General features: G+C 42.7%; 1 pseudogene; it reads left to right on the top strand.

The window, feature by feature from the left end:
- The first annotated feature begins 853 nt into the window (after positions 1–853).
- On the top strand, positions 854–28827 carry LOC140739667 (zona pellucida sperm-binding protein 3-like; annotated as a pseudogene).
- The last annotated feature ends 32121 nt before the right edge of the window (positions 28828–60948 follow it).

Raw genomic sequence — 60948 nt, 5'->3', positions numbered from 1 at the left:
TATGCAGACCTCCGTTTAGTCTCGATAGACCATGGATTTGCACCTTGGAAAGTTTCCAGGGTGCAAGCCTGGGCAAGGTTTTTTTTTATATGGAAGACCGGCAGTTGCCCAAGCTGCAAGTCTCCCCTCCCCACACCACCAATGTTGTACAATGGAAGGGCATTAGGACCCATACAGCTTGGCACTGGTGTCGTCACAGAGCAATGTGTGGTTAAGTGCCTTGCTCAAGGACACACACGCAGCCTCAGCCAAGGCTCGAACTAGCGACCTTCAGATCACTAGCCAAACACCTTAACCACTTGGCCCCTGCATCGATGTTGCCTGACTCGCTGAGTTCCTCCAACATTTTGTCTGTGATTTCCAGCATTTGCCGACTCTCTTGCTTTAATGCCGGTGCTACTTAATCAAGAGCTTGTGTAGGTCAGCATGAGGTTGAGTTTGAAGAAGGACATGAACAACAGAACACTGTGGTAGCACAAGTTGAAGGGAGGGAAAACAAGGGAGACCTATCAGGAGTCCATTCAAGTAGGGAAGTCTTACTGTGACAAAGGTAGGACTGAAAGTTTCAGCAGTGGGAGAGCTGAGGCAGTGGCAGAGAATCTTTATCTCCCTCAATAATTAATGAACTGAAGTTTTTATGCAGACTTCCATAGGAACTGCTGACAGCATTTATCCTCAACTAACAAGCTAGGAATAAGACTTCCAGTAAGACAGCAGAGCGCCTGGTCGCGGAGGCCTCGCCGGGTCCAAGAAATGGTGTAAATGTGTGTCTTAAAAGTTTTTCTTGTGGTCACAGTACCCTGTTGGACACTGGTGATATAAAATACAGCAAGTCCTGTTCATCAGCGAGTCAATGGCTGGGGAGCTGCATGGCCTTGGTTGTTGCGTGCACCAGCCCCTCATGTTAATCCACCCAGAGGAGGAGGCACTGGAGTCAGTGTGGGTGAGATCAGAGGTGTGGCAGACACGCTGGAATCTGTGCTCGGTTGGGGGTGGGGGGTGTGACGTCTGCAGGCAGGCTCCCCTGTGGGTGCTGGTCTCCAGTGTTCACTCCCTGCTAGACAAACTGGATTGCCTTTATCCGTGGCTCACGCTGCAGGCTCATTCTTGCGGTAACTTGGCTCCAGGGCAACATCTCATGCACCATCAATCTGCAGGCCGTGGCACTCAGGGACTTGTGCTAATATTATTTCTGTGACTGTATGTGCTATCATAACTAAATGTGAACACAAAAATACAACTGCAGATGCTGTGGATCAAAGAATACGTACACGATGCTGGAAGAACTCAGCAGGTCAGGCAGCATCCATGAGAAAACAGTAGCCAACGTTTCGGGCCGAGACCCTTCATCATCTTTTCTCATGGATGCTGCCTGACCTGCTGAGTTCTTCCAGAGTTGTGCACGTATAACTAAATGTGATGTGTGTGATTGTATGTATTGTGTTTTGTATGTTTGCTCCGGAGGAACGCTGTTTCATTTAGCTGTGTATGGTTGAATAACAATTAAACTTGAACTTGAACTGAAATGGTTAGATCTCATTGCTGCTGGTGTGACTTTGCCATGTTACCCATTGGTGGTTCTATCTTAACTGTTGCTTTGCTCAATGTTTCATCATACTGAGGTCATCCAAAACTCATCAACCAACACATAAGGACTTACACTGGAACTCAGCTAAACAAAACCATGATTTTATTTTTTTTAATCCTTATTTTCCAATATTTTCATGATCTCATCCCATCACAATCTCAGCAATTTCCTTTCGTTCCATGAGCCTCTAAGACTTTTATACATCCCCAATTCTGCCCTTAATCATCTCAAAATTGAAACACCAAAAAATTAACTTGTGTAACAAACGTTTTCCAAATATCTCCTAGAGTCAAAGTTAATTGTTTCTTAATAATGTTTATTATGTTAATTGAGTCATATAAATGCATGTTATTATTTTCATTGTGGGTCAGTGAATTAAAAATGAATGCCAATATAAGGCAAAGCAAAATAAGTGTGCAGAGAAACGTACCAAGTAAGTGAAGTGTTTTATTTGCTCCTGGACTTTGTTATTGTCATTTCGGGTGTTCAGATTAACGACTAAATCTTCACCAGGATTTAGATCTGATTTTGAAATGCCGATGTGCATGTAGTTTGCTGAACCATCTTGAGTCAAGTACAGCTCTGCAGTCATCCATGCAGATGCCTGTCAATTGCTGGGAGTATTGGGAAACACCGTTAAAACCTGTAAGGAGAACGATAAAAGGGAGAAGTAAATTCCATCTGTTAAGCACATATTGATCCTCTGCCAATTTCAAAAAGAAATTGCAGTGACTTTTCGTTTTAAGTGAGATAAATTTCTTAATTCATATGCAAGATCATCAGCTGGTGGGCAGAAGAACAATTTGCAACCCTTGACATTCCTGTCCCAATTGTAGTTGCTGAAACTTTTACAGTGGGTGGGGATAATTTTGGAACCTGTTTAGCGGTCCTTCATTTATAACTAGATGTGGTGGGTTCACAGAACTTCAAAACATTGGAATCTGCTTGGCTCTGTCGATTGTCAGCTATTTTTGCTGTTTACCACAAATGAGGATGCTGTCCTGAAGACTTCAACATATACATACTCACATATTGTAGCTTCACTAAGAGCAAGTTCTTAACTGTTCCTGAGGTGCCCTTCTGCACATTACATTGTACCAAGGTTAGTCCCCTGGCTTGATATCGTGGGGTATGCCAAACCAAGAAGTTACAGATTGTGGTCGTGCGTATTTTTGTTACTGAAAATGGTCCACAGTGCCTCACAGATATACAATTTTGAATTCCAAATATATTGTTACAAACATCAAATAGAGAATAAAATGTAAATGGTTCCTTTATTGTTCTATGTATGGGAACTCATGTACATCGGAAATGTGTATAATAGTGTCAGGTAAGCAACTCATTCAATTACTTGCTAGCTTGAAATAATTATGGTCTTTTAAATTATTGTGAAGATTGGCTAATAAGTTTCATGGCAGTTTGCTTTGTCTGAAGAGAAAACCAGTAGAAGATGTAACAAGGATTTTCTAAAACAGACAAAATTTAACAGAGTAAGAAGTACCAGGGAGAAATGTCAATAAACAAAGAACAGAGGTGAAACATGGTTAGTGGAAGATCCTGTCGAGTATAGTTGTTATGATCTGGAATGTACTGCTTGCAAGGGAGGTGGAAGCTGATTCAACAGTAACTTTCCAAAGGGAATTGGATAAATATTTGAAGGAACATAATCTAGAAGGGGTGCAGAGAAAAGGGAGTGTTAATAAAGAACCAGTTCAAGCACAAGAGGAAAAAGGCCTGCATTTTGTTATCTCATTCTATGAAGCTTATTTCTTACTTTGATATGTAAGTCCACTGGCTCTCCAGGTGTATTTATTGTCAACTTAGCAATTCCATCAGCATGAGCTTTTGAACTGACATCAGTACCGTCCACCTCCACAGGAACTTTACAGGCAGGATTAGTCACATAGACCTTCAGTAACACAGAACAGGAGGATGATTTTAGCAAAGAGGTATCATGAATTTATGAAAAGGGAAGAGAGTGAGATGAAGAAAATGGAAACAACTTTATCATCATGTCAAGGGGCATCCCAGGCTTGTAATACTTGGATGTTTTGGTGAACAAGATTGTACATGGGACGACAACTATTTTTATGCCGGTTTTTTCTGCTTCTACAAGGTCACTGACTGTAATGGAAAGAGAAATAAAAAACAGATTAGGAATAATATATGAGACTTTTTACACAATAGTGTAAATATACCAAGGAATTATGCTCTGGGCTTGCTAAAATTGCAACATCGGCAGAAAAAAATATATTTTTTAATTTGCTTATGGAAGTTTTTACAGAATAATGCCTAGATTCAACAGGGAGCACATTGCATATAATGCAGAGTCTGTGCCCAAAACATTAACCATCCCTTTACCTCCATTAATACCCACCAATGAATTCTTCCACTGATTTATGTGTTTGTTATTAACTTAAAACTTACTTACAAATAAAGTATTGAATTTAAATTATTACTTAATATAAGATAATTTTGCTACAATAAAGGTACAGACCCATTTGGAAATTTTCTTTCAAGTAAAGATTCAAGAGAAACAAGGACATTTTGATAGCTGGGGAGTTTAGTTCAAGAGGGCACAGCCTCAGGGTACAAGAACGCCCATCTAGAACAGAGATGAGGAGTAATTTCTTCAGCCAAAGGGTAGTGAATCTGTGGAATTCATTGCCTCAGAGGGCTGTGGAGGTCAAGTCATTGGGTACATTTAAAGTGGAGGTTGATAGGTTCTTGATCAGTCAGAGTGCCAAATATTGGGGAGAAGGCAGGAGAATGGTGTTGAGAAGGATCATAGTAAGTCAGCCATGACAGAATGACAGAACAGACTCAACAGATAAATTCTGCTCCCATGTCTTATGATCTTATGGTCTTGTATAAACATCAGCATCTAACAGCTTTTTTGATTGGGTCACTGAGAAAAAGTTGTGGAGTCATACAGAATGGAAACAGGCCATTCAGCCGAACTGGTCCATGCTATGAGAAGGTGGTTAAATAAACAAGCTACATAAAAGGGAGTAATAATAACCATTCAAAAATGATTTGCATGTTGAAACTTGTCAAAATAAAGGCAGTGTGTTCTTAGTTTATTGCATAAGGAGGGAATTTATCTTTTGATATCTCGTTATGAATGACAGCTAAGAGCCTCCACAAGAGGCTATACTGTACTTCCTGCAGTGCACATTTTGACATAATAATGGACCTTTAGGCATGTCATGCCTTCATTAATTGCGAGCAGCCTATACTTCAGGGCAAATTCCAGGAGGGCCCAGTTTTATGAGCCTGCAGTTTTCATACCTCAAGACAGCAGAGCGTGTGACCTCGGAAGTTGAACAAATTAATGATTTAATTTTGTAATTCAAGTAAATACTTTCAATCGTATCTGTTTCCAAGACAAGGGAGAACATTGAAAGTTCTCTTCTGAACTGTTCCAATAAGTAAAATCGTCTTGGAGTCTACACTTGTGGATATGGACAGTTTCATGGGTTAAAGTTGTGATGTCCTGGTTAAGATTTTTACTGTTATGTTGTCGGTATAGTATTTCACTTTAGCAGTTCTGTAAGAGCAATCTGTTCTGCTTTCAGCTTGTTTGGGTTTGAGCAGAGATAAGGGACTTTGTTGTTCAACTTCGAAATCAGGAGGGTGGAATTGAGAGAAGGCTCCAGAGATTGCTGGGTGGGGAGTTTTTGTGAGGGGCATTGATGTGAGTCCGGGTCTTTTTTTGGCAGAAGCTGAGAGCAGACGGGAGTGAAGATGGCTGAGGAGGCCGTCCCTGTTGCACGAGGTGCTTTGTGCAGATGAATGGCTTCAAGGAGGAAGGACCCATGGGAGAGCCCGTTTGATCGAGGTGGATTTTGAATGACGTTCGGAAGGTGTAGTGTGTACATTGAAAGTAATGGCTTCTGGAAGATTTGAGCTCCACTGTACACATGTGACTGTTTAAGTACTGTATAATGGGACCTCTTTGTCTTTTCCTTTCCTTTAATAACTGGTTGCTTAAGTCAACATTCTTAAATATGCTTCTTTATAATTGTACGCTGTGTACGATCTGTTATTTCTTGCTGATGGGCAATTGCTGGAGGCAGTAAATCACACAGCATTCACACAAACCGGGGTTTGGGTGAGTGAGACATCCCAGCCTCACAGATCTGGTGGGACCAAAGTCGTACACACCGAGACGTAAAGAGCCCGAGAAAGGTGGGTTTCTCACTGCGGAGTCCAGTGGCTGTTAGAGTGGGGCTAACGAGCTGCATTTCCAGAGACGCCCAGTAAAAAGGGGTTCCACAATTAATGTGAGATGGACCTTAAACTGCTGCGATGCAAATACTCATAAGCAATACAAATGAAAGTAGGCATGTGTACCACTCACTCATTTAAATTTGACTAATCCTTTGCTTATCTGGATTATTCTGACTAGCTTAAGCAGTTATTATGAGGGGAGGCTCGACCATATTATACAATGCCAAAGATTGAAGAGTCAAAATTGGTTAATGTCATTTCCAGTACAGAAGTGTATAGGAAAATTAAATAAATATTACTCTGGATCCAAGGCAGTGCAAAAAAAGCACAATAAGATAAAGAACACAATAATTTTTTTAAAAACACAATGTATATAAATACATAAGTGGTTAGATACACAGGTTATTAGAGTATTAAAATGACATTAAGCACAGGAGTGTCTGCACATGCGGTGGTTTTGACAAGAAACGATAAAGTTGTAGTGGTGGGTTTGTGGGTGGAGATGTTGATCTGCCTTACTGATCGGGGAAGGTAACTGTCTGATGGTCCTGGTGTGAATGTTACATAAGGTTCTCCCTGATGGGATGGGACAAACAGTCCATGAGCAGGGTGGTGAGAACCTTCATAATGTTACTGGACCTTTTCTGTGTTTATGTCCTCGATGGCCGGTAGCTTGGTGCCGGTGATGCATTGGGCAGTTTTGACTACCCGTTGTAGAGTCCTTTTGTCCACCAGAGTGCAGCTTCCATCCCATTCAGTGATGCAGGGCGTTAGAATGCTCTCCAGTCTGCAGCTATAGAAGGACACGAGTACAGATGTGCACAGTTCAGCTCTCTTCAATCTCCCGAAAGAGAGGAGTTGGTGAGTTTTCCTGATTGTGTACAATGTGTTCTCAGACCATGTGCAAGATGCGTACTCCCAGGAGTTTGAAACATTGACGTGCCACTGATGTAGAGAGGGGTGTGAGTGGAGTGAGCTCTCCTGAAGTCAATAGCTATGTCCTTTGTCTTGCTGACATTGAGGAAAAGCTTATTTGTCTTTCACGTCTTCTCTGTAAGCCACCTCATCATTGTTGGTGATGAGCCCCACCGTTGTTGTGTCATGGCCAGATTGAGAATGGGATTACTGGGGTGTTTGGCTCTGGTGTCATGTGTGAGCAGAGTATAGTGCACTGGGCTCAGCACACAGCCCTGGCAGGCACCCGTGTTGAGGACGACGGGTAGGCAGGAGCAGTTGTGCATCCTGACTATCTGAGGTCTGTGACTTAAGAAGTCCAACACCCAGTTGGACAGTGGTGTACTTAGACCAAGGGGTAGGAGTTTGTTCACCAAGGTCTAATAGTTAATACATATTTCACCAGGGATAGAATGAAAAATTAGGACAAGATCTTCAATGCACTTCAAACAGTATATAAGCATTGTTTCAATTTTCTTTCAAATGCATTAAGAGAAACAGTCACCTGTATGTGTAATAACACTTGCAGTAACATAGATTGAACTCCAACCAGTGAGTTAATGTCTTCATAACTGTCAGTCAACTGGTCCCTTGTCAGTTTAGCCACTCCGTGGCCATTTATAATCCGCAAGTACTGGGTGTAGAGAGTTTTTGATACTGCATCTGATTTTCTGTGGCAATGCTAATGATAAACTTTTATAAGAAAATGTACCAGCTGCCAGCTGTATATCTGCCTCTTATATTGATTCACCATTTATCATTCACATCCACGCTCTCTTAGCATACATTTCCCTTTTCCCAGTGCAGTTATTTTTCACTATATCTTTTCATATAATATGGTATTTTTATATAAAATCAGAAACAACTGAAGAATCCATCACAGAAAAAACTATGTAAAATTAAAACTTCTGAATATTACTTAAACTTTATAAATTTTGTACCAGTGAAACTATGTCGGTAATGCATTTTATAAAGGCCGGTGAACTATTTTATTTTGAGAAGGTAACAATTGAAATCCAGTTATAGGTCAAGACCAGACATATTAGCTTGTGTAATATTGGAAGTTTGTCAGTGATGTTACTGAGTGTCTCACAGATACTGGGGTGGGTGAGTGGGGAGGGGAGGGTGTAAGTTAGGAGGGGAAAGAGGCAGAGGCAGCCATCAGTCCCTGGAGTGGTGACATTATTTACTTCTATTACTAATTTACATTTTATTTATAATAGAAACTGAAGGAGATTGAATTTGTGTAAAGATTTTTGAATAAATAAAAATACCTAACTTTGTAAAGCAAAGAAGGCTAGACCAATTTTCTGACCTGAGGCAACAGCGACACAAGTTTAAAATGCCCCGGTGTTGCCGTTCCCACCCAGATAAAGAGAGTAATTGGCTTCAGAAATGGTAATTATTACTTTTTATTTTGTTGTTAATCCTAATGAGTTAATTTTTAATGTTTGAAATTGTTTATTAAATGCAAAATAATTAATGTATTTAACTTTCCAAGCCTTTCTTTATGTGTCCCAGGTTTTACTGAGTAGTTGCGAACTCGAAGACATATACGGATATTCAATTGCCCTAATCATACCAACAGCTATAAACAAGCATTGTTCACAACAGTGCATTTCTTCCAGTCTGGCGACAATCTATTTGGTGTTCAGGACTTGGTTTTGTCTGCACTTGTGAAATCAAATGCAGACCAGGTAGTCTCTTTGCAGAACTCCTACATTCGCAGCTATATTTTATTACAAGTTTGTGGAGATTGGTATCTCACCAAAGACTCAACAAATTTCTACAGATGCACTGTGGAGAGCATTCTAACTGGCTGCATCACACTCTGGTATGGAGGGGCCACTTCACAGCATCAGAAAAGGCTATAGAAAGTTGTAAACTCAGCCAGCTCCATCATGGGCACAAGTTTGCCCAGCACTGAGCATACCTATAAAAGGCTATGCCTCAAAAAGGCGGCATCCATCATTAAGGAACCCCCATCACCCAGGATACACCCACTTCTTATTGCTACCATCGAGGAGAAAGTACAGGAATCTGAAGACACACACTGAACGTTCAGGAACAGCTTCTCCCCCACTGCCATCAGGTTTCTGAATGAATGATGAACCCATGTACACTATGTCACTATTTTTTAGGTTCTACTTTTGCATGACTTAATTTAATTTTATAAGAACATAAGACCCATAAGATATAGGAGTAGAATTAGGCCAGTTGGCCCATTGAGTCTGCTATGCCATTTCTTCCTGACTGACCAAATTTTCCTCTCAGCCCCAGTCTCCTGCCTTCTCCCAGTATCCCTTCATGCCCTGACCAGTCAAGAATATATCAATCTCTGACTTAAATGTACATAAAGAATTGGCCTCCATGGCTGCCTGTGGCAAAGAATTCCACATAATCACCACTCTTCGGCTAAAGAAATTCCTCCTCATCTCCATTTTAAAAGTTCACCCCTCTATTCCAAGGCTGTGTCCTCTGGTCTTAGACTCTCTCACTTTAGGAAACAACCACCCTACATTCACACTATCAAGGCTTTTCACCATTGAATAGGTTCCAACGAGATCACCCCTCATTCTTCAGAATTCAAATGAATACAAGCCCAGAACCATCAAACGCTCTTTATATGCTGAAGTGATTTTCGTGAATCTCCTTTGAACCCTGTCCAATTTCAGTACATCCTTTCTAATATAAGGGGCCCAAACCTGCTCACGATACTCCATTTGAGGCCTCGCCAGTGCTTTATAAAGTCTCAACATTACATCCTTGCTTTTATATTCTAAATGAATGCTAATATTGCATTTGCCTTCCTCACCACAGACTCAACCTGCAAATTAAACTTTAGGGAATCCTGCACAAGGACTCTCAAGTCCCTTTGCTCCTCAGTTTTTGTGTTTTCTTTCTACTTACGAAATAGTCAACCCTTTCATTTCTTCTACCAAAATGCATGACCATATACTTCCCGACACTCTCAACTTCCTCAAACCCACCTGCCCCTCCACCTATCTTCATATCATCCGCAAAACCATCAACTCCATCATCCAAATCATTGAGAAATAGTGTAAAAAGAATTGGTCCCATCACAGATCCCTGTGGAATTCCACTCATCACCGGTAGCGAGCCAGGAAAGGTTCCCTTTATTCCCCCTCTTTGCCTTCTGCCTATAAGCCACTGCTGTATCCATGCTAGAATCTTCCCTGTAATATTGTGGGCTCGTAGCTTGTTAAGCAGACTAATGTGTGGCACCTTGTCAAAGGCCTTCTGAAAATCCAAGTACACAACATCAACCAAATCTACTTTGTCTATCCTGTTTGTTATTTCTTCAAAGAATTCCAACAGTTTTGTCAGGCAAGATCTTCCCTTGAAAAACCATGCTGACTATGGCCTATTTTATCTTGTGCCTTCAAGAACCCTGAGACCTCATCCTTAATAATTGACTGCAACGTCTTCCCAAACAGTGAGGCCAGACTAACTGGCCTATAGTTTCCGTTCTTCTCCCTTTCCCTTTTCTTGAAGAGTGGAGTGACATTTGCAATTTTCCAGTCTTCCGGAACCATTCCAGAATCTAGTGATTCTTGAGAGATCATTACTAATGCCTCCATGATCTCTTTAGCCACCTCTTTCAGAACCCTGGGGTGTACATCATCAGGTCCTGATGATTTATCTGCCATCAGACCTTTCAGTTTCCCAAGAATCTTCTCTATAGTAATGGTAACTTCGCACACTTCATGACCCCTGACACCTGGAACTTCCACCATACTACTATTGTCTTCTACAGTGAAGACTGATGCAAAATACTCATTCAGTTTGTCCCCCATTACTACCCCTCCAGCAGCAATGTTTTCCAGTGATCCAATATTTGCTGTTGCCTGTCTTTTACATTTTATGTATCTGAAGAAACTTTTGGTATCTACTTCAATATTATTGGCTAGCTTACTTTTGTGTTCCATCTTTACCTTCTTAATGATTTTCTTAGTTGCCTTCAGTTGGTTTTTAAAAGCTTCCTAATCCTCTAACTTACCACTAATTTTTGTTTTATTATACTATATGCCCTCTCTTTGGCTTTTATGTTGGCTTTGACTTCTCTTGTTAGCCATGGTTGTGTCATCTTTCCTTTCAAATACCTCTTCTCCTTTGGGATATATATATCCTGCACTTTCCAAATTGCTTCCAGAAATTCCAGCCATTGGTGGTCTGCCATCATCCCTGCCAGTGTTCTTTCCAAAATAATTCTGGCCAACTCCTCTCTCATGCCTCTGTAATTTCCTTTACTCCACTGTAATATTGATACATCTGACTTCAGCTTTTCCTTCTCAAATTTCAGGGTGAATTCAATCATATTATGATCACCCTCCCCTAAGTGCTCCTTTACCTTAAAATCTCTAATCACTTCTGGTTCATTGCACAACACTTAATCCAGAATAGATGATCCTCTAGTGGGTTCAACCAAGAGCTGCTCTAAAAGGCCATTTCACAGGTACTCTACTAATTCCCCCTCCTGTAATCCAGCACCATCCTGATTTTCTCAATCTGTCTACATATTGAAGTCTCCCATGCCTATTGTAACATTGCCCTTTTGGCATTCATTTTCTATCTCCCATTGTAATTTGTAGGCCTCTTTTAACCTCCTTCTAATGCTTTGATTTCATTTTTTTACCAACAGAGCAATGCCATCCTCTCTTACCTTCCTGCTTGTCCTTTCAATACAATGTGTATCCTTGGATATTAAGCTCCCAGCTATAATCTTTCACCCATGATTCAGTGGTGCCTACAACATCATACCTACCTATCTGCAGCTGTATTGCAAGTTCATCTACCTTATTCCATATACTGCACACATTCAAATGTAACACCTTCAGTCCTGTAAGCACCCTTCTGATTTTGTCTGCTGTTTATTTTGCAACTCATCCTATTGACTGCAATTTTGGCCTATCAGCAGCCTCTCCTCAGTACACATTGTCTCTGTTTGTAAACCAGCCTCATCTTCAGCACTGTCATCCACCTTTCCTACGATATTTCTTGCATTGAAATACAGGCAGCTCAGAACACTAGTCCCATCATACTCAACCTTTTTGATTCCTCATTTTGTCTGAGGTCTTAACAATATTTGCCTCCACAAAATCTCCACTAACTGTTCTCAGGCCCTGGTTAGCATCCCCTTGCAACTCCAGCTTAAATCCCACCATGCAGCATTAACAAACCTTCCCGCTACGATATTAGTCCCCTTCTAGTTCAGGTGCAGCCCGTCCTTTCTGTACAGGTCCCACCTTCCTGGAAAAGAGCCCGATGATCCATAAATCTGATGCCCTCCTGTGGTGAACTACATATACCTGTCTGGACTGCTCCTGTGGCTCCTCCCACAGACCCCTGTATAAAGCCGATTGAGGCCTGGGTCCGGCCTCATTTCTCCAGGATGTAGTGTTGTTCATTCTTCCAGTCAATAAAAGCCGATATCTCGCTTCTTACGTCTCAGAGTGAGTTATTGATGGTGCATCACCTCCCTCCTACACCAACTCTTTATCCATGTATTAAACCGCATAATCTTCCTAGTTCTAGCCTCTAGCACGTGGCATGGGTAGCAATACTGAGCTCACAATGCTGGAGGTCCTGCCCTTTAACTTCATGCCTAACTCCCTGAACTCCCTTTGCAGAACCTCATCACTCGTCCGACCCATGCTATGTGGACCACGACTTCTGGCTGTTCACCCTCTCACTTCAGAATGCTGAGGACTTGATCTGAGATATCCCAGACCCTGGCACCCAGGAGACAACATACCATCTGGGAATCTCTTTCGCACCCTGTCCATTCCCCTGACTACCAAATCCCCTATCACTACAGCATGCCCCTTCCCCCACCTTCCCTTCTGAGTCACAAAGGCAGACTCAGTGCCAGAGACTCAACCACTGTGACTTTTCTCCGTTAGGTCAACCCCCCCGACAGTATCCAAACTGGGGGGAATGACATTAGTGTTGGTGATGCAAAAAGTCTAAATAAACTCATCAAAATGGCTGGATCCGTCCTTGGCTACAACCTGGACTCTTGAGTTTGTGGTGGAGAGGAGGTCACTAAACAAACTGTTATCCATTTTGGACAATCTGGCACATCCTCTCCGTGACCTACTGAATAAACAGCGGAGCACCCTTCAAACAGGCTCATTCAGCTCCACTGTCACAAGGATTGTTACAGAAAATCTTTCCTACCAAATGCAATAAGCATATACAACAGGTAAATTATTATTCTATACTTTATTTTAGTTAATATTATTATTATAATATTTATTATTATTGCTAAGTGTGTTTTTAAATGTTGCTATTCTAACAAAATAATTTTCCATTCAGGTCAATAAACTGCTTATTAATATTATTGTTATTACTTACCTGTTGTTAAGGGGATGGTCACAGGGTACTCTGCACTGGCTCCTTAACCTCTTTCCCCTTTATGACTGTCACCCAGTTTCCTGTATCCTACACCTTGGGTGTAACTACTCCTCTATATGTCCTACCTATCACCCCCTCAGTCTCCCAAATGATCTTGCGCTCATCCAGTTCCAGCTCCAACACCTTAACACAGTTTGTTAGAAGGTGCAACTGGATGCTCTTCTTGCAGTTGTAGTCGTCAGGGACACTGGAGGTCTCCCTGCCTTCCCACATCCCAAGAGGAGAATTTCACTATCCTGCCTGGCATTTCTACCATCCTAGCTGAGCAGAGATAAAGATGAGAAGGGAAAAAACTTAGACTTTTTTTCCCTTTGCTCTCTCTGGGTGAAGCCTCTCTTCGATAAAACCTCAAAAAATTAAAGCCTCGAGATCATCACTCGATCTATGTCCACTCCGGCAATGGTTGCTGTAGTTACCATTTCTTTAATGTGCTCTTAGTAATCAATCCCAAACACAACTGTTTGCTGGTCAAAGCTCTTCTTCACTGCCCTGACCCGCTGTTGCCTTCTTATTCTTGGGCAATGTAGTCCCCTCCTCTCCAAACTTCCGATGTCTGGATTAGCCCCTGGACAATTTCTCTGCTGCCTTTTATAGAAATTTGTAGTTTTTATTATATATTGCAATATACTTCTGTTGCAAGTCAACAAGTTTCACAACATAAGCCTATGATATTAAACGTGATTCTGATTTTGATTTATTCCATAAAGGCAATGCAGAGCTTCAAGTTGCCTATAATTGTGATTCTGCATCCCCCTGTACCTGTCCGTGGTCTCTATTATTCTGAAGCCTGACATAAGTCTGAGGCTCTATACCTCAATTTCATGTTTGTACATCACACCATTTGGGACTCAAATTCAAATTTGACATCTTCAGGTAACCCATGTTTTCTGTTTGGTTCAAAATGGCTGACTCTGGTGCAAGATTCTCCAACTGTAATATTAACCCAGTCTTTCTCCCTACCAGAAAATTATGTGTTGGGCATTTACTTCTGCTTTTCGTCTTCACAGCTTTAGCCTTCATTTCACAACTTCAGTTAATTTATTTAGCACCTCCCTCTCTCATTAGTCAAACAATCAGATGGTATCATCTGTGCAAAAGTGGCCCCACTTTTTGTGCTGTCTTTTGCTCCCTCACCCTCTCACTAGCTTATAATTAACTTGGTTTCTCACTTTGCCAGTTCCAACAACATATCTTCAAATTGAATTAACTCTGTTCCTTTATCCACAATTGCACCCTGACTTACTGGGTGTTTCCAGCAATTTCTGATCCTATTTAAGATAATCTGCCACCTGTAGTTTTTTTCTCTCTTTTTCAAGGAAACGGAGAGAATAGACTGAGTTGTTCTAAGTTACAAGGTGCTAAGATTGGTTTTGGTATGAGTGGCTTAGCTATGGCACCTGACAGGGTGAAGGATGGACTCTGCCACTTTCAGAAGGGTATGATTAAGTAGCTAATTGGAGACAATATACACTTAGATACACTTCTTGTATCCCCAAACCATTGCTCAAGTAAGGCAGAAAAGAGAAGGCAAATGATGTGAACTGGATTTCGCTTCCTAACAGTGGTACAGATTGATTGGACCAAACAAACTCATTCTGCATTGTAGAAATGTAAACTAACACTGATCAATAAACAACTTGGAACCTGCTTGGTGATGCAAAGTCAATGGAAATTTCACTTGGATGAAAAATCCATGCAAAAGAAAGGTCTGCTGAATTCTCAGTGAGAGCTTGTTTTCTTACACAGAGTCTCCTCCTCCTCCTCTCACCCTTGTTGTTCTGTGTCTCAAGGTCAGCACCCGTACACTTCTTGATGACAGAGCCGAATTCTTTGAAAACTCATCTCTACAACTGTCATAGCCAAAAAGCACAGCACAGAACTGGAACTGAAACAGTAGCGCAAGATTAAAAGCAGCATCTAACTTCTCAATCACACAAGATTACTAATAACTAATACCAAAATAAAATAACCAGTCTTTAGTATTAAACTGACTCCTTGGCGAGAAAGCTGTTCATTTTCTAAGATTATTTATGCTAAGCAATTTTGCTGTGACCTTGGCTCAGCTGGACCAAACAGTAAACTTACCAGGAATATAATAAGCACATGACAAGATTAGAACTTACATAGATTCTGAAAGTTTTGGAATACTTTACAGACCCTACGTACAGGCACTGTTTGAAGTGAATTTGCAATGCTCATTATTTTACCATCTTTTGATATTCCAAACAGAAGGCTCAACTGTCAAATCTTTTCCTTTTTTTTGTAATTTATTTTTTATTGAAGTTCATCAAACAAACATTTCCATAAGATGTATTTCAGACATGATCTTTTCCATAAGTGAATCTGTAAAGAATAAGACTGGGAATAAAAGGCCTCCAAAGCAAATGGTTGACATTTGAAATTGTCACAGCACTAAAATCTTTTCATTCCTATTCCCCGTTCTTTCTTTATAGGCCAAAAAATGATTCTCTGAACAACTTATCCAATTAAATTGTGGTGAATAGTTGACTCTGGAAATTCTCAAAACACAGAAGTAGGCTTTTACCTTTCTAGTACAGAAATCATTCCATTTCCCAGCTTTTCATAACAGCCTATCCAATTTTCTCACAAAAACACCTCTATGTTGCTCTCATATCCACCTCATATCATTTACCCAGGGTTTTAAATCTGTCTCCCAATCCTTGAACTACCCCTTGATAGAAACAGCTTTCATCTCTCTATACCTAATTCAAACTGGTGTTGATTTTGTACCTTTTTGTCATATGTCCTCTCAATCTTCTTTGTCTAAAGGGAATAATGCTTGAAATCTAGAAGCTGAAACATTTCTTTAAGCCAGGGACCACTCAGGAAAATCATTTCATCCGACGTATCATCAGATTACCACATATATTCCCACCAAGGCATGACAGGCAGAACCCAAAACACTATTGCAGTTATTGATGAACCCGTGGTTAATTCAGGTTCCAATTCAATGCCAGCCAACACAAAAATCCACTGCAATTTCCATGTGCCATTTAAATCAATGTGGGAATGAGAGTAGTACTATGTCCAATTTATGACCCAGCTGATCCCACCAACTCTCTCTCAATATTTTCCAAAAATCCCATTTTCGGTTAGAAGGCAATACCAACCTTGCAGTGATAGTAACATCCAATTCTGTGTCAGCAACTGAGAAAAGGGGCTGTTGTGAAGCCAAGGTAACTTCAAAGCTTGGCAACACTGGTAAAGATACAAGTAAAACAATAATATTTACTCCCATGAACAATGCAAATAGCTCTAAAGGACTTAGACAATGAACATTTATATCATTTCTCATCATGTCATCTTCAAAAATCTTTACAACAAATGGATTAATTAGTCTGTGGGATGCAAAAATAACAACCAGTGATTTATTCAGATTCCATTTAAATGTTGCCTTTAATTTAGCAGAACGTCTCAATTTGGATCTCAGTAATCTAATCATATATGCTAAGCCACATAAGGAGTTATTGAGATTAAAGACAAACGCATCTGGGAGATATTCAGTAAATTAGACACCTTTCCCACTATTTCGATTCTGGAGAAAGATCATCATCTGAAATATTTTTTATCTCTCCATAATTGCTGTCTGACCTGCTGAGCATTTCCAGAACTTGCTTTTTATTGCAGATGTCCAGCATCTGTGCTATTTTGCTTTAGAATATATTTAAATAGGTGGTACAAAGGATGTCTTAGAACATTATGTAGAAATGTTTAAAGAAGTAACTTTGGAAATTGGGGTCTTAGCAGGTGAAGGATTGACCAATGATGATGGAACAAAGAGATTCCTGGATATTTAAGAAGCAGGTGTTGGGGAAATGTGGACACCTCAGAGGGGTAGAGATCTAGAGAAAACAATGGAGCTATGGTGGGATAAAACCAAGCCGAGATTTGAAAATAATAACAATTTTAAAGTCTTGTGATTGCATATCCGAATACCATAATAGATAAGAAAGCAGAGGGGTGATGTATGAACGGAATAATGTGAGTTGTGATACAGAGCCTAAAACAAGACAAGCTACAAAGCCTACAGTGATATTAAAAGTCCACTAAAAGAAACTGTTGCTGATTATCATTTCTTCAGTGCCCAAGGCTCAAGATAGGGAAGAAACAGATCTTGAGGCCAAGACCAGGGTCAGGTTGATGGAAGAAGAGAAGGCCTGGTATTGAACATTATGACTTGTGGTGGGTGTCTGGAGAGTTGGGACTGTGCCCAAAAACCAGGACAGTCACTGGAAGGTTGTAGTAAGGTGTGAGTTCAGCAAGACCACCATGTTGGTGGTGACCCCTCTGGCGAGCTGGTTAAGTAGAAATAGTTAAACATGACCTTCTTCAGTTGCGATCGCTGTAAAGGTCTGGGAATTGTTGCAGCAGACTGCTTTAAGGCACCAACATGCATTGTTAAAGAACTGTTGTTGCTCTTGTTCAAATTCCTGCAATGTGAGTGCAGTTATGACTTCAGTCTCATAGATGTGCAGCTGGCTTGAAACCGGCTGGAGGGTGTCATGAGATGGGATATTTACAGAGTTGGGAGGAAAGGACCGACTGGAACATTATGAACTGAATTTCATACAGTACCTTCAAGCAAAATACTTGCTTTAACATTCAATTGTCAAAAGACGTTTAAAGGTGGGAATAATGTATCACACAAAAACATTCTGCTCTGGGTTTCTTATCAGCTATAACCTTTCTATCAGAGGAAACTATACTTTCACTTTTAGTTTCAATCACTACGTTTAAGTACAATGTTTAATTTCCCTCAGCATATTCCTTCACTTCAAATCGAGTTGTGAAACTTGTGTTGGGGGCATCTTCGTAATGTGCAAAAATCTTGCATATTCCAATACTGAAAAATACATCTGATGAGTTACTTAGCAGTATTAAATCACTGAATTATATAATATTTATATCAGGTTTTGAATAATTGTGGTTCATAAATCAACTATTACTAAAAATATTTTCTCCTTTAACTTCTATAGAATGAATAATCCTTGGGTCTTGCTTACATCCACATAAAACACCAATGTATAAGATAGTAATTCTATAATAAATTCTCCATTATAAAAATAAATATTGCAGATTACTTAGGGACAATTGTTGATGGATATCTCTCTCCTCACTACCGTACCCAATTACCATGGGATATTCTAAATGTCACAAACAAATTGGATTATAACACAAATTGGAAACCTATCGAGGTTATTGGACACATTAACTTTTGTTTGCAAGTTGAAACTCAGTTTTAGAAATTAGGCACAGTCTATCTTAGCTGAGAACGTCAGACTACTTTTGCCTGAAATACACAGGAAATGGTCCAAAGTCAAAAGGCCTTTGGAAAAATAAATTAATTATTGGGATCGAGTTCATTGTGAAGTCTAGGAGTGGAATAGGCAAAAAGAAATCAAGCACAGGATGATCTTTTGCTTCCTTGTCAAGCCCTTTAGGCACTTGTGCCTTATCTAATTTGATTTGAACTAAAAATCTAAAGTCAGGTAAGAATTAGAAATGGGCCAAACCAGGGAAGGATATTTAAATAATAGCCAAAAGGTTTTTGTTACTGATGTTAGCAGTTTAATCCAGATTTATTACATAAATTACATTTAACTGTGGTAAGATATGAACTCAGGTTTCTGTACTTTTAGTCCCAAATGTGGATTACTTGTCCTAAAATTCCAACGTCTAGGGAATAAGTAAATATATTCTTTCATTACACTAGTGTTAGGGGAGCCAGCATCGGATACCCATCCACAACACTGCTAACTTGCCCAAAAAGCACAAGAGCTGGAGAGCCTGATCTGCCGTTTATTAAGATTGTAGCAGAACTAATCCTTTTAGTTTGCACTGGACATTGCTATAGGTTAAAATTTGTACAAATCTGAAAAAATATACTGTACAAAATGATTCTGTTTCCGTAGTTCTGAGGTAGAGAATTCTAAAGATTCAATGGCCCTGAGAGAATTTCTTCTCCAATTTCAGTCAGAGGCAATTCCTTATCCTGCAAACATGCCCTCAGTTCAAGATTAATGTGAAACGTGAAATCTCCCAGTATCCATCCTCCTAAAACCCCTCACAATTTGATGCCTCCACCTGCTGCAAGATTCCTGCTGTTTGAGATTTATCTCATATTTCCATCATCTGCAGGTGTATTTTCCACTCCTGCTATTGGGTTCAGTATCTGCAAAGCTCTAAAGTCAAAACAGATTTTAAGCCCTATCTGATATACGTAGGAATAAATGGTACCCACACTATAGAGTGGTTATACTACATCCACCTACTCTTAAAGAAACTAGCTTACTTCCCTGTCCGGTCTCTATGCATGGTCTAGCAGTCAATAGCCAATATTTGAATGGTGGGATTCCCCCTCCCTATCACGAAAGAGATACATCTAGCAAACAAAGTAGTTTAAAAATAGTTTATTTTTAATGATACAAATTTTAGATAAATAGTTCTTAACAGACACTTCACAATCACGGAGGATTTCTGATTTATAAATGATTTCTGAATTACAAAAGATTAATAAAATGCAAAGAATTTCCAAGCACAGGTAACATTCTAATGAACTAAATGAACACATCACCCATATTCTTCTAAAGTACAGGCCAAATATACTCAATTTTTTAAAAATTTAAGACTTTTTTTCTTTAAGGCAAGGAATGACTTAGTGACTATTTTGCTATAGTGCCTTCTGCATCTGGGAAACAAAATTGTAAGCAGTTCCAAGCTATTGTTTACATTTACCTATAAACTTGGCAGCTTATAGAAAGATATAAGCAGCACTGGGAATCTGCTGTAATGTGTAGACCATGTGTTAGCCCATGCCAGCTAGATTCTAAGAAGATGTCAGTGACCCTGGGTCCATAGTCAGAGAATTCTAAAGCTGCTTCAGGCTATGATTACAGGAACTAGAAACATGTAATGTAGACATTAAATTATTAGGTACATAGAGGCTGATGATCAATCAAACTTAACAGAAAGATATAAGAGCAACAAACAGGTAGAAAGTTCAAATTGAAAATGCAGGAAAGTAGTTCGAAGTAAATTTATTATTAATATGCGTATATGCCACCAAAAGATTCATTTTCTTGCAGGCATTTGCAGTAAAGCAGAGAAATACAGAAGAATTAATCCAATGTGCAAAAGGAAATTAAATTGTGCAAATAATCATTAAAGAACCAAATAAGTAAATATATAGATAGATAGATACATTAGTAAATAAAGAAATAAAAAGACAGATAGACAGATAATTCAAACGGAGAACATGAGCTGCAGACCCCTTGAAAGTGAGTCCATAGGGTGTGGAATCGTCGAGTGTTGAAGTGAGTCAAGGCATCCAGGCTGGTTCAGGAATCTGATGGTTGCAGGTAACAACTATTGCTGAACCTGGTGGTCTGGGATGTGAGGCTGGTGTGTTTCCTTGGCAGCACTGGGGATAGAGTGTGGCCGGGATGGTGGAGATCCTTGGTGATGGATGCTGCCCTCTTGTGGTAGAGCTCCTTGCCGATGTGCTCAGTGGTGGGGATGGTTTTGCCAGTGAGGAAACAAGTTGGGGTTTAATTCAGCCCGCTGCAATGCGATGGCTCGACATTCTCACCAACGCTGTATTATTATGTGTTGACTGAATGAAGTATTTAATCATAGAAGTAGAAGTACTGCATTGATTTATTTGTTGCGAAATGGGTACTTTTATGAGTTTTATCTAACCCAGCTGAAATCTACCTTCAGAAACCTTGGTGCAAATATCCAGTGCAGATAGCTAGGTTTATATCTGTTCTGCACCAGTGTTTTCACGCATCACCTAGCCACTATTGAGCATTGTTCCTTCAGATTCAGATTCAGTTTATTGTCATTTAGAAACCACAAATGCAATGCGGTTAAAAAATGAGACAACGTTCCCCCAGAATGATATCACAAAAGCATATGACAAAACAGACTACACCAGAAAATCCACGTAACGTTTGGCAATCCCCAATCCAGAGTCCGGAGAGGCTGCTGCGTATTAATATCGCGCTACCGTCTAGCGTGTTCCCCAGAAAGGAGCTCCAAATCCACCAGACAAAAACAAGACCAAAAACTAAAGCTACAAGACCTGCACAAAACCACATAGATACAACAGTGCAAACAATAGCCTAATTGATAAAAAACAGACTACGGGCACAGTAAAAATAGTCCAAGATATTAAAGGGCTGTAAGTTCAAAAGAAATCACCACAGTTTCCACAAGTCCCTAGGGTCCCGACAGACTCGCCATCCCACGCCGGCGGCAGAAGGGAATACCCCCGCTATGGACTTCCAAGGCACCGCCCAACTCAGCCTTACAGACGCAGTGCACAATGGAAGCTCTGTTGAAACCAGCCTCGCAGACACAGCACACACCGAAAGCGACCTGAGACCATCGAACCTCCGAGCCGACGACCATCCCCTCCGGCACAGCTTCTCCGAGCACCATCCTCTGCCGAGCGTATTAAGATGGCCCCGCCAGCGGCCATCGGCAACGCGACCCCAAGGACTTGGGGGCCTGTCCTTCCCAGCAGAGTCCCGGACCTCGCAGTAGCAGCAACAAAGAAGGTCTTCCTGGAATTTCCCGATGTTTCTCCGTGCTTCCACGTCAGTTTTCAATCGATTATGATTGCGCACGGCACTCCACTTCACAAATAACAGATAATCAGTTCCGGAGTGGCCACTGCAAGCTGCGTTGCGCCACCATCTTGGATCACCTTCAGCTGAGTCTATTGGAAGAGAAATAGCAAAAATAAGCCCATTATCAGTTCACCAACTGTAGTGAGTTAAATTGATAAGCTATGGTTCCTTCATTGTAATTTTTCTTTCATTATTATTTTTCTTCCTCTCTCCTAAAGTCTTCACACTAAGGTTCAGTTCCACCAGAATCAAACAGTAGCTCTTGCAAACACTCAGTCTTCAGCAAGGACTGTGTGTTACTCAAAATACACACTGAGGATTAAAGGTCAGGAATCCCCTCTCTCAGCCCTACAACCCTTCGCGATCTGTAAATGTGTCCAATTGGCCTGCTCGACCCAGATTTCAGATGCTCCACAGAGTCCAATGACTCATTGTTATCCCTCCCAAAAAGTCTTTATTTTCAGATGCTCAGGGACTGTAAATGCCACCTTTCATTGTGGAATGGCAGATCAGACTTCATGGGCCAAGTACCCTAAATCTGCAGTGGATATGATCTACATGGATTTTAGTAAGGCATTTGACAAGGTTCCACATGCTAGGCTTATTCAGAAAGTCAGAAGGCATGGGATCCAGGGAAGTTTGGCCAGGTGGATTCAGAATTGGCTTGCCTACAGAAGGCAGAGGGTAATAGTGGAGGGAGTACATTCAGATTAGAGGGTTGTGACTAGTGGTGTCCCACAAGGATCTGTTCTGGGACCTCTACTTTTTGTGATTTTTATCAATGACCTGGATGTGGGGGTAGAAGGGTGGGTTGGCAAGTTTGCAGACAACACAAAGGTTGGTGGTGTTGTAGATAGTGTAGAGGATTGTTGAAGATTGCAGAGAGACATTGATAGGATGCAGAAGTGGGCTGAGAAGTGGCAGATGGAGTTCAACCCAGAGAAGTGTGAGGTGGTACACTTTGGAAGGACAAACTCTAAGGCAGAGTACAAAGTAAATGGCAGGATACTTGGTAGTGTGGAAGAGCAAAGAGATCTGGGGGTACATGTCCACAAATCCCTGAAAGTTGCCTCACAGGTAGATAGGGTAGTTATGAAAGCTTATGGAGTGTTAGCTTTCATAAGTCGAGAGATAGGGTTTAAGAGACGCGATGTAATGATGCAGCTCTATAAAACTCTAGTTAGGCACACTTGGAGTACTGTGTCCTGTTCTGGTTGCCTCACTATAGGAAGGATGTGGAAGCATTGGAAAGGGTACAGAGGAGATTTACCAGGATGCTGCCTGGTTTAGAGAGTATGCATTATGATCAGAGATTAAGGGAGCTAGGGCTTTACTCTCTGGAGAGAAGGAGGATGAGAGGAGACATGATAGATGTGTACAAGATATTAAGAGGAATAGACAGAGTGGACAGCCAGCGCCTCTTCCCCAGAGCACCACGGCTCAGTACAAGAGGACATTGCTTTAAGGTAAGGGGAGGGAAGTTCAAGGGGGATATTAGAGGAAGGTTTTTCACTCAGAGAGTGGTTGGTGTATGGAATGCACTGCCTGAGTCAGTGGTGGAAGCAGATACACTTGTGAAATTTAAGAGACTACTAGACGGGTATATGGAGGAATTTAAGGTGGGGCGTTATATGGGAGGCAGGGTTTGAGAGTTGGCACAACATTGTGGGCTGAAGGGCCTGTAATGTGCTGTACTATTCTATGTTCTATGTTTGTGATATTTATGGAACAAAACATCTTACCACAATTCTAACAATTGGTGGGGCTGTGCTTGGCTTCAGCTCACTGTCCACCAAGAGCAAGCGATAAAGCACTAGAAAAAAAGCACAACACAAAGATTGGTCCGTAATGCAGCTCTTATCATGGAACCACATACGCTTAACATTCAAGGGCATTACCATTATTGATTCCCATGATATCAACGTGCTGGGGATCAGTAATGACCAAACTGGTCACTGCTTGTGTTAAGTGTTGAGGAAAAAGCAAGGAGGGTCTGTCAGGACTTTTCTTCTGGCTTGAGATCATTGGTCAATGAGGCTCTTGGGAAAGGCCAATAAAAGGCAGTTAGGTTTAAGCGAACGGGCCATTGTGTGGGTGGTGAGGGTTAGAGTGTGGAGCTCAAGAGGCCTCAGTGAGCAGAAGCAGAGGCTAGGGTAAGTTCCTTTCTTCTTTCATAATTGTACAGATAGAGCAGGAGGAATACAAGCCAAGACGGTGGAATTTTCCTCATTTGGGATGTGGGAAGACAGGGAGACCTTTAGCATCCCTGATGAAGACCATCCAACTGCAGCTTTTTACAGAACACATTAGGGAACTGGAGGAGGAGCTGGATGTATTCTGAATCATTCAGGAAGCTGAGGGGTACATTGACAGGGGATACAGGTGACTTTCAAGAGGGAGAAGTAGGCTTAGCAGCCAGTACAGGGTAACCCTGTTGTTGCTCCCTTCAATAGCAAAATAACAACTACATCGCCCTTACAATCAGAGATAGTATCAGACCTCAGATAGGGAGGACATCATGGAGGGATTGTCTACTGAGTCAGTGTGGTAGAGGTCCAACACAGGAATGGAGCAATCACTCTGTTGGAAGTATTCTATAGACTTCCTAATTGCATCAACGACACCGAGGAGAGATCAGGAGGCAGATTGTGAAAAGATGTAAAAATAACAGGGTTGTTGTCATGGGTGACTTCAACTTTCCTAATATTGGTTGGCACCACCTCAGTGCAGAAGATTTGGATGTGGTGGAATTTGTTATGTGTGTCTAGGAAGGATTCTAACAGTATGCAGACAGACCAATAGAGAAGGGCCATATTAAACTTGGTACTAGGCAACGAACCTAGTCAGGTGACAGATCACTGACTGGGTGATGATTTTGAGACAGTGACAACTCCCTGACCCTTACCATGGCCTTGGACAGGAACAGGAGCAGATTTTATGAGAAAGTATTTAATTAGGGGAAGGTAAATTAAGGCTATTAGGCAGGAATTTGGGAGCATAAATTGGGAATGGTTTTTCATGTGGAAAACCAGTGGTGTTCCACAGGGATCAGTTCTGGGAACCCTGCTCTTTGTGATTTTTATAAATGACCTGGATGAGGAGGTGGAGGGATCTGTTAGTAGTGTGCAGATGACACTAAGTTTGGTGGTGTTGCGGACAGTGTAGAAAATTGTCAAAGGATACAATGGGACATTGATAGGATATAAGAGGAGGGCTGGCAAATGCAGAAAACTGTGAAGTGATACACCTTGGAAGATCAAACTTGAAGCCGGAGTGCAGGACTAATGGCAGGATTCTTATTAGGGTGGAACACCAGAGAATCTTGGGGTTCACATCCAGGGATTCCTCAAAGTTGCAGCATAAGTTGATAGCATGGCTAAGAATGTGTACAATGTGTTGGCCTTCTTTAGTTGGGAGATTTGAGTTGCAGAGCTGCAAGGTAATGTTGCCAATCTATAAAATTCTGATTAGACCACATGGAGTACTGGAGTATTTGTGTTCAGTTCTGGTTGTTTCATCGTGGGAAGAATGTGGAAGCTATCTCTGCGTAAGACAGTCCGGACATCCCAGGAATTAACCTTGTGAATCTACGCTGCACTTCCTCTACAGCCAGGATGTCCTTCCTTAACCCTGGAGACCAAAACTGTACACAATACTCCAGGTGTGGTCTCACCAGGGCTCTGTACAAATGCAAGAGGATTTCCTTGCTCTTGTACTCAATTCCCTTTGTAATAAAGGCCAACATTCCATTAGCCTTCTTCACTGCCTGCTGCACTTGCTCATTCACCTTCAGTGACTGATGAACAAGGATTCCTAGATCTCTTCGTATTTCTCCCTTACCTAACTTTACACCGTTCAGATAATTTGCCTTCCTGTTCTTACTCCCAAAGTGGATAACCTCACACTTATTCACATTAAACGCCATCTGCCAAGTATCTGCCCACTCACCCAGCCTATCCAAGTCACCCTGAATTCTCCTAACATCCTCATCACTTGTCATACTGCCACCCAGCTTAGTATCATCAGCAAACTTGCTGATGTTATTCTCAATGCCTTCATCCAAATCGTGGACGTAAGTCGTATATCGGTGGTGTGGAGAGGGGAAGGCTTGCAACATGGGCAACTGCCGGTCTCCCATACAACCCTGCCCAGGCCTGCACCCTGGAAACCTTCCAAGGCACAAATCCATGGTCTCGTGAGACTCATCTGTGGCAATCAGTGCCACAGATTCAGGACCCTTTGGCCAAAGAAATTCCTCCTCATCCCTGTACTAAAGGGGTATCCTAGTATTCTGAGGCTGCACTCTTCATCCTCGCCACATCCACTCTATCTAGGCCTTTCAATATTCAATAGGTCCTCCCCCCCCCCCCCCCCACCCCACACTCATCTAAACTCCAGTGAGTACAGGCCCAGAGCCATCGAATACTGCTCATACATTAACCTATTCATTTCCAGGATCGTTCTCTTGAACCTCCTCTGGACCCTCACCAAAATATCCAGACAGGCAATTTAGTGGATGCTGAACCGTGAATATAGTACTGATCTTTTTTGAATAAAATGGCAAAGAAACTCCTTTAAGGAAAGACAACCACATATCCTGGGACCACTTATACCTAAAACAGTCTGTCTAATTACTGTCACACTTCTTTCTGTCGAATTTGCTCTGAAAATTTTCAACGCTGATTTTCTTGCAATGTACTGTCATTACTTTTAAAATCTGTAGTTCTTTAGCTGTTTGAACATTTGAGATAATGCTGATTAAATTGCAAGACTTTCATTCTGGGATGTGTGAACGTAGAGCTGTGTCATTCTCTACTAAAATATACTTTATGGTCTCAATCCTAAGTGCTTCTCTCACAACACTTATACAGCAATGTTACGTGGTTGTGTAGTGAAGGTATTTATAAAACCTTTCAACTATAGTTACCAGTTTGAGTTGTTGTGTAGATTGATTTGTCAGTCTGGAAATAGATCTGTTCTCTTTGGTGTGAAATAAGGATAATACTCTGCAAATTTAAATGTTCTGATATTGCTTTGAAAGATACATACTGACCTCCTCTGGATTCACTTCAGAGTTTTTTTTGCAGGTATCTAACAAAAATTTAAAAAATAATCAAAATCAGGGTGGTCCACCCCACCAGCCTTCGCATCCAACACATAATTTGATGGAACTTCTGCCATTTCCAATGGGAACCCACCACCAAGCACATCTTTCCCTCCCGCCCCACTTTCTGCTTTCCACAGGGATCACTCCCTAGGTGACTGCTTGTCCATTCCACAGATCTCCCTCCTGCCACTTCTCCTCCCAAGTGGAACAACTGCTACACCTGCCCCTACACCAGTCACACAAGATCAGACCAGCACTACACAGGTGTTACACTTTTATACCTGGTATCTGTCAGATGGTGAAAGATTCTTTTTTTGGTTACACCACCAACCTGAACCACAGACCCCAGACTCACGGAGCGATTATTGTGTGAACTAATAGGGCATTCGTTCTTATTCAGCAGCGTTATTTCAGGTAACGCACTGTGAATTTATTGCAGAATTCGTGATCAAATGCATGTTCTCTGATATTACCAATGCCCCCCTTGTCCTTCCAAAAAAGCAGTAAGCCAATCTCTCTTACATGGATCCTGTTCAGTTCCACATCTGGAGAGGGACAACTATCTTTCTCCCTGCAGCTGATGAATGGTATGTGTAGGCCGCTGATTCCTTGGCGTGTTCGTGCATTACCACTAATTCTATCTTGATTCTTAGATGACTGGCTTACAGAGCGCACCTCCTCCACCTACTACCTGGGCGAGCTCATTCACATCGAAGCTTCTGTTTCCATGATTAACCACATGCCCCTGAAGCTCTACATTGTGGCCACACTGAGCTAGGACAGGAACTCTACCCCGAGATACAACATCTTTGATCACCGTGGGTAAGTGCAATTTCGGTTTCTCTAGCAGGTAACATCTCAGTGTGTTCTCATGTCCCTCTTGTTCAGATGCCTTCTGGACAGTGCCGGGGCTGACCATGAGGTGGACAAACTCCACTTTGATCAGGATGCCTTCCGCTTCTTTAGAAATGAGAGTTCCTTGGTAAGAAATTAACTGTGGGTTGTAGATGTTGGCAAAGTTTCACAGAATAAATAACCTTGTTCAACGTCTCCCTCAGATTTTCATCAGTTGTCGTTTGAAAGTTGCTACAGTTGATCAGAGCGATTCCAAGAACAAATTTGCACTTTCCAGAAAAGCAGAATAGGTAAGCTGTATTTCATCACTTCGCTTGTGGCTATCATGGCTCACACAGCTGATCAAGAATGTTTTTTTGTTCAGCTGGTCCCCATTGGATGAAAGCAGCTTCAATGTCTGTGTTTGTTGTCACCTGGGTGACTGCATAGACACAATGGAGGGTGCGTTTGCCTCTGGGGGTCGGGGGAGGCTCTGCCTAAGGCTGGTAAGTCAGTCATTCCTCCTGGATGTGTGAGGTTGCATTGTTTCTTGACCAGTAATTTGGCTTTGCAGGGAAATTCAGTTGATCAAAGTGGGAGGACATTGACCGCTGTGTAGCAACACTAAACCAGGACAAGGATTCCACCCGAGATACATTGTTGATTACTGTGGGGAAGTGTAATTTGGATTTCTCCAACTAATAACACCTCACTGTGACTGTTCCTCATGTCCCTCTTGTTCAGGTGCCTCCTGGACAGTGCGGCCGAGGGCTCCTTTTCCACCTTCGTGTTGGCAGGCGCAGAACGTGAGGTGGACAAACTCCGCTTTGATTTGGATGCCTTCCGCTTCTTCGGAGATGAGGGTTCCCTGGTAAGGAATTAAACGGTGGGTTGTAGATGTTGACGAAGTTTCACGGGATAACCTTGTTCAATGTGTCCCTCAGATCTTCATCAGTTGTCGTTTGAAAGCTGCTGCAGTTGATTGGGACGATTCCATAAACAAAGCTTGCACTTTCTAGAAGACGCAGAATATGTAAGTTGTTGTTTTTTTCCAACTCAGGGCTTGTGATTCTCATGACCGACCTTATTAATAAAGAAGTTTTCTCGCTTAGGTGGACTCCATTGGAAGAAACGAGCTTCGGTGTCTGTGCCTGTTGTCGCCTGGGTGACTGCACAGCCGCATGGTAGTTGCTTCAAGAGGCCAGAGGGCGACTCAGTCTGAGGCTGGTAAGTGTTTTGTTCCTGCTGGGTGTGTGAGGTTGCACATTGTTTTTTGACCAGTAAATCGAGTGAAATCAGAGGGCGCTTGGACCATTGCTCATTCTGGAGAACAGAGTGACCGACCCTGCAACCCAATCCTTCTATGAGATCGAGCAACCTTGGTGGCAAACTTCATGAAGGGGTGAGTTCAAGGTCCCACCTCTGTTGCTTTTGAAAGTTTCTCTCTAACCTCTGCTTCCTTTTATAGGTGTGATAACTGAAGTGACTTAGATCATTTCCCTGGCTATGATGGCTACCTTCGTTGATGCTGCTACTTTGATCGTCTTGCTATTGTACAGGAAATGCAAGCAAACTTTATTCAAATAGTTTTCAAATGCAGAATAAAGTGTAAATTGTATAATTCTTTCCAGTGTACTTTCAAGTCGAGTCAAGTCAAGTCAAGTCACTTTTTATTGTCATTTCGACCATAACTGCTGGTACAGTACATAGTAAAAATGAAACAACGTTTTTCAGGACCATGGTGTTACATGACACAGTACAAAAACTAGACTGAACTACGTAAAAAACAACACAGAGAAGAAAAAAAACAACAACACACAACAACTACACTAGATTACAGACCTACCCAGGACTGCATAAAGTGCACAAAACAGTGCAGGTATTACAATAAATAAAATACAGGATAATAGGGTAAGGTGTCAGACTCACTGATATCTATTTGGGAAATTTCTTGGTTGCTTAATCAGTTCACAATTAACCTTGATACAGTATCTATTTGGCATAAAGTTCTACAAATGCAACATACTTTCCCCAAATATCTGTATTGGCTTTCATTTTGGCATAACCTTGTTCTGCTTATCACCTGTCAGTCATTTGTATCTAGCGCAAGTTAATTAATGGCTTCAGTTTACAGGAGTTTTGGTGTCAATTTTTATTTTCATTAATCTGGTTAACTCTCCTTTTTGCTGATCTAAACCTAATGTATGGTAAACTGTCTAATGTATACATTATAGACAGGTTCCCATATGTTAGATAACTACAATATGATCTGCCGAAACAATTAACACGTCAGTCATCTCAGTGCAGGATGACAAATAGTTAGTGGGAGTCTTTTCTCCACAGGTAAAGCCCTCCACATCATTAAGCATATTTACAAGGAGTGTTGCCCCAAGCAGTATCCACTACCAAGAACCCCCACTATTGAGGCATACACTCTTCACACAGTTGCCATTGGGAAGAAGGTAAAGAAGCCTTCAGTCCCTCACCACCATGTTCAGGATCAGTTATTATCTTTCAACCACCAGCCTCCTAAACTAGCGTGGATAACTTCACTCACCACAATGCTGAATTGACTCTGTGACGTACGTTGAGAATGCACTTTCAAGAACTGTACAATTGATGTTCTCAGTTATTTATTTACTTGTGATTATCTTTTGTACATTATTTTTCTGTCCTTACTTGGTTTTTCATTAATTCCATTGTATGTTAATTTCCTGTAAATGTCCACAAGAATAGAATCTTAATAGGGTGTATGGCAGGCATGGGCAAACTACGGCCCGGGGGCCATATGCGGCCCGTTAAGCTTTTTAATCCGGCCCGCAGAACTTGATGAAATTATATTAATAAACCTTGTTAACGTTTTTTCCCCGCAATTCTGGCGTTATTTTTTTCAATAAGCCTTACATGTTACATGTCATTTCTGTTAAGTGATGGACATGAGTAGTGCGCAGGTGCACGTACGTTCTCAAAATAAAAAATGCGCTCCAGATCAAATAACGCGCTCCGCATACTGGCGCGCTGTCACTGTTCTGTCCTTGTGCTGGTCGTTGTTGAGTTTTGGCACAGGGGACAATTGAATAAGAAGGAGCAGGACAAGTAGACCTGCATCTCCTACCGTTTTTGAAATAAAGACAGTCAGGAGGAGAGTGATGATGATAATATCTTGAAGGATAACAGAATTTTCAGTGCTTTAAAATAATAACTGTTACTATTTAAAAAAGCTGTATTTTATTCATTTAATTTTCAGTGTTTTAAAAGTCATTTCAATAAATAGCTAAATACCATGGGACTTCAAAGACAGATATTTTGTTGTAATGCATTTGTTCATTTTCAAATGAAATTAAAGCACATGTTTTCTACATATCCCATGATATTTTATTTTCTCTTATGAGGTGTATTACCAAAACACTCCGTCCTCCCCCCTGTCAAATTTTAGAACCCTTTGTGGTCCACAAGTCAAAAAGTTTGCCCACCCCTGGTGTATGGTGTCATTTAAGTAGTTTGATAATTTACCTTGAACTTTCTGGTGGACTTGAGAGGTTAATGGGATGAGTTCAATGCCCATTAAGTTAACTGCTCATTTAATCTCATTCCCCTCTGCCATTTCTTTAGCACAGGTGAACAGTATAGGAGACCAATGTAGGTTTAGATATTCTCTCTGGGCATGCTACAGGCTTTGACACAACATTAAAACTGGCAATTTTAGATAACCAAACATTCCTGTTTGTCGGAATTGGCTGGTTGTAATGCACTATCCAAACGTAGCATTGCTTTGTATTGTCTGATCATTCTGCATTTCCAGCAAATGTTCTGCATCTTATATTCTACTCTCTTGTTAATTGGTTAATTGCAAATGGAATGTTAACTGGGTAATCTGTTTTTATTGTTCTCCTGAATTTTCCTATTTTCTATCCGTTGTAATGCAGTGTTAATATGAAGCTTGATTCTGTATACATTTATTCTAACTGCTCTCTTTCAGCCTAAAAAGTGAAATTAGTGAAATGCGAACCATCCAGTTGGGTACTATCCATAATTCATGGTTTGGCCATGGAAACAATCCAACAGGTTTATGCACTACTGTGCTGCAGTGAGGATATTTGGAATTCTCTAAAGATAATTGGATGTATTCAATGCAGATGCAGTTTTGAAAGGTCCATCGAGTGAAGTGTAACTGGCACATAAGTGGCAACTTGGAGCAGGTAAAATGTAAAATGTGGTTGGAGCAGGTAAGCTCAAGAGTGGTAGGCAGGTTTGAGTGGTACAAGTTTCACATATCTCTTTTGCTGCTGGATATTGCAAGCAAAGTCTTGCACAGTAATTGAACATCAAAGATGATGAGTTGAAGGAAGGGTAGGGATAAAGAAGAGAGCACGTACTTGGAGGAAAGGGATATGGGTGAGGTCTTACTACTTCATATTGCTACATTTTTATCCCAGTGAGAAGTGTGAGGCTATTGAGATTAGTGCTGAACTTATTAATTTACTGGGGTATTTTGATATTAAGGAGAATGTAGCATTGTCTCTTTAAGAATATTATGGTGGATAAATCACAATGGCATAATAGGATATAGCCCAAGTTCATAAATGATACAAAGATTAGTGGTGCTATGAATAGTATACAAGGTTGCCAAAGAACAGAATGGTATATAGATCAGTTGCAGATATGGATGGAGAATGTCATATGGAGTTTAATGTAGATGTTGCACTTTGGGAGATTAAATGCAAAGGGGCATGCATTGTTAATTGCAAGACCCTTAACAGTGTTTATGAATAGAGGGAACTTGTGATCCATGGTGGTAAAGATGGCACTTGGAATCCTTGCCTTTATTAGTCAAGGCTTGAGTTCAAGATTCTGGAAGTTATACTGGCCCATTATAAGATGAATGTGCAGGATTTGAAGAAAGATTTGGAGAAGGATTTGCACAGAGATTTGCCAGGATGCTGCCTGGATTAGAAAGTATGGGCCATAAGGAGAAGTTGGATAAGCTTTGTTTGATTTTTCTGGACTGGTGGAGGCTGTGGGGAGACCTTGCAGAAGTTTATTAGATTCAGAGGCATAGACAGAGTGAACATCTATTATCTTTTTCCCAGGGTCACAGATCAAAATACAGTACATATGTCACCATATACAACCCTGAGATTCATTTTCTTGCAGGCATACTCAGTAAATCCATAATGGAATAATAACTATAATAGAATCAATGAAGGACTGCACCAACATGGGTGTTCAACCAGTGTGCAAATACGGAAAGAAATAATAACTAAATGAGCATGCGATGAAGCGTCTTTGAAAGTGCAGTCATAGGTTGTGGGAACATTTTAATAATAGAGCAAATTAAATTATCCCCTCTGGTTCAAGACCCTGATGGTTGAACTGTTGCTGAACCTAGTGGTGTGAGTCCTGAGGCTCCTGCACCACCTTCCTGATGGTAAAATGGAGAAGAGAGCATGGCCTGGGTGTCCTTGTTGATGAATGCTGCTTTCCTGTGATAATGCTTCATATACGTGAGCTCAATGATGGGGATGTATCCAGTACTTTTTGTAGGATTTTCCATTTGAATGATTGCATTCAAATCACATTGATGTTTCCATACCAGGCTGTGATGCAGCCAGTCAATATACTCTCTACCTTACATCTATAGAAGTTTGTTTAAGTTTTAGATGTCATGCTGAATCTTCGCAAACTTCTTAGGAAGTAGAGGTGCTGCCCGCTGACCTTACTCTGTAATTGCACTTGCGTGCTGGGCCCAGGACCGGTCCTCTGAAATAATAACACCAAGGAATTTAAAGTTGCTGGTCCTCTCCACCTCTGATCATCCAATGAGGACTGGCTCATGGACCCCTGGTTTCCTCCTCCTGAAGTCAATAACCAGCTCCTTGGTCTTGCTCACATTGAGTAAAAGGTTCTTAATATGGTACCGCTCAAACAAATTTTCAATCTTTCTTCTATATGCTGATTTGACCTATGACAGTGGTGTCATCAGCAACTTGAATAAGGCATTGGAGCTGTGCTTAGCCACACAATCATCAGTGTAAAGCGAGTAGAGCAGGGGCCTAAGCACAAGGCCTTGTGGTGCACTTGTGCTGATGGAGGTCATGGAGGAGATGTTGTTGCCAATCCAAACTGTCTGGAGACTGCAAGTGAGGAAATCGAGGATCCAATTGATCAAGGAAGTATTAAGGTCAAGGTCTTGAAGCTTATTGATTAGTTTTGAGGGGGATGATAGTATTGAATGCCAGGCAGTACTCAATAAAGAGCATCCTGATGTATACATTGTTGCTGTCCAGATGTTCCAAGGTTGAGTGAAGAGCCTATGAGATGGCATCTGCTGTGGACATATTGCTCTAGTAGGCCACTGTACCTGTGAGGTGGTGTTCTAGAGATTGTACCTGGACTCTTGCAACTTTCTGGGCCAGCAGCCTGTATGCTTCTGATTTGTCCTTCAGCAGATTGTGGACTTCATGGTTCATCCAGGGCTTCTGTTTGGGGAAGACTCTGAATTAATTCTGATGGGACACACTACTCTAGAACAGTTTTAATAAAGTCCACGATAACTATGGTGCATTCATTCAGATCCACAGATGAGTCTTTGAACACAGACCATTCCACTGAATCGCAGCGATCCCACGGCTGCTGCTCTACCTTCCATGACCACCTTTGTTGTCCTAATTGCTGGAGCTTTGCTCTTTAGCCTCCGCCTGTATGCAGGTAGGAGAAGAACAGCCCAGTGATCAGATCTACAGAAATGTGGTCTGGGCATGGAACTGTAGGCATTCCTACAGATTATATACTGAAGGTAATTGGACAGGAGTTTCTCCAAACAAGCCTGGTTGAAGTCCCTGACTATGATTTGAAATGTGTCTGGATGGACTGTTTCTTGTTTGGAGACTGCATTATACTGATTATAGTCGGCTGCTGGTTGTACTTGGGATTATTGAGGAGAATTCCCTAGATAAATGGAATGGACAGCATTTGACCATTAGGCGTTCAAGGTTGGGTGAACTCAAGTTTGAAAAAGCTGCCAATTCAGAGCACCACCGTGAGTTTGTCATGAAACACACCTCTACCCTTTACATTTTCCGAATCAGCAGTTTGGTCCATTCAGTGAACCGAGAAGCCATCACGAATGATTGTCTCATCTGGTGGGCTGGGAGAAAGCCATATCTTATTCAAACATAGAACACAACAATCTCTCAGTTCCCTCCCATACTACAATTGTGGCCTCAGGCCCTCAATTTTGTTCTCCAGTGCCTACACATTTGCCAACAAGATGCTGGGTAGATGGAGCTTCATCCCTCTGCACTTCAGCCTGTCTTGGTCTCCCCCCACTCTGCCCCCTACTGGCATCTGGTCATCATGGCAATGGAACTTTGTCTACTTAAAGATGCCACCTGAGTCTCTCTGAAGATTGTGATATCTGTAGATCATTCAGTTGATTTTAAAGTACATTCTTAAAGGGAAAATGGGAAATGATATATTGCAGAGTACATAGAAACATAGAAAACCTACAGCACGATACAGGCCCTTCAGCCCACAATGCTGTGCCAAACATGTACATACTTTAGAAATTACCTAGGGTTACCCATAGCCCTCTATTTCTCTAAGCTTCGTGTACCTATCCAGGAGTCCTTTAAAACAGTGGTCCCCAACCACCGGGCCGCGGACCGGTACCAGGCCACAAGGAAACAATATGATTTGGCGGTATGAAGCGATATGAGTCAGCTGCAGCCCAGTAGCACATGCTTTGCAGCCTAGCATTGGTCCGCAGCCCGGTGATTGGGGACCATTGCTTTAAAAGATCCCATTGTATCTACCTCCACCACCGTTGCCAACAGCCCATTCCATGCACTCACCACTCGCTGCGTAAAAAACTTACCCCTGACATCTCCTCTGTACCTACTTTCAAGCACCTTAAAACTGTGCCTGCTCGTGTTAGCCATTTCAGCCCTGGGGAAAAAGCCTCTGAATATCCATATGATCATTACCTTTCATCATCTTATACACCTCTATCAGGTCACCTCTCATCCTCTGTCGCTCCAAGGAAAAAAGACCCAGTTCACTCAACCTATTCTCATAAGGCATGCTCCCCAATCCAGGCAACATCCTTGTAAATCTCCTCTGCACCCTTTCTATAGTTTCCACATCCTTCCTGTAGTGAATACAGTGAGAGTAAATCAAAGAGATATATTTAGACTTACTGTAAGTAACCCAGAGAATGTCACTGTGGTTCTCTGGAGCCGTCGACTATGTGTTGAGTTGAAAGTTGAAATATCTAATACTAGAAGACACGTGGGCCAAGTTTTTTTAAGAATGGTGGGTGCCATAATGCACTGCCAAGGATGGTAGTGGAGGTAAATACTGTTTAAGAGGCTCTTAGGCACATGAGTGTTCAGGGAATGGAGGGAAATGGACATTGTGCAGCAAAAGGCAGTTTATTTTGGCATTTAATTGCTAGTCTAATTCGTTCAGCACAGCATCATGGGCCAAAGGAACAATTTTTTTTTCTGTGTTATCTACTCTGACCTAAACACCAGAGAAAAGGGAACATGGCCACCTGCAGATTTCATTCCAAATCACACGATGTTGACCGGATCTATTGATGATCTGTAGTTGGCGCATGGCCTAGTGGATAAAGGCACCGAACTAGTAACCTGAAGGTCACTGGTTCGAGCCTCAGCTGAGGCAGCGTGTTTGTGTCCTTGAGCAAGGCACTTAACCACACATTGCTCTGCGACGTCACTGGTGCCAAGCTGCATGGGTCCTAGTGCCCTTCTCTTGGACAACATCGGTGGCATGGAGAGGGGAAGGCTTGCAGTTTGGGCAACTGCCGGTCTCCCATACAACCCTGCCCAGGCTTGCGCACTGGAAAAAAACCTCCAAGGTGCAAATCCATGGTCTCATGAGACCGATGGTGGCCTATCATATCAGTCATTGATAAAAGTCATGTAGTCATTCATAAAAAGCCACAAATACAATAAGAAGTATTTTTAAAAATAAATTAAATAATAATGCAAAAAGAGAGCAAAAGTAGTGAGGGAGTGTTCATGGGTGGTTCATTGTCCATTCAGAAACCTGATGGAGGGGGGAAGGAGCTCTTCCTGAAACTTCGAGTGTGTGTCTTCAGGCTCTTGTACCTTCCCTCTGAGGGTAGTAGTAAGAAGAGAGCATGTCCTGGCTGATGGAAGTCCTTAATGATTCACCTTTTTGAGACATCACCTTTTGAAGATGGTGAGGAGGTTAGTGCCCATAATGAAGCTGGCTCAGTTTGCAACCCTCTGCAGGTTTTTCTGATCTTTGTAGTGGCCCCTCCATTCCAGACTGTGATGAAACCAGTTAGAATGCTCTCCATGGTTCATCTGTAGAAATTTGCCAAAGTCTTTAACGTACCAGATCTCCTCAAACCCCTTCATAATTGCATCAATCTGTTCAATATTGGACCTTAACCTTCTCTACCTTGCCGATTTAAGTGATCGTGTAAGCAATTTCTTTCCTCCTGTGGATGATGTTTGAGCTATTGAGTTCCTCCAACAGATTCAGTGATACTCCAGATTCCATCATCTGCACTCTCTTCAGTCTCAGTGTTCGTCTAGATATTTCTTAAATGTTTCAAAAGTACCTGTCCCTTGTAAATTGCACCTAGTATGTGTATGAGTGGTGTAATTGGGCTGGATCAGCCTCCTTCACCCTTTCCCTCATTGAAATGTTTGTTGGTTTGAGTATCTCAGTAACTGCTGATCCCGTGGGATTTTCATGCACAACAGTTTCTGGAGTTTATAGAGAATGGCTCAAAAATAAATCAAAACATCCAGTGGGCTGCAGTGTGTGGGCAGAATTCCCTTGTTCACTATTGTGTCTTGTAACTCCAAAACATAAAACTAATTGAAAAGAAGAGTGGGGAGACGGGGACAAAAGTGTACTCTTCATTGTTACTTTCAGCGTGGGGTGCAACTTTGAACTGGTGGCATAATGACGCATGCCATTCACATACTTCTACATGTAACTCATAATGAATTATTTAAACAAATAAAGAATGCTTAATCAAACAAAATATATACAACATTACTCAAATATTAAATAAACAACACTCCTCCTTGCTTTGCCATAAACTCCAACTCAATAGAGAGAGCATCTCAACTTGTGTAATATGTATACAATATATGATACACGTGGCTGTGAAACAATCTCAGGATCGGGGGGCTCCTCCATGGTGGTTGTAGCAGTTGACTCTGCGACCACACGAAGTGTTTCTGATTGCTCTGAACAGCTTTCTTCTGGGTGTGTTGGCATCCTGAAAAGAGCACAGCAAGTTGCTTGATCTGGTGCCCTGTGCCAGACCACCAGACAAAGCTTTAAGCCAATGGTTTCATTCTGACTACGCCAACTTGACCAGCATGTACAGTAGCTCCTTCAACACTTCAGCTCCCAGCTTGGATGGTACAATGACTCTCAATCCCCAGACAAGGCAACCCGCATCAAGGGTGAGATTATCCCGGCACTGGTAAGGATAGGGAAACTGGGATTTCTACTGCACATTCCAAAATTTTTGGAAGACCTTGAAGACCTGAGACAGTGTGGGCTCTTTTCTGGTTTCCCTTTGGATCATCTCTGCAGTAATAGGGAGACTTTTGAATTGCATGAGGGAGAATAAATACGTCTAGAGGAGTGTCCTCTTCTGTAACTTTTTTTGGTATTTCCTTTTCCAAGGGTAAACAGGACCATTCGGCAGAATTTCCATGATGAGCTGTCCCCGTAAGCTCAATCTTGTAATTGTGACCTCCAAGAAACAGAGCTCCCTCTCTTCATTTGTGCTGCTGCTGTTAGTGGATGAGATGTGGATTGAAAATGGACACCGGTGGTTAATGAGGGTAAACTCGCTCCCATACAAGTACTGGTTGAAATGTTTTACACCCCAAACCAGACTCAAGGCCTCTCTTTCAATCCATGGGTAATATTTCCATGGGTAAGGGAACGTGATGCAAAAGTTATGGGGTGTTCACTTCCATCACTCATAACATGTGACGTGAATGCACCTATGTCACAAGGCGAGGTGTCACAAGTTTCACTGGACAGTGTGGACCACAACATGTGATCACAGTGCCTGCCGTCATTTCCTTCACCTTTTGAAAAGCAACCTCACATGGCTTTCTCCATCGCCGTTACTTCCCGGTCTGTAGTAATGAGTTCAAAGGGTGTAGCGCAGTAGCCAGGTTTGGCACGGACCTGTTACAGTAATTGACAAATCCTAAAAAGGACCACAACTGTGACACATCCTTTGGCCTTGGGAGATCCACCGCTGTTTGAATTTCCTCGGCTCACTTCTGTAATCCCGTGCGTCAATGATGTAACCACAGTAAGTGATGCCTGGTTTGTGCTCCCAGCCCATAATCTTCTAAACTTTTTAATACTGTCTTAAGATTTTGCAGATGTTTCTTATCATCCTTGCAGCACTTGGTTCATAGCTTTGAACTTGAACTTCTCACTGCACTTCAAGGGTAGGTAGTTTTCTTGGTTTCTTTTAAAACTTGTGTGTCATCACTTACGTTTTATAACTTCAAAACATAAAACTAATCAAATGGAAAACACAGTAAGCCCAAGACAGATGTGTACTCTTCCTTTTCACTTTTAGCGAAGTGCACACTTATGATGTCGTGATGTAATGATGCATGCCATTCACATATAACCTGTAAGGAATTATTTAAGCAAACAAAGAATGCTTAATCAAACAACATATTGACAATATTACTCAAATATTACTTAAATATTAAACACACAACATTAATGGGAGAGGTCAGAGGAGAACAGCTGGATTGGTTTAAGCTGGTAGGAAGGTGACAGTAACTCAAATATCCCCACAATAAGACAGGGCTGTACAGAAGATCATCTCTGATTCACAATACGACAAACCTTGTATTGTCTACAGCAGCGGAAGACCATAAACGTACAATCATTGGCCACTTTATTAGGTATAGGAGATACCTAATAAAGTGGTCACTGAGCGTAAATGGAAAGAGTAGAGAAAGTGGTTGAGGCAGGTAGAATAACAATATTTAAAAGATGTTTGGATGCTGCCAGGAAGGGTTTAGGGGGATAATGGTCAAAGGTGGACAAAAGTGATTGGCTTTGTCAGGCATCTTGACCGGGATGGGAAACCGGGGCTGAAGAGTCCATTCCATGGTCTTGTGACTTTGAACTGAAATCCCACTTAAAGGACTCTCTGGTCCTGTCTGTCTGTGCACTATGAGGGGGATAGTCCTCCTTCTGCATTCCTGTTAGCCCATGGAGGAAATTATCACTGAATCAACAAGTCAATCTCTATAGGAAAATGCAAGATGTGACCAGGCAGGAGCAACATGATTAGGAAAATGGCTATATTAAATACTTCAAAATGGAGCAGGCTGCTTCCATGTATTTGGAAGAAGTGCAATTCTTCTCCATCTGATGCTTATCATGGGAGTGTTGGGCAAGATTTGCACACTATCAAAACCATACAGTATCTCCATTAGAATTGTTTGATGGCACAATATAGAGGGAGGTTTGCTCTCTACAGTGTTCAGTGAAAATGTCACCTTCCAGCTTGCTCTCCTTACCCCCCGCCACCTTTGTCTTTCTCTGCCGCCTTCCTTTCTAGTCCAGATGAAGGGTCTCGGCTCGAAACATTGACTGTTCATTCCACTCCATCGATGCTGTCTGCCTTGCTGAGTCGCTCCAACATCTTCAGTAGGTTGTCCTGCATCGTTTTGCTCATACAGAAACTGCTGGAGTTCAGTATAAAGTTTCACACAGAAAACTGTAACCCTGGTAGCATGGGAGAATTGATCTGAAATACGAAGAGAAGAGTTCATTGGTTGAAAGTTAGGTAATGTATAAGATAAATGTATGAGAGTCCGGAAGAAGGGTTTCAGCCCAAAATGTCGACTGTTTATTCATTTCCATAGATACTGCTGACCTGCTGAGCTCATTTTGTGTGGGATCTGCAGAATTTCTTGTGTTCAAGATAAATACAACAATGTTCCACGAGGTGGCGCTTTTGTCAATCTTCTGTGGGGGGAAATTTGTTGATTGGAAATGCTCAACAAGAGAACGGAATACAGATGTTTTTTCCTGTGTCCCAAGAATGTGCCATTTATACCAAGGCACGATCATCTCCTACAAGGGAGAATCTAACCACTTACCCTTAACTTTCTATGATTCAGTCCCCCATCAACATCCTGCTAATGAAAGTACCAGGCCACTCTGCCCCTTGTGCCTATTCTTGTATAGTCTTGGAATTATAGCGCATTCAGACAGGCTATTCAGCCCAGTTCATTCATTCCACTAAGTGTTCATGGTCTTCTGTCTTGTCGCCCATCCACTTCAAGAAATGACGTGTTGTGCATTCAGAAATGAACTTCCGTACACAATTGTCATAATGTGTGATTATTTGAGTTACTGTCACCTTCATGTCAGCTTGAACCATCTGGCCATTGTCCTTTGATCTTTCTCATTAACGAGTCGTTTTCGCACACAGAACTGCCGTTCACTGGATGCTTTCATTCTTGTACCAGTTCCTGTAAACTCTAGAGACTAGAATGTGTAAATCTCCTGAGATCAGCAGTTCCCGGGAGACTCAAACCACTTGATTGGCACCAACAATCATTCCATGGTCCAAGTCACTTACATCACATTTCTTCTCCATTCTGATATTTTGCCTGAATAACTAAACCATTTGACCATGTCATTCATACTTTTATGCTTTTATGCATTGAATTACTACCACATGATTGGCTGACTTGAAATTTGCATTAACAAGGCTGGCTCTTCGCTGGCTTTGGATCGCCTGGACAATAGCAATACCAAATGGAATGTTGGCCTTCATTGCTAGTGGGATTGAATTCAAGAGCAGAGAGGTCATGTTGTAACTATACAGGGTACAGGTGAGGCCGTACCTGGAGTACTGTGTGCAGTTCTGGTCTCCATACTTGAGGAAGGATATACTGGCTTTGGAGGCAGTACAGAGGAGGTCCACCAGGTTGATTCCAAGGATGAAGGGGTTGACCTATGAGGAGAGATTGAGTCGCCTGGGACTATACTCTCTGGAATTCAGAAGAATGAGAGGGGATCTTATAGAAACATACAAAATTTTGAAAGGGATAGATAAGATAGAAGTAGGAAAGTTGTTTCCATTGGTAGGTGAGACTAGAACTAGGGGACATTGCCTCAAGATTTAGGACGGAGATGAGGAGAAATTGTTTTTCCCAGAGAGTGGTGAATTTGCGGAATTCTCTGCCCAGGGAAGCAGTTGAGGCTTCTTTACTATACATATTTAAGATGCAGTTAGATAGGTTTTTACATAGTAAGGGAATTAAGGGTTATGGGGAAAAGGCAGGTAGATGGAGCTGAATTTACAGACAGATCAGCCATGATCTTATTGAATGGCGGGAACGGATGGCCTACCCTGCTCCTATTTCTGATGTTCTCTGCCAGGCTGCTGTTTATTGATTAGAGTTTAGCGTTGAACACCATCATTCCCTCAGTACTAATCAACAAGCTCCAATACCTGGGCCTCTGGAGCTCCCTCTGCAAATGGATCCTTCACTTCCTCAATGGGAGACCACAATCTGTGCGGATCAGAAATAAAATCTCCTCCTCACTGACAGTCAACAATGGTGCAACTCAAGGATGCGTACCGAGCCCACTGCTGTGCTCTCTCTACATACACGACCACGTGGCTAGGCGCAGCTCAAACACCATCTATAAATTTGCAGATGACAGAACAATATTTGGCTGAATTTCACATGGTTACAAGGAGACGCACAAGAGAGTAATCGTTCGGCTAGATGGGCTAGTTGCACTCAACACCAGCCATGACAAAGGAATTGATTGTGAACTTCAGGAAGGAGAAGTCAAGAAAACACACCCCAGCCCTCGTTGAGGGATCAGCACCGGAATGTGTGGGCCGTTTCAAGTTCCTGGATGTCAACATCTCTGAAGATCTATCCTGAGTCAAACATATTGATGCAATTACAAAGAAGGCATGACAACACTTATACAGTATTTCACTAGCAGTTTGAGAATACTTCGTATGTTACCAAGGACTCTCGCAAATTTCTACAGATGTTTCATAGAGAGCATTCTAACGGTTGTGGCACCATCTAGCAAGGAGAGGTCAATGCACAGGTTCAGAAAAAGCTATAGGAAGCTGCAAACTCCACCAGTCCAATTATGGTCACTAGCCTCCCCAGCACTGAGAACATCTTCAAAGAGCGATGCCTCAAAGAAGCGCCATCGATGGTTAAGGACCCCGTGCATGCAGTCTGTCACCATGTTATCTCTCGTTGCCAACAGCCCCAACCTCCACTAGTCTGTCTGTAAAATCCCAAGCACCTCCCATTCATTTGGTGAATTAATTCAAGGTCCACTGATAGTCACAAATAATCACCGGATAGGTGTGTGTGTCCACACTGCCCAGTAAAGCAACTAAGGTAAAATAATGATGAAATCATAATGGATGAGAACCGCTCTGAACACAAAACAGTGAAGCACAGTGCTGGCCTTTTAACCTACTCGAGGATCAATCCTTTCCTTCCCTCACACATGGCCCTCCATTTCACTTTCATCAATGTGCCTGTCTAAGAGTCTCTTCACTGTCCCCAGTGTATCTGACCCTACCACCACCCCTGGCAGGGCGTTCCAGGCACCCACCACTCTATGTATTAAAAACACTACTTCTGATACCTACCACCTCCCCCCCCCCCCCCCCCCGTATCTTCCTCCAATCACCTCTCGCGTTAACTATTGCAGCCCTGGGGATAAAGGTGCTGGCATTCCACTCTATCATGGGCTCTTATTATATATACACTTCTATCAAGTCACCTCTTCGCCTCCTTCACTCCAAAGAAAAAACACTCTAGCTCACTCAACCATTGCTCATCATAAAAGTCATAGCTCTCTCAGCCTTCCCACATGTACGTTCTATGTCAACTATTTGTGTAGATGGCAGAATGACAGTTTGGCAAGGACTAGATGAGCTGAAAGGTCTGTTTCTGTACTGTAGTTTTCTATGACTCTATGACTAATCCAATGAGTAGGCTCTTTTGAAGTGGTATTAGTTGAGAGTGAAACTTTTGGCCATAACATCAGTAAGTCTAATTGTTTTTGATGCTCCGGTTTCAGAGGCACTAGCGTCCAGCAGAAATTCCTTTCAACAGATGCAAATTCTAACAATAGAGCACATCTTTCACTGGGAATTGGTCGGTGATTGTGATGTCCTTGGGGTATGAATCGGTTGGCAGAAAACAAGGGAAAGTGAGCCTGAAAACAGGAAACTCCACCAGGTGGCGCTATTGATCACACAATTGAGTACAGATTGCCAATTGTGCCATTGCTGGACCAGAGAACTGTGTTCTGCATTTGACACAACACACACAAAATGCTGCAGGAACTCAGCACGTCAAGCAGCATCTATTTAAATGAATAAATATCTATGGGAATGAATAAATATTTCAGGTTAATAATCTGCAAGAGGTCCAGTTTTTGTATTTATCATCTGAGGTCAATGTAAGGACATTGTATTGGCTTTTTTTGCAAATGCTACTCTAAAGCAAACCTGTTTTGAATTCTCAAGATGATCCAGTCATAACTGTATGCAGCCTAATGCAGGGCTCCCTGTCCAATTTGTCCACGCTGACCAAGTTGTCCACCTTAGCTACAGTAGTCCCAATTGAGTGCATTTGGGCCGAAATTTGGAACAAAAGTGAGGAAGATTAGTAGTACCTTCGAAACTTACTGGGAGAGCGAAGGAGTATGGGGTTGAGAGGGATAATAAATCAGCCATAGTCAAATGGCTGAGCAGACTCGATGGGTTGAATGGCCAGATTCTGCCCCTGGTATCTTATGGTCTATTGCCTCATATCCCTCTAAACCTTTCCTATCCATCTACCTGTCTAAATGTGTTCAAAACATTGTAATTCCACCTGTTTCTGCCTTTTCTTCTGGCAACCTGTTCCATATTCCCACCAGAGTTTCTGTTCAGGGGTTTCCCTCAGGTACCAATCCATCCTTTCCTCTCTCACCTTCTACCTGCTCATGATTTTATAAACTGCCATATATGACCTCTCATGCCCAGGTAATAGGTCCCAGCCTATCCAGCCACTCCTTGTGGCCAACCTGAGGGAAGATGATTGTTCTGTTGGAATGCACCGACTGTGACTCACAGTCAGAGTGGTGGTGTGGATGTTTTTGTGGAAAGGTTGAAACAGGATTGATTTTCATTTCTCCAGCACTCTTCACCCCAGTGAGATCTTACAAAATAATTCATGGCCAGTTTAGAATTTCTTAAGTGTTGTCACCACCCCACAATCTCCTTGACTCCTTACAGGAGATGCTGTGGCATTAGGATGGGAGACAGCTTCCTCCCCCAGGCCATGAGACTACGGAAATCACTGCCACCACCCAGGCCTCATCACTTACGGAGTGCCAGTAGCGTTGTACAGTTAATTTTTTAACATGTTGTTATACATGCACCTTATGCTAAATGTCAGTCTTCTGGAATGTATTTTATTATCTGTGGTGATATTATGTTGTGTGCTGTGTGAGTTAAATGTTGTGCAAGTTGCTCTGGGGGAGTGTTGTTTCATGTACATGGTTGAAGGACAATAATAGATTTACTTATTGAGATAAAGCATAGACTAGGCCCTTCCAGCCCTTCAACTCATGTCATTCAGCAATCTCTCAACTTAATCCTCGCCTAATCAAGGGACAATTCACAATGACCAATTAACCTACTAACTGATAGGTCTTTGGACTGTGGGAGGTAACCAGAGCACCCAGAGGAAACCCATATGGTCATGGGGTGAATGTACAAACTCCTTCCAGGCAGGGGCGGGAATTGAACCCGGGTGGCTGGTACTGTAAAGCATTGTGCTACAGTGCCGCCAATCTTGAACTTCAATTTCAACTTCAACACAGAAGCCAGTTTGGGCCGAGAGACAGCAGTATGATAATGAACAGATACTCCGTATTAGTGATGTAGACCAAGGTGTAAGTATGCTGGCAACGTCAATGCTTACTCGCTGTGTCACGTGCGTGTATCTGGAGGTTCCTGTACTGTGTCAGTTTGTACCTATAAGCTCCCTTGCTGGGCCACGTGTGCACAGAGTTCACCTGTGTGTGTAGGTAGACTCCGATTCTTCACTGTGTCTGTGCTCACTTTCTCCGTCATGACAGGTGTGAGCAAAGTTTCAGTGGTTATTTCTATAAGACTGCCTTGCTCTACTGAGTGTACGTCCATGTTCTCTTGCTAAGTCGGCTTGTGCCCATAGGCTCCCTGGCAGGGTCAGGAGGGTGTATAGGTCCTCTTGCGTATTGACTTCTCTTCTTCGAAGATCATCACCTTGTCACGTTGGAGAGGCTTATCAGCTCCTGAGATCCTGAGAGTGATGTGCCATCTGATGCTTTGCTCCTGGCAGGGTCACCCGTCGAGACTCAACTATGATCTTCTTTCAGCCACATCACAGTGATGCCTACAATGTCACACCTGCCAATCTCTAACTTCACTACAAGAGCAACTACCTTATTCCGTCAATTAAAGCATCTTCAGTCCTGTATTCATCATCTTTGTGGATTTGCCCTCGTGTTACACTTCAAACCATCCCACTTAGTGCAATTTTGCCCTGTCAACTCTCTATCCTTCCTCACAGTCTCGCCACACACTGCATCGCCCTGCATCACACTGTCCCATCCTCAGCCATATTCCTCCACTTCCCATCCTTCTGCCAAATTAGTTTAAACCCTCCCCAAAAGCTCCAGCGACCTTCCCCCAAGGATATTGTTCCTCCTCATGTAAAGTTGGATGAAGTTAGAAACACTGTCACTACTTAGGGACGGTGTTGGGCAGTGCAATTAGTTTGTTGATAGACATAGTGCTTCAGGGGGAGACGAGGGGGCAGTCTGATTAGACGTGGACAGACAGGTCTGCAGGGAGAGGGTGGGACATGTGGATTTGTTCTGGGTCCCACATAGGGCTGTGGAGAGAGAACAGGGGAGTGGTATTAATCTGAATACAATCACAGAGCTGGAGTAAGACAGTGCACGATTGTGGAATTAGTGTTGACACTGACCTAATGTCTTGGAAACAGAGTGGGGTACTGTCATCACTTAGACACCAACACAGTGCTGTGTGGAAGGAACTAGGCGGCTTGTGTTTGGAGAAGGAAAATCTGTGATATTAGTAATGCGACCGACACAAGCAGTTGTGAGGGAGCAGGGCAATGGGATTGGTTTGTGGACTTACAGAGGGTTGTAGGTAGACAGCTGGTCGGTGGTATTTATTTGGGACTGAGACAGGGCTGTAGGTAGGGAGTGGGGCAATGGGATTGGTTTGTGGACTTACATAGGGTTGTAGGTAGACAGCTGGTGGGTGGTATTTATTTGGGACAGACAGGGCTGTAGGTAGGGAGTGGGGCAATGGGATTGGTTTGTGGACTTACATAGGGTTGTAGGTAGACAGCTGGTCGGTGGTATTTATTTGGGACTGAGACAGGGCTGTAGGTAGGGAGTGGGGTAATGGGATTAGTTTGGGGACCAACACGGGGCTGTGGGCAGAGGGTTTAGTTTGCCATTGACAAAGCGTGTGAGAGTTATGTGGGGCTTTGGGATAGAGTGAGGCAATGGTGTCAGTGTACAGATAGATGCAGAGCTGTGGGTGTAGCTGAAGTCAATGGGAATAGTCTAAGAAATGATGTAGCACTGTAGGGAGAGCACAGCCCTGGGACCAGTCTGGTGATGGACACAGGGCTATGGAGAGAGCACGTGGCAGTGGGGGAGGGTTGTGAGGGAGCGGATCGCTTGGATTACTTTGGGGATCAACAGATGCCTGTAAGAGAGAGGGTCACTTGAATCAGGTTGGGAATTGACACAGGGCTGTAAGAAGATGGCTGGGCATTAGCATTTGTTTGGGGAGGGAGAGCAGAGCCGGTGAGGTTGGTCTGGAGACTGACAGTGGGTTTTAGGAAGAAAGCAGGCCTGTGGGGAAGAAGGGCGTGGGGATGCTTTGTTAGCTTTGGGACCTACACATTGCTGCTGGGAGAGAGTGGGACTGTGGGATTTGTTTGGGGACTGACACTGAGATATGGGCTAGAGTGGGGCAGAGGGAGGTTAGTTTGAAGACTGACACAGAGCAAGTTTCTGTGTCTGATTTTAGGCTGATTCATAGTTCTGAGTGAATGAGTTCTGATTTCTGACTAAGCAAGAAGACAAGAGAACAGGGTTGAGAGGGGTAATAAATCAGCCATGGTGGAATGTGGAGCAGCCTTGATGGGATGAATGAGAAGGGGTTGAAGATTTACATTACACCTGCTCTTAATTCTGCTCATATCTCTTACAGTCTAGGTTAAATTCTCATCCCCTTATTTACGCTAAAGACTTTCATAACCGCTCCTGCGCTTTGCTTCCCACTTTTACTTCACCCTCATGTTTGCAAACCGCTAAACTGTTGAAACTACTATTCAGTTTAAAGACACACTTCAACCCATCCCTCTGACTGCAATTTTGCACAGTCAACTGACCATCCTTCCTCAATCTCACTACACACTGCTTGCATACCAACTGCCCCATCCCCCTGCCAAATTAGTTACCCAACACCTCCAGCAAACTGCTTGTAAGGATATTGGTCCTCTTGAGGTCAGAAGTAACCTGTCCTTTTGGAATAGTTCATACCTTCCCCAGAGGAGATTACAATGATACAGAAATATGAAACCTCATATCTCTGCACCAATTGCTCAGCCACACATTCATCTGCCAAATCCTCCTATACATAACCCTCACTTGTGTGTAGCACAGGCAGAAATCCAGCGGTCACTACCCTTGAGATCTTTCTCTTCAGCTTTCTACCTAGATCCCTATTTCCTTCTTCAGGACCTCATCACTTTTCCTACATATGTCGTTGGTACCAATATGTACCACTTCTTCTGGCTGCTGGCTCTCCTCCATAATAATACTGTGGACCTGATCTGAGACAAGCCTGGCCCTGGTATCTAGGAGGCAACATAATATCAGATTGTCTCTTTTATGTCCATAGAATCTCCGGTCTGTTCCTCTAAGTATTGAATCCACTATTTCTACTGCACTTCTCTTCTCCTCTTCCCTTCTCAGTCACACATTAAGACTCAGTGCCAGAGATTAGTGGTTTTCCCCTGGTAGCTTGTACTGTCAACGGTATCAAAAGCAGCATACTTATGTATTATTACGGAGAAAGGGCAGCATAGAGGTACCCTGCACAGTCTGTCTATTCCCTTTGCCTCTCCAGACAGTCAGCTGGATCTTTATCAACAGTGTGCAAGCCAATCACTTTATTGTACCTCGCTACATGCACAATAAGAAACCAACCTACCAATGATTTTATACAAATCTACAAGGTCATTGATGTGAATTTAGTACAGTATTTCAGTAATATTTAAGTAATTTTGTAAATATATTGTTTGATTAAGTATTCTTGTTTGTTTAAATAATTCCTTATGAGTTATATGTAACAGTACATGAATGGCATCTGTTATCAAGCCACCACATCATATGTGCACATCGAGCTAAACTAAAAACAAAGTTAGACATGTTATTCCCAGCTCTGTGTTTTTGTTTCCATTGTTTTTCTTTTATTTTGGAGTTACCAAATCAAAAAGTGGTGACAAGGAAATTTTAGACTCACTCGAGATGACTACATACCTGTTGAAGCATAGTAAGACATTTGAGTTTTAAACAAAACAGTGCAACACGTGCTTCTTTGGGAAGGGACAGAATTTGGTCAAGTTTTTAAAAAGGCACAAAAATGGACAATTTTACGGAGTTATTAAAAGTGAGTACAGGGTGATAATAATCATAAGTAAAAAAAGCATAAATGGCTGGCTACATCAGAAAGGTAGACACATTCGATTGCACAATAGATAACTGGATATTTTATACTGAGCAAACTAAACAGTATTTTAAAGCAAATGGAATAACCAATGAGAAGCCAGTGCCAATTTTGCATAGCACATGGGGTTTCAAGGCATATAGTTTGCTTAGAAGTTTGACTGCTCCAAGCAAACTAGCTGAAATGAGCTTTGTTGATATCATGAAAGTATTACAGGGACAATTAGAACCAAAACTATTATTTGTTGCAGAACACTTTAGGTTTCATAAGTGGAATCAAATGGAAAGGGAGACCATTTCAGAGTACGTAGCTGAAGTGAGGAGATGTCTGAGCATTGTCAATTCAGTCATGGGCTTAATGATGTACTGAAAGATCATTTAGTTTGTGGTATTCTGCATGAAAGCTTTCAAAACTGATTCCTAACTAAAAAAATAGCACACATTTAAAAGAGCAGTTGAAATGCTGAATCAATGATAAAGATAGTCAGAGATATAACTGAGTTGCGTCAGAAATGAAAGTGAACATGAACAAAATTGCAATGTCCAAACAGAAACTGGCAGGCTGAACAAATTGTGTTATCGTTGTGGCAGGTGCCCACATACACCAGACCAATGCAAGGTTAGAGCTGAAATTTGCAGAAAATGCAATAAAGTAGGACACATACATAGAGCTCGTCAGGCAGACAAAATTAAATAGACGACACATGGAAGAGAAAAAGATAAGAAGTCAAGCTGCAGCTCAGTAAAATCACTAATTTGCATTCTGTTGATGAAAAATTTGATAATGTTGAAAGTGACACAAGGCTGAGTAGCCTTAATATTTACAATGTGAAAACTAACAATAGACCAGCAATATGGCTTACACTGGAAGTGTATAATCCACCTTGCCATACACAAACACACACACTAGAATCCCAGGCAGCACCCAACACAGCCAACACTCACCGCCTTCCAACTGTCGTGCACTCCCACGTGCTGGTGCCAGACAAACCTCCCATCCCACTCCCGACCACATCGCTTCTCAGGTCTATAGAAGTTTGTCAAAATTTTAGATATCGTGCCGATTCTTCACAAGCTCCAAACAATGTAGGGGCACCACAGTGCTTTCTTCACAATTGCACCAAGAAATTTAAAGCTACTGATGCTGTCCACCTCCAGTGAGGATCTGTCGATGAGTAGTGAAGAGTTTATTGACTGGTTGCATCACAGCCTGGTATGGAAACACCAATGCTCTTGAATGGAAAATCCTACAAAAAGTAGTGGATACAGCCCAGTCTATCACAGGAAAAGCTGACCCCACCATTGTCACCGGAAAGCAGCATCCATCACAGTAATTGGCACCACCTAGGACACATTGTCCTCTCACTGCTGCCGTCAGGAAGAAGGTACAAGGCCCTCTAGACTGACACCAAGGGGATAACTTCACTCATTATTGAGATGTTCCCTCAACTGATGGACTCACTATCAGGGACTCTCTATCTCATGTTCCTGAGATTTATTACTTATTTTTTATTGTTATTTATTTCTTTTTGCATTTACGCAGTTTGTTTTCTTTTGCACACTGATTACCTCAGCTGAGGCAGCGTGTTGTGTCCTTGAGCAAGGCACTTAACCACACACATTGCTCTGCGACGACACCGGTGCCAAGCTGTATCGGCCCTTGCCCTTCCCTTGGACAACATCGGTGGCGTGGAGAGGGGAGACTTGCCTCTTGGGCAACTGCCAGTCTTCCATACAACCCTGGTCAGGCCTCCGCCCTGGAAACTTCCCAAGGCACAAATCCATGGTCTTTCGAGACTCACAGATGCCTATTATTATAAACACCCAAGTCGGATGTTCTTTGATTCTATTATGGTTATTCTGGTTCATTTTGGGCAGATGGGATTCATCAGCTGTGGTTGGCAGCTCGTCTAGGAAAAGGAAAACTGATCTCAAACCTCCACTGCCTTGCAGCTATACCCACTCATGGGGAAGTCTCCAGGAGTAAACCCCAAGGAAAAATCTGGAATTGGAGTCTCTAAGGCAGCCCTACATTGAGTTCAATGCTGACTGGCAACACCTGATGGTACCAAACTATATCAGCCTCTGCCATTCCTTTGGGTTCATCACTTGCTTGGAGTGGGGGAGCTTGCTACATGGGCAACAGCTTGATCTCCATATTGTACTGCCCTGGCTTGCATGTCTAGACAGCTTGGATGCAATTTCCATGGGTAACTCTGACCGACAGAGGTCTCAGATTATTCTATGATAGACATTGAGTACTCCTGCAAAATAAACTGAATCTCGGGTTGTATATGGTGACATATGTGTACTTTGATAATAAACTTACTTTGAATGTTGAATTGCATAAATTAAATTCTGCTGTATGCAATTTATCCTCTGCTCTATCTGGGTCTATTTTCCTGTTGTTCTTGTTGTGTATACTTTTTAATATTTTTATATGTTAATAGACCCTATAGTGCTTCCCGCCTCACACCCTTCCACTTTTTGTGGGACCTCAGCAATGGTGAAGGAAGGACTTGCTTAAGCAGGTTATTCCCTGGTGTTGGTGAATATGGTAGGAGGAAGGACAGGCTTGTGCCCACGATGGAGGAGGCTGAGTCTACAACTCTCTGCATCCTCTTTCAAACCTCCATACCAGGTGGTGATGGAACCAGTCAGAATCGCCCACTTTAGGAAACATCCTCTCCACATCCATTCTACCAAGGCCTTTCATCATTGCATAGGTTTCGATGAGATCCACCTCCCCTCATTTTTCTGATTCCAGTCAGTACAGGCCCAGACATCAACTGCTCCTCATATGATAAGACTTTCAATCCTGGAATCATTTTCGTGAACCTCCTTTGTACCCTCTTCAATGTCAACACATCGTTTCTTAGATAAGGGGCCCAGAACAGCTCACAGTACTACAAGTGAGGTCTCACAAGTGCTTTATAAAGCCTCAACCTTGCTTTTATACTCTAGTCCTCTCAAAATCAATTCTAACGTCGCATTTGCTTCCTCACCACTGACTCAACCTGCAGATTAACCTTTAGGGAATCCTGCATGAGTCCCTTTGCATCTCAGAGTTTTGAATGTTTGTTCTGTTTAAAAATAGTCAGTGCTTCTATTTCTTCTACCAAAGTGCATAATCATACACTTTCTGGAACTGTATTTCATCTGCCACTTCTTTGCCCATTCTGCTAATCTGTGTAAGTCCCCTGTAGGCTCTCTGCCTCCTCAAAGCTATCAGATCCTCCACTTATCTCTGTATTGTCTGCAAACCTGGCCACAAAGATAGCAGTTCCTTCATCCAAATCTTTGACATAAAATATGAAAAGGAGGGGTCCCAACACCAACCTCTGTGGTACACCACTAGTCACTGGCAGCCAACCAGAAAAGACTCCCTTTATTCCCAATTTTTGCCTTCGGCAAGTCAGCAAATCTTTTATCCATTTTAGTACCTTTCACACAATACCATGGGCTCTTATTTTGTTAAGCAGCCTCATGTGTGGCAACTTGTCAAAGGCCTTCAGAAAATCCAAATGAACAACATCCATTGACTCTCCTTTGTCAATCCAGCCTTCCATTTCCTCAATGAATTTCAACAGATTTTTAAACTTGATTTCTCTTTTAAAAAACCATGCTGACTTTGGTCTATTTTATCACGTGCCTCCAAGTACCCCAAACTTCATCCTTAATAAATGACTCCAACATCTTTCCAACCACTGAGGTCAGGCTAACTGGCCTATAATGTTCTCCCTTCTGCCTCCCTCCCTGGTTAAACAGTGGAGTGACATTTGCAACTTTCCAGTCCTCTGGAATCATTCCCAAATCCAGTGATTCTTGAAAGATCATTATTAATGCTTCCACAATCTCTACGACTACCATTCTCAGAACCCTGGGGTGTAGTCTATGTAGTCCAGGTGACTTATCTACCTTCAGACTTGTCAGCTTCCCTATCATCTGCTCCCTAGTAATTGCAACGGCACTCACTTCTGCCCCTGACACTCTTACCCTTCTGGCATTCTGCTAGTGTCTTCCACAGTAAAGGTAGATGCAAAATACTTATTAAATTCCTCCTCCATTTATTCACCCCTCATTACTACCACTCCAGCATAATTTTCCATCCAATATCCACTATCATCTCTGCTTTACTCTTTAAATATCTGAAAATATATTATCCTCGTTTATATTATTGGCTATCTTACTTTCAAATTTCATCTTTTCTCCCTTTATGGCTTTTTCATTGACTTTTGTTAGCTTTTGAAATCTTTCCAATCCACTACCTTCCCACCAATTTTTGGTATATTATGTGCCCTATCTTTTGTTTTAATGCTGTATTTCTCTTCCTTTATCGGCGTGATTGCCTCATCCTCCCTTCAGAATATCTCTTCATCTTTGGGAGCTATCTTTCCTGTGCTTCCGAATTTTCCCCACAAACACCAGCCATTACTGTTCTGCTGTCATCCCTGCTAGTCTCAGTTCCTCTCTCATGCCTCTGCAATGCCCCTTACTCCACTGTAATGCTGATACATCCAGTTTTACCTTCTCCTTTTCAAACTGTAGGGTGAATTCTATCATATTATGATCACTGCCTCCTAAGGTTTCCTTTACCTTAAGCTTCCAAATAAAATTCTGGGTCATTACATAAAACCCTATCTAGAATTGCTGTTCCCCTAACAGGCTGCTGTAAAAAGCCAACTCGTGGGCATTCTACAAATTCCCTAGGGATCCAGCACCAACCGGATTTTCCAAACTACCTGCAGTAGAGCCACTCCACTGCCTCTGTGTACCTGCCTGTCCTTTCAATACAATGTTTATCCTTGGATGTTAAGCTTCCAATTGTGATCTTCTTTCAGCCACAACTCTGAGATGCCCAGAACATCGTACCTGCCAATCTCTAACTACCCTTAAAGATCACCTCTTATCCTATATATGTTGTGCGCATTCAAAGATATATCCTTGGTCCTGCACTCAATGCACTTTTTGATTATGTCCTCCTGTTACCCTTGAACTCATCTCACTGACTGCAGTTTTGCCCTATCATCTGCCTGTCCTTCCTCACGGTCTCACTACACACTCGTGAAGCCCAGCGACTACTTATCAGCGACAAACAAAACAAAGAAATCAACAAAATATTTTATTAATAACACTTTTTCTGGTAAGCATTTATGGTAAAGAGTCACTGCAAACAACGAAGAGGTGAGCAAGGTGAGGCTGAGTTGGGGATCGAAGCGAACAGGCGCCAAGTGAAATCAAGGTGAGCGGAGGTGAAGCAATATTGGGGTGAGGCAGAATCGAGGCTCATCCACCTAAACTGAGGTTTGATCGATCTAAGCACCGGGCTGTTTTCAAAAGGTCAAATACGGTCCAAAACCAAAGTGTAGCAAAGCCAAGCATAGAGTGTATCGAAACAACAGGGCCCAGGTCCTAGAGCAAGGAACAATCTGATGTTTGGATGATTTAACCACTGAGAAAGATGGGTTTGAAAGGCAGGATGTTGGGACCAGAGATGTGGATCAGGCCGGTTCTGCTCACTGCTTTGTGGTGTTTATTCAGCTCTGTGCTGAACTGGGGCTAAGGCTGTGGCCTGCTCCGGCGCCTCTGGGCTTCATGTCTGTGGAATAACGTTCATTCTGAATGTCATTTGCCTAGTTTATTGTTTACACTTTGTTTTTTTTCCTCTCTCTGGATATTGGGCGTTTGATGGTCTTCTTTATTTTTAACGAGTTATTTTGGGTTTCTTTGTTTGGAAACATAGAAACATAGAAAATAGGTGCAGGAGTAGGCCATTCGGCCCTTTGAGCCTGCACCGCCATTCAGTATGATCATGGCTGATCATCCCTCAGAACCCTGTACCTGCTTTCTCTCCATACCCCCTGATCCCTTTAGCCACAAGGAAACAAAAGGCTGTCTGTAAGGAAACAATACTCAAGGTTGTATAATGTATATTCATCTTGACAATAAACGTACTTTGAACCTTGAATCAACTTTTATACCGACTGACCCATCCTCAGGCTTATAATTGCAGTTCACATCTGCCAGCCAAATTAGTGTAAACCCTCCCCGACGGCTCTAGCAAACCTGCCTGCAAGGACATTGGTCCCCTTCAGGTTCAGATGTAAACGCTCCTTTTTGTACACGTCATACACACGTGTGTGTGTGTGTGTGTGTGTGTGTGTGTGTGTGTGTGTGTGTGTGTGTGTGTGTGTGTGTGTGTGTGTGAGTGTGTGCGTGAGTGCGTGTGTGTGTGTGTGTGTGTGTGTGTGTGTGTGTGTGTGTGTGAGTGTTTGTGTGTGTGTGAGAGAGTGTGAGTGTGAGTGTGTGTGTGTGTGTGGAATGTCACAGCCTGGCTTGTGTATATGTTTGTATTTGAGTCCCCAGTCAGAATTAAGTTAGCAGGGTGGGTGAGATCTATAGCATTGATTTTATCCCCTCATTGCAGTTTTTTCAGACTAGGTTTAGACCGTTTGGTGGATAGGTTTGTAATGACTCAGTCCATTTTTCTCTGCTCTCTTCTTCTGAAGGGCAACCAGTTCATGTTAGTTTCCAGGTGCAGGATCTCCAGTGAGTGGATCCCATGCTACTGCGGCTGTCTGCTAACAGATGTTCTCCGGTCTCCCCTGTGATCCGCTTATTTAGAGATACAGCATGGAACAGGCCTTTCCGACCCCTGAAGCCTCATCATCAGCAGCACCCGATTTAATCTGGTCTAATCATGGGATAATTTACTGTGACCAATTGGCCTACTAACTGGTATGTTTTTGGACTGTTGGAGGAAAGTGGAGCACCCCGAGGAATTCCACACATTCCGGGGGAAGGAGGTACAGACGATACAGGAATTCATTTCCAAATTCCGATGCCCCAAGCTGTAATGCCGTTGTGTTAACCACTACACTATGGTCACAGCGTTTGGATATGGCCCAAGTGCAGAGAGAGAGAGGGAGACACTGAGGTGGGTCAATAGTTCACAGAGCAGAGGGGGGAAGGTGGAGTGACTGGGGCCAGGGGCGAGGCTGTAACTGGCTTGAGATGGGAAACATGGAGCACTGGGTGGATCTTCTTTGATGCTGATAAATGCAATCTATACGAGACCTTGTTGTCAGCCTTTTCCACTATAACTGGTCCTTTCTGCAATCAGCTTCCCATGATTGTGTCATGTTCACAGCTTCCTTGTTGTGGGGGTCTGGGACCAATGTACTCAAGGCACTTATCGACAGCCAGGGATCTCATGGACATCTCTCTAGCTCAAAGGAGGATTGTTCCGGCTCAGAAATTAAGAGAAAAGGTCAGCATCAAGGCCCTGGACACCGACCTGATCCACCTTTCCACTGAAGCCCTCCAACTTGTGCTCGACGGCAACCATAGTGCAGAACTCTCCTTCAATCCAGTTGATTCACCTGAACTGCCACTGGTGTTTGGTCTCCCCTGGTTGTCCCGACATAACTCATGGATTGATTGGTCTCTTAAAGCCCTCCAAGACTGGGGACCTGTCTACTTGTCTGGGTCCATCTCAAGCTCTGTTCCATGAATCTCCTCCTGCGTTCGCTAAGGATGTGGATCATTCTGGGATTCTGGCTGAATATGTTGATCTCCCTGAGGTCTTCAGTAAAAGGCAGACCACCACCCTGCCTCTGCATCAGCCATACGGCTGTGCTATAGACCTTCTACCTGGCACTAGTCCTCCTGAGCTACCTCGTTACCCTCTCTCAGCCTGAAATGATGGCCATGGATGAATACGTCAAGGAGGCATCAGCCATGGGGTGCATCTATCCGTCAACTTGCCAGCAGGAGTGGAATTCTTTTTCTTGAGGAAGAAAATGGCAAGTTCCATCCCTGCATCGATTATCAGTCCCTAAACAGTATCACTGTGAAGAACCCTCTTCTCCTGCTTGTGTTTGCATTTGAATGTTTCCAGGCAGCAACCATCTAGTACAATCTAGTTCATATAAGAGAAAGGGATGAGTGGAAGACAGCTTTCAATGCCTCTAATGGCCACTGAGTACGTTGTGATATACTTCTGTCTGGCTGTTTTTCCAGACCTTAGTTAATGATGTGCTCAGATACATGTTAAAGCAGTTTGTTTTGTGTACTTGGACGACATCTTTATTTATTCCCATTCTCATCAGGAACATGTCCCGCCTGTCCACAGGGTTCTCAGATGGCTGCTCGAAAATAACCCGTAAACGAGCCCGAGAAGTGTGAATTCCGTAAAGATGCAGGTGTTGTTTCTGGGTTATATACTTAGCCCATCCAGTGTTCAAAAGGCCCCGAACAAAGTTCAGGCAGTTACAGAGTGCTCCAAACCATCCACAGTCAAACAGGTATGGCGCTTCATGGGGCTTGTGAACTTTTATCGCAGCTTCATCCGGAATTTTGGCTCTATCGCGGCTCCCTAAATGCACTGAGCAGGAAGCCGTCTGCAGGATTTCTTTGGACAAACGATGGTGACCAAGCATTCTGGGAGTTAAAGCGATGTTTCACCACTACCCCAGAGCTGCAACTCCAGACACATCACGGTCTTCCGTAGTCGAGGAGGATGCATCTTCACTGGAGCTGCCCTGTCTCAGCACTCTCCTGCGGATAGCCAGCTACTCCCTCGTGCCTCTCTTTCCCATCGTTTGACTCCAACCGAGAGTAATTACGACGTTGGGAACTGGGAACCGCTGGTTGTCAAGGAGTCCCTGGAGGAATGGTGACACGGGCTGGAGGAGGCAGAGCGTCACGAGAACCTCTCCTACATTCACGACACAAATAGGCTCAACTCCTGTCAAGCCCGTTCACAAACGAGAAAATCTGCAGATGCTGGAAGTCCAAGCAACGCACACAAAATGCTGGAAGAACTCAGCAGGCCAGGCAGGCAGCATCTACAGAAAAGAGTACAGTGGATATTTCGGGCTGAGACTCTTCTTCACTGCGTTTAACTTCATCGTCACCTATCTCCCCGGCAGCAAGAATACTAAGGCTGATACCCTCTCCCGGCAGTTCGACAGATCTGAGGACAATGTCGATCCAGAGCCCATTCTTCCTCACTCGTGTATCACTGTTCCGGTGATCTGGGGAATCGAGGCATAGGTGAGGGCCACCCAACAGCTGTAACAGGACCAGGTGGGGGATCTCCCAATCGGCTGTCTGTCCCTGTTATGCTGCACTCCAAAGTGTTAGAATGGGGCCACTCCTCCCATCTGGCCAGACATTTGGGAATTCAATGGACCCAGGAGTTTATAAAGGGACAATTTTGATGGCCATCTATTTTGCAAGATGTCTACAACTCAGTAACTTCCTGTCTGTCCTACCTGCTCTCAGAACAAGATGTCACACCAGTGTCCTGCGGGACTGCTATGTCCGCTGCATGTGGCCCACCACATCTTGTAGAGATTTGCCAAGAGTCTTTGATGACATACCAAATCTTCTCAAAATGCTGAAGATCTATTGCCGCTGGTATGCTTTCTTCGTGGCTGCATCAGTACTCAGGGCCCAGGACAGATCTTGTCGGATATCTGACACTCAGAAACTTGGAGCTGCTCGCCCTCTTCACCACTTGCCCCTGAACAAGGACGGCTGATGTTCAGCGCAAGGTTTCCTTGTGACGCCAATCAACCAGCTGATCTATCTCGTTCCTTAGGCCTTCTTGTGCCCAGCAGAGCCCATGGTGTTACAGGAAAGGTTCTAGCACGGACAGAGGATTGGCTGATTTGCCGGAGGCACAGATTGGGGAAAAAGGAGCCTTTTCGGGTTTGCAGCAGATGGGTAGTGGCACGCCGTAGGGGCCAGTGTTGGGACCACTTCTTTTCAATGATTTGGATGAAGGAATTGATGGTTTCTGGAAAGCTGTCTCCCTCTCCCTTGGGTCTTGATGAGGCCACACCACCAGGTACGAAGCCATTGTGACATTGGTTGGTTTTCCAAGGTATCAATTGTGCCATTTTGTATGCCCTGTCTTGTCGTTACCTTTTCTACCAGACAGAATCTTTTCCTTCTTGCTCTGTTACTCTTTATTGGGGGGCCAGCCAGCACATCTGTGTGGGGCATCTTGTCCACCCCTCAATCTGCCTGGAACCCGTCCCCTTGCCCTTTTATTATCAAGATGATAATGTAATTGTGTCATTTATATATTTATGGCAGAGTGAAAACTTTAATGGACCAATATATCATACTCCACTTAAACTGACAGATTACAAGCTACAAAAGCCCAGATCTCTCGAGGGTGAGTTGCACGAAAGTCAGGACCAGCACAAGATTCAGGCTGAGGCCATGCTTTCCAGCAAAGTGGAGCTCGGAGTCATGAAAATGGACCAGCAACCAAGCCTTGCTGCTTGAACTGCAGCTGGTGGACGGCAGCCCACAGTTTAGGTGTATTCTGGAGTTAGGGTGTATACCAAATATTAATTTCAGCCGCAAACAGTCTTCAGAGCAGAGAGTGGATTGCAGAGTGAATTTAAAAAGCAGCTCTGAACAATGGACTGGGGCTGATCACCTGAGATGTCTGCATATGCATGAATGCAGCTAGAGAGACGATGGGGATTAGTGTTCAATTTGGATGTCTGGAAAGTTGGAGGTGTTTGAAATTTATATGGCATTTAAAGAAAGCATTATGGATACAGTGTAGCTACAGAATTGTCTTGAAGTTACCGGTACCTTTGATCTTTTGCATATAATAATGTCATGTAATACCGGGTCAGGCAGGTCTCTTCCTCCAAGATTGTCTCGAGTATGATGTCTGCTGCTTGTTTCATTTAATAAGGACTTCTATATCCGCCAGCTCTGTGCCTCTCCAGTGATTTCATTCACAATCACAGCACCTGTCATTGGCTAAGACAAGGGCACTTCCACTGAGTGCTGTATGATCTGATGAAGATTCGGTGCCAGCCCCGGGAGAGCAGTGGTTTGACATAAGTTTCAAGTCCCCCGCAGATGTAGACGGTGCGGACGTTTCTGCCACTGCTCGTTTCCCTGACGCAATCTGGGATCAGTAATCGAGCTTTCCCATCAATCGAGGAAGGGGGCAGCATTCAAAACAGATCCTTCAGCCATCCTGGCTTTCTTTCAACACACTTTAGTGCATTTTAAAACCTAGAAGTTAGGCATCTGAAGTCCACTGAAGCAATGGCTAACCAAGGACCTTTCTAGCTCTTCAAGCTTAGTAGTGATGCCTTACTGTGAATTATTTTACTGTAAACAATTTGCTGTTAATAAATGCTTATTTATGTATCACTATACTAAACAATTTCAGTATAAACATAGCTACAGCAGCTGCCCTTTTGAGAAGAGATGAA

This window comes from Hemitrygon akajei, chromosome 16, assembly GCF_048418815.1.
Source record: "Hemitrygon akajei chromosome 16, sHemAka1.3, whole genome shotgun sequence".
In the NCBI taxonomy this organism is placed as follows: domain Eukaryota; kingdom Metazoa; phylum Chordata; class Chondrichthyes; order Myliobatiformes; family Dasyatidae; genus Hemitrygon; species Hemitrygon akajei.
The sequence above is the reverse complement of the archived record's forward strand: the minus strand, read 5'-3'. Positions and strand labels throughout refer to the sequence as shown.